Source organism: Podarcis liolepis (assembly GCF_965112155.1).
Source record: "Podarcis liolepis genome assembly, chromosome: 9".
In the NCBI taxonomy this organism is placed as follows: Eukaryota; Metazoa; Chordata; class Lepidosauria; order Squamata; family Lacertidae; genus Podarcis; species Podarcis liolepis.
Genome location: NC_139564.1, coordinates 7,904,543 through 7,976,631, shown reverse-complemented (window position 1 = coordinate 7,976,631; position 72,089 = coordinate 7,904,543). Strand labels below are relative to the sequence as shown.

Below are 72,089 nucleotides of genomic sequence, written 5' to 3'. Positions count from 1 at the left end.
TACTCCACCAGCTGGAGGGATGAGGCAGTAAAATATGAAATGTGCATTTCCTTGTAATGTTGTTATTCTCGGAGCCATTTGTTCATTAACTGTAAATGGCACAGAGAGAGAAGAGAGAGAGGGAGAGAGAGAGATGCCCAAGGTGGACCTACTAGGAAGAACAGGCTAGGGCTACATTTGGATATTCAAAGACCGGTGGGGCACTTTGTCAAAGTTATTACTCAATCTGATTGCAAGTGCCAGGAGAGAAAGTGTATGAATGCTAATGAGGAGGGATCCATCTATCCATCATTCCAATAGGGTACTCAATCACCCCATGAGAAGGTAGTATGTGTCCCTGGAATGTGCTTTCTCCTATTCATCAGACACCTGTATTGACTTGTGACAAAGGAAAGAGAGTTTCTTTTCTTCTCTCAATAAACTTGCATTGCATTTTTAAAACAGCAGTCAGCAATTCAAAAGGAACGAAGACCCCACCACCCTTAACCTCATGCTGGTACTACAGACAGCCCATCGGGATGCTAGTCCTTGGCAAGCAATCTGGGTTGTGGTAGGACATCTGAAATTATCACGAGAGGGAATGTGTTTTCTGGTTTTCAGCTCGTCAGTGCCATACCTTGGACTAAGCTGTGGAAAAGAAGGAGTGCAGCTCATTGGCTGAGCATCTGCTTTGCACATAGGAAATCCCAGATTCAAATCCTACTGGCATCTCCAACTAGGACTGGAAATGTCTCCTGTCTAAAATGTTAGAAACTTCATGGTGCTTGGGTTATTCCTGAGTGCAGCTGGCTTAAACTGGTTCTCTTATCTCTTCTGGATTTCACTTTCTCTTTCTATCTCTTTTCCTTCTGTTGTGGTGTTCTGTACACAGTATGCTTAGTGTTAAGGTTTAGACTTATTATAAGTTATTGTAAGTTTAAGTTAAGTCTGCTGCAACTGGATTTCTTATGGACAGTGCCAATCCTGAATGCATTGGATTTGTGACCATGATGCTCATTTGCCTTCAGTAGCAGTAAAGGTCTGCTGGATAAAATACAATTGCCTCTGGTCTATGTTTTGGGGAATCCTGCAGCGTGTTTAAGTTTTTACTCTGCTAAGTATACATTGGAATCTACTCTGGATCAATATTGAGTAGAATTTCAATGACATAGACAACAGCAATCTAGATGGCCTAGTGGTCGACTCTGTAAAAGACACCCTGTGGTTATATCATTGGTGCAGACTTGAAGAAGGTCTTGGAGAACATCTAGAACTATCTAAAGATCTAGAATGTCTAAAGCTCCCTACCCTCTGCCAAGGCGAGAGTCGGGAGCAAGTCCGCAACAGCTCACAAGGTGTCGGTGAAGTTAACTCTTTATTCAGTGTGGTGTAGTGGTTAAGAGCGGTAGTCTCGTAATCTGGTGAACCGGGTTCGCGTCCCCGCTCTTCCACATGCAGCTGCTGGGTGACCTTGGGCCAGTCACACTTCTTTGAAGTCTCTCAGCCCCACTCACCTCACAGAGTGTTTGTTGTGCGGGAGGAAGGGAAAGGAGAATGTTAGCTGCTTTGAGACTCCTTCGGGTAGTGATAAAGCGGGATATCAAATCCAAACTCCTCCTCCTCTTTATTCAAGGAAACAAAGCAGCTCAGGTCTAGTAGTCACAACAACTCTTCCCAGTAGATCTTGTCCTAATGAGGCAGTTGCAACAACTGAAGTGTTAACAAAAAAATACTATTTCTTATGTACAATGTGATATCTGGATTTGCTTCTGAAGACCTTACTTCGAAAGAAAAGAGTAGATCTCTGGCCAAGGTTTGTTTTAAGCATAACGAAAGTGAAAAATGATGTGCTCTGGATGGGAAAGCAGCACAAAGCATGACTTAATCAATAAGTTGCCAATAGATTTTGCACAGGGGTGTATGTGTGTTGGGAAAACAGTCAGTGTTGTAACTATAAGCTCTGTTGGTTTCCTGCTTTTTTCATTCTTTCTCACAGTTCAGCCTTACAATACAGACACATTTTTCATGGGAAGCCTTATGCTTGGCTTCGGTGAGGTTGTGAAATAAGGATGTTGTTCCAAGGCAGAGGTCGGCAACCCGCGGCTCCGGAGCCGCATGCGGCTCTTTTGCACCTTTGCCGCGGCTCCGCAGATCCTCGGGGACCCTGAGCAGAAAAGCAGAAGCGCCAGAAAGAGGAGGGGGATGGAGCTGGGCAGCCGAGCTGGGCAAAGCAAGGCAGCAGCGGCAGCGGAGCTCGAGAGGCGGCGGCTGCTGGGATGGAGGAGGAGGCGGCGGCGGCGGCCAGAGAAGGGCTGCTGCTGCTGCTGCTGCTGCTTCTGCCGCCGGAGGGAAGTTCTGCCAGGCGGCTTCATGGCTCATAGCTTCCCCCGCCCACCCAGGCCATGCTCTCCTCAGCCCCGCGCACGAGGCACCTGAGGCGAGGGGGAGAGAGAGAGCGCGCTCGAGATGGCAGGGCAGGGCGGGGTGTGTGTGTGTGTGTGTGTGAGAGAGAGAGAGAGAGAGAGAGAGAGAGAGAGGTGTGGCGGTGGTGCTTCAGGATCTCCGTGTCGGCGCCCGCCCGCCCGCTGCGCACTTCCCCTGGAGGCCGGGGGGAAAGAGAGCCAAAGAGAGCCACAGAGCCGGAGCGGCAGGGAGACCGAGCAACCCACCGCCTCACGCCCCCCCCCCCCAGATGCTCCAGATATGGTTTACTTGGGCTCTATGACCAATTTTGACTTGGCTTATGCATGGACTCAAGATAAATGTGTTCCACTTGTTCGTGAAATTACGTTTGAGAATGGAGAGGAATTGACAGAAGAGGGTCTTCCTTTTCTTATACTCTTTCATATGAAAGATGACACAGAAAGTCTAGAGAAGTTCCAGCAGGAAGTTGCACGGCAGTTAATAAGTGAAAAGGGTACGATAAACTTTTTACATGCTGATTGTGACAAGTTAAGACATCCACTCCTCCACATTCAGAAGACTCCAGCAGACTGTCCTGTTATTGCTATTGACAGTTTTAGGCACATGTATGTCTTCCCAGACTTCAGCGATGTGGCTACTCCAGGTAAACTCAAGCAATTTGTACTAGATTTGCACTCTGGGAAACTGCACAGGGAATTTCACCATGGCCCAGATCCAACTGATGTAGCACCTGGTCAGCCACTTCAAGACATAGTAAGCAGCCCACCTGAAAGTTCATTCCAGAAGCTAGCACCCAGTGGACATAGATACACCTTATTGCGGGAAAAAGATGAACTCTGAAAGCTCGAAACCATCTCATAATCCTTTCAAAACAGCAGCCGTGACTCCTGTGGGGTGGAAATAGGAAACCTATATTTTCATAAATTCTCTGTGTTTTTATTTTTAATCTTTTTTTTTCTTTGCTCCCTGCAGTTTGTAAATACATTAGTGTCATTTTGGACAGCATCTTTCCAAAATTCTTATTTCATCAAACGGTTAAGTAAAACTTTTTTTAAAATCCAAATGAAGGTGTTGACATGGCCAGCAACATGCTGTTAACTTGCACTATCCCATTAACAGGACTTCTAGGTTTCCTTTGGTGTAATCTGACCGCCTTATCCTTTACTTCCACATGAACATCATTTTGTTAATTTGTTTATTGATGGGCTATTCTGGATACTTGGGAGGGAAATAAATTACAAAAATATCTATGTATTAATTTGTATAATGCCCTCTATGCACATGGTGCTTTGCAAAAAAATGGATATGAGAGGTACCATACCCCTCTTTGCTATCTGAAATAGACTCAGGGAAAAGAGAGAGAATGGGGGAAGGGGAAGAATGTGTGGTTATTTACATTTGGCTTGTTTTGCGGCTCCCAGTTGTTGTTTTTCCCTTCGGAAACGGGTCCAAGTGGCTCTTTTTGTCTTAAAGGTTGCAGACCCCTGTTCCAAGGAAACAAGGAACTAAAAGACCCACCCAAAACTTCCCAAAGACTTTCCACTGCCACTTCCCACTGCCATATTTATGTATAAGCTAAACAATTTATAGTTTAGGGCCCCAATCTCTTGGGGGGCCCCCAAAAAATTAAAGGAAAAAAACTGGGTGTACATTTCCAAAATATAAGATAAAAAACAAATAAAATTAAACCTACATACAAATAAAATTAAACCCATGCTGTGTAGTTTCCTATAATGTAAGTGTAGGTTCCTATAATGTAAGTAAGTAATGCTAGTCTGCTCCCTAAAATATCACAGGTTTGCTCATTTCTATATATAGGGTGCCTACATTCTGTATGGACTGGTTGAATGGCAACATATGCAAATGGCTTTAAATATCTATTAGGTCCATAAATTACCATATAGCATATATTCAACACAAAAAAGCGACAATTTATTGTTGACAAAGGACAGCCGGACATATAAAGGGCCCCATTACCTTCAGTAGCTTAGGGCCTCATCAAACCTAAATCTGGCCCTGCCAAAGAGAGTAACCATAGCTCTGTGGTATATAGCACAAGGGCTGGGAACCTCAGAGTACACTTACTGTAACTGTTGTGGAACTGTGGAACTTCCTGCCACTTAAGACTCACCAGATCCTAAATAACAGTGTGTGCCCAAAATAAATTTTAATTGTTCATGTTTTCTAAATAAGTACCTAGCATTTAAGGATCAGTTAGTAGCAAATTAATATCTTTAGCAAGAAAGATAGACAAGAGTGTTCCTAAAATCTTTTTAAAAATCTATTTGAGTGGTTAATGATTAAGTTTTTATCAGCCCTTCTGGAAAGGCTGTATTATATATTTAGAGGATAATTTTCACACTGCAGGTGTGACACACCCACCCTAGAAATATTAATTGGCTGCCTTTATAATCATATAGTAATGTAGAAGCAGAAATGATTGATCTAACAGCGGGTTTGCTTTGAAACTGTGTGTTAAATGCTCAGGTGCTGCTAATTACATATCCCTGCATTTCATCTTCAGAAATGACCCAGGCAAGATAAGGGAAAGTGAATATAACCAAGTCATTGATATCAGGTGAAGATGAGATTATCAAATCTGGAAATGAAAGCCTACTAAAAACAGGGTGGGTGGATGAAGCATAGATAACACAGCAGCCTTTCTCCAATGATGCGCCTTCCAGATGTTTTTGAATTACATCAGGCATAGGCAAACTCAGCCCTCCAGATGTTTTGGGAGTACAACTCCCATCATCCGTAGCTAACAGGACCTGTGGTCAGGGGTGATGGGAGTTGTAGTCCCAAAACATCTGGAGGGTTGAGTTTGCCTATGCCTGGACTACATCAGCTCCAGCCTGCATAGCCAATGGCCAGGGAGTTTTAAACCCCCAAAAAACCATAATGCACTAGATATTGTGAGAGACTGGAGTGATGCAATGATTTATCTAGAGGAACTGCAAACCCGGCTTAAAATAACGTGAGCGCTTTCCTGCTAAGTGCATCCATTTCAGAGCCTCCTCGGCACTAGAGTCTGGGTGCAGTGTTTGACTGACAGCAAATGGCAGGATTGCTGGGGTTAGCGGCTGTATATGATGCGAGAGACAAAGGACACAGCCCTTATCTGTAGTTCTGAGATCAGCTCTGGGGAGCCCCGGTTCAAGAAGGAAGTTGACAGGTTGGAATGACTTCGGGGAGAAGCTGCCAAGATGATGAAGCATCTACAAGACAAATCTTACAAAGATCCGGATACGCTCACTGTAGGAGAAAGGCGATTAAGGAAGGACGTGCTGAGAGTTTTCAAACAAAGGGACCTCAGGATAGTGATGGGAGAACCAGCTCGTTTCTGGTCCATGCCACTTCTGCATTTGTTCACCTCTAGGTCCCTAGGGGTTCCGCATTCATCGCTAACTGAACAACGTTTCTCCGCAAAAACGCACATTTATTCGCTTAACAGATTTTTAAACTGCTTCACAGTGAAATGCTACCAAAGCAGTGTGCAATCAGATAAAGTGAGATAAGATATGGAAGATTCGTACACTTAAAAAGAAAGCATTTCTTACAATTGTGCAGTTAATCTAAACGCATGCTCATAATGGATGCTCCATAAACTAGAGGGAGCCCCAGAATCAAGACGAGTTAAGCAGCCAGGCAACGAGAGGGTAAGTAATACAGGTTTATTTAATTATTTGATTCAAGCAAGAGCTCAGACTAATAAGGGCACAGTGTAAGGCCGCTTTGCCCTGGGAGCCAAATCCTGCAGTGGAAATTTATCTATAAAAAGAATACCTGAGAAATTGTGAATCATAGAAATGCAGAGTTGGAAGGGACTTTGAGGGTCTTCTAATGCGGCCCCCTGCGATAGCTTATTAGGAGCTAAGTCCTACAGGTAGGAACCCTGTAGAAGCCTAGTTTTCTGTCCCCTCCCAGCTGAAGCTTGAGTGGCCATAGGAAACTAGGCTGAGCACCAATTTTGGAGAAAGGGTAAAAACAAAGCTCCGGATAGAGATAAATAGTTTCACACAATGCAGATCTAGCCAGTAGACAGCTTAGTGTCCCCTTTAAAAAACAAGCTCAGTTTTCTGAGGTTAAAAGTTGCGGGGGCGGGGGGGGGGGAGACAGCTGAAAGCTTCAGCACTCAGTTCAGCTTAAAACTAGCTAAAAACTAATCTAGCACATGTAAGTTACAATTTTATACGGCAACCTGTGCATTTAGTTGTGTGTTGTTTCTAGTAATCTTTTTCATTTTTTATTATTTAAAACAATTGAATTAGGGGGAAATTACCGGTACTTGCAAAAATTGTATATTAGGAGAAATTCACACTAAAAATCTGTACAGTGGTACCTCAGGTTACAGACACTTCAGGTTACAGACTCCGCTAACCCAGAAATAGTACCTTGGGTTAAGAACTTTACTTCAGGATGAGAACAGAAATCGCACGGTGCAGCAGAAGCAGCGGGAGGCCCTATTAGCTAAAGTGGCACCTCAGGTTAAGAACAGTTTCAGAATGGTTAAGAATGGACCTCCAGAACGAATTAAGTTCTTAACCAGAGGTACCACTGTATTAGGGGAAGGTGTACATAAACATGCATTTATTATTGAATATAACATACAAAACTGCATTGTGTTAGGGGAAATTCCATTCAAAAATATGTACCTTAAGAGAAATGCCGCCTAAAATGCTGTCTAATTTTTATCAGGGCATGTTTTTAAGGAAAGTGATGTGGAAATGTGGGGAGTGGGGTGGGGAAATGAGGGACCGGGAGAAACCAAAATTAACTGATTTGTCCTTTCCTATCCTTACAGTGAGTTGTATTGAATGTAGGTGTAAATAGTGCTTCGCATAAGTGGAATGACTTCTGCTTGTGCTGTTTAAAGCTCCCCAATGTCCCTAAATATGTTCTGTGTGTTTTCCCAAGCCTCTGGGGTGATTTGGGGATGGCATAGAGGAGGGGTACCAGACAAAGTCTCATTGAGCAAGTTCCACTCATGCATTTATTCAGTTAAATATCACCCAGGCTTTTGTTATGGTTAGACACCTTCCTCCCCGCAAACGTTAACAATGCTAGAATCAGATCAATAGATGGGAAATCCATGGTTGGTGCATTCCTGCAAATGTACCACATTACATCTCCTAAATGTTGCACTCCTCCTGTGAGAGGTCTTGACATAACGGAAGCATCCAGTCGTGCCATCTCTCACATCCTCTTAATGTGCTACAGTCCCATCTCCATTCATGCACCTTTGCTCTTAAAGTAGGACAATTTTGATATCAGCAGAATCTCAAGCAATTACCATTCCCTCCCTCCTTCTGTGCTTAATTTTCTCTGTAGGGGCCTGTCGGGTGGAATGTGGGATTTAGACGCTTTGAGAGCCAGGCGAACAATGGCGAACAATTTTCAGCAATGGCTGTAATTATTGATGGGAAATGTATGAGAGGACTCTCAAGCACACGTTTTTAAGAAGGTTGTTTCTATGAAGTCGCAGCTCTCTCTCCCTTTTTCTTAACTGAAAGATTACGCAGCCGACAATCACCTTATCCAAAAAGGAGGCGGGAGTTCCATTGTCAGGATTGAAAAAGGAAGCTGCGGACTCCAACTTTGTTTGCAGAAAGACGAAGTATGAAAGAAATTCAAAGCTTTTTTGGGGTGAAGCCTTTCTTGGCATTTGCCTTTAAAATAAAAAGATGAAAAGCTGGGGGATGCTGACAGGAACAAAGTTTACACAACTATGCCTGGTGTTGCATACCTGAAGGAGCATCTCGGCCCCCATCATCCAGCCCAGACACTGAGATTCAGCACCGAGGGCCTTCTGGCAGTTCCCTCACTGCGGGAAGTAATGTTACAGGGAACCAGGCAGAGGGCCTTCTTGGTAGTGGCACCCGCCTTGTGTGTTTATGTGTTTGACATGTGATGGGAGGGTGTTACACAAGGCGGGTGCCACTACCAGAAGTCTTCTAAAAGTCCTGTTTCGGGGAGCTTTTAATGTTTGGTGTTTCGTTGTATCCCTTTACATTTTTTTGGAAGCCACCCAGAGTGGCTGAGGCACCTCAATCAGATGGGCAGTAGTAGTAGTAGCAGTAGTAGTACATGGGGGGGGAATGTCCTCCCTGCCTCATAATTCATTGTCACCCACTTAAAGTGGTAGTAGATTTACACAGATGAATGCAAATATTTCTTACAACTAGAAGTGATTGTAGCCGAAGCAGGACAGCTCTTCCAATGTGTGTGTTCCGAACGTACACACAGACGGGAAATCCAAAGACCCAGGAAACAGAAATCACATTGTTCAATTTACTCTGCTCGAGGTTGGTGAATCCAATTTCCAGTGTGGTATAATGGTTAAAGAGTTGGACTAGCGTCTAGGCCGCAGGCTTAGGCAAACTCCGGCCCTCCAGATGTTTGGGGCTACAATTCCCATCAGCCCTAGCTTACAGGACCAGCGGTCAAGGATGATGGGGATTGTAGTCCCAAACATCTGGAGGGCCGGAGTTTGCCTATGCCTGGTCTAGGGGACCAGGGTTCAAATATCTGCTCAGTCGTGGGTGACCTTGGGCCAGTCACTGTCTCTCAGCTGGAGATACTTCCCAGGGTTGATGTGAGGATCAAATGGAGAGAGGGAGAATTCTGTCTTCCAGCTTGAGCTCTTTGGAGGAAAAGTAGGAGAAAAATGAAAGAAAGTAGACTTGCCTGACCTATGTTTCCAGGACAAATGTGCAGAATGGAATGTAGTCCTTCCTTGGAATTCTGATTCTAATCAGTTCTTCAAGGTGATCCAAGAGCTGCCTTTAAAACAATTAATATTTCCCAAAGAGCTCATAGCCACTTACTGTAGAATGACTAAAAAAGGCATGGCTGCCGGAGTAAGAATCGGCTCCAAAGGCTCCTGGGAGTGATAAGACATAACAATGTGGCATTTGTCACCCTCAGTTTCACTGCATGTGGCAGGATCCATGTGAGGATATTTTTTAAGGCATATTACTGCAGAAATAGGAGTGAACCAGTTGAAACTTGAAAAGTTTCAAAAGCGTCATGAACCGTATTTAGAGTGATCCTTCTTTACCTATATATAGCAAATATCAGATGGCAGAATGAAACATTATATATATATATATATATATCCACTCAACATGAAGAAAGCCTAGATTTCATGCTCAAACCCTCATCTGCTTTACATTGATCTTCCAAAATGCGGACGGGTATATTACCAGGAGCAAACGCTTGTCAAATATCATATGGAAGATGTGCTGCCTCCCACACTGATCAAACACTTGCCCAATTACTCCCACAGCACTGATAGAAGTGATTAAGCAAAATAACACCACTTTTATCGTTGATCATAAATTGCAAATGAGTCACGTCGCGTGTGAGTTCGTGCCTTCAACAACTTGACAATACTTTGAGAATGCAGAAGGTGCCGGTCCCCTGCTCCCTCGATGAATGAAAGAGAGGGGTCCACTTACCTGGCTCCATCTGGAAAGAACATAAGGGAGCTTGGGCTCAGTGCTTCTTCGCATGCCACCTTAAATTTCATTCATACCAGTTGGTGTAAATGTGACACAACAATGGATATCACTGGATGTCATCCCCACCCTTTCCTCACATGTGTGCTTCTGTTCCCCCGTGATTTGTCCATGCAAACATCAGCAGAGAACTGTATGCCCCCATACTACCTTGAATTTTGTTGCTTTACTCCTATTATTTTCTGGCTTCGAACTTTTTTTTGTTCCCCCCCCTTCCTGGAATCAAATAACATGGAAATGAGCACTAAGCATGTGCTATGTTCCATTAGTTTTCCAGAAGTGGCTTATATTTCATGAGAATGCTCAATTATAATCTGGAAAATAACAGTTGTGGAGATGGAACAAGCTGCCATGTGAATATAGCCTCAGTACAGACCATTATAAACACAGCTTGAAATACAGTTTTGGGTGTGAACCCAACATAACAAGCTCCCTACACACAATGGTGAAATTTGACACCGGCAGCAAGTGGAACACACCTGCATGATAAACTTAAAACTACAAAAACCATGATCCAGTGTGACATGAGTGAAATATACATTAACCCATGCTGAAGTGGCCACGTAAGTATACTGTAGGCCAAGCTCCTAGTTAATCCCACTGAATTCAAAAGAAATGATTTCCAGGTAAGTATGTAAGACTGCAGAATTCATTTTTAAGGTGCCACAGCACTTATCTAGTAGTTGCGTAAGCTTTGAGCGTTTGGGACTAATGCTTCCAAATAAATACATAAAATCACATAAAAAGTTAACTAGTATTCTTCGTAACGACGAGCTCAGCCCAGTAATTTAATTCTTGTTGTAGCAGCAACAAGCAGCAGTTAATTCTCAGCAATTGCTCCTTGTATTTATTCAAATAAATCAGGGTTTAATGTAGTAATATCTCATGCGGAGCTCAGCCTCTTGCTAAGGAATGCATTTCCAGACAACGTGGCTTCCAAGACATAAAAGAGGCAGCGCAGGCAGACTTAGGACCATTATTAAACTTATGGGTACAACACACCATTACGTTTTATGGATTGATTAATAACAAATTACTGCTGCCCCTAATAATAATTTTGGAAAGCTGTATGTGTGCCAATAAAAAGTAATGTTTGGTTCTGATCATCACAGTTTCTCAGTTAAGCTCATAATTGATTGGAATCCTGAATGAGCTAGGACTTTCTTGGGGGTTTTTATCAAGGAGATGAAGTACTGTACATGCCTAGGGACCTGGACTTCCAGGTTCAAATTCCAGCTTAGGCATGGACCCACCAGTTGGCCTTGGGCATGCCTGTACCTCTCAGTCTTCATTCCTCATCTATAATATACTAAGGGGAAGGCACGTTTGACAAATCCTCATTGTGATCAACTCCTGCCTGAAAACCTATGTCACCGCTATGGAAGGATGTGCAGAACCAGAATTGGCCTCCACAGTCTTCTACGGATACACTGGTAAGACTGCATTCATGGAAGACAATCTTACTCAGCCACAAGTGATCTCCAAGAAAAAGAAAGAGAGAATATACATGTAAGGTATATCAGATTCCCACATTCGTCTCCCAACTATAGGAGTGAGGAACGTGTGGCTCTACAAATGTTGTTGAACTCTAGCTCCAATCATCCCTGATCATTGACCTTGCTGGCTGGGGCTGATGGGAGTTGAAGTCCAACAATATCTGGAGGACCACACCTTCCTCACCCTGGCCCTACTGTGACACAGAATTCACCAGTGCATGGTTCTGCCAAGAAGTTGTGCAAACCTTTTACTTGGAGCTTCCCAATAAAAGATTGACCAAGCATCAGCTGGAGATTCTTGTCTTCTTAATGAGATGTTTTGCAGTGTGACCCACTGTATAGCTCTGTGAGTGGAGGTCTCAGCCCCAGGCACTGCCAGATGGAAGATGAGCAAAATGACAGGTAGACTGCATTGAGAGAGGGTTGGAAGAGAGTTCGCCACAGACAACTGTAGCAGCTGTTGGAACCGTTAACTGATACAGTTATCGGGAGTCTCATAAATACATGGAATCATGATCACTGTGATTTTTAGGAGTCTCCTAGCAACTGTCAGCACCCTTAACCAACTACAGTTTCCAGGATTCTTTATGGGAGGACATGACTATTTACAGTGGTGTGATTCTGCTTTATATGTATAATACAGATGTGACCTTAGAGTCTTTGAGTAATGGCCCAGAAGGCACTACTGCTTACTAATAGCTGATTAGTCCACTCATTCAGACATCGGGAACTCTTGGGAGGTGGTCAGGCTGCAAAATATGTGTAAGACAACTTGTTACTCTTTCCATGGAAGCTTTCTGAGCCCATGGCAGAGTTGTCTGGTGACACTTATGTGTGTTTCCAATAAGACTGCACCTCTCCTAGTTGACCTTGGGTGCTGAATTATTAGCCTCCTTCAACAGATTGATTATGGCGCCCACCTCCAAGGTGCTCTCCCCCACAAGGCTAATAAGACTGGAAGAACAGGCTAAGAAAAGGGAATAGATTGAATTTTCCAATAGGGAGAGAAGGGTGAGCATGACTTCCACTGGAAATAGCTTGCATCCGTTGCTTCTGGCTTCTCATGCTGAGATTTAATGCCTTCCCTGAGGAGAAGGCTAAACCTCTGAAACCAGGCAAACCTACTCCCAGGAGGTTGTAGCAAATCATTATATCAGAAAGCACCACACACTGTTCAGACAAGCTCAGTCTTGCTTGGGACTTTCCTGTCTCTGGTTTCTGGTTGCCTTAAAAGAAGAAAAAAAAGAGAGGTTGGGGAAGAGACAGACAAACTAATTAAATTGTGGCGTTAGGAGAGGGACATGCACTCAAAGTAAAAGCAGTTTGCACCGTTGTCTTGCATTAGCATTATCAGAGGCTGACAGTGTAACCGAAGAGGGTTGTACACTGAGCATGAGAGGGAAGCTGCAAAAATAGAAATAGCGGGCAAAGCGTCAAAGGCAGAAACTGAATGTCAGGAAGCAGACTTATGATAACCAAAGCTGAGGCAGCAGCCAGCCAGACACTCGACGCAAGCGAGGGAGAAATTAGGTTTACGCATAAAGCCATCAGAAACGAAAGATGTGAATACAAAGCCCTGCAGGATCAGACCCTGCTCCAGGTCAGTCAGTGCAGGAATCGGCCCAGGTAATGTAAACGTAGAAGACCAGGGTTCAAAATGGAAGCCCTGGAAATCAGCTGCCAGTCAGAGGCTGGGACTGTCAGAACATGAAGCCAGCTATTAGTCTCTCACCTGAAATTCTTGAGCCTGGGTGTTAGGTGCCTGTGGGAGAGCCAGCCATACCCCCTATTATATAACTTCAATAGCCTGCTTCAGTTCCTCAGCTGCTTGGAAAGGGAGGTACTAGCACACCAAGATGTTGCACCTCCCGTCACCCCATCCAGACACAATACTTTGTGGGTCAAATCAGGCCACAACTGCAGATGTAAGATGTTTGGCATAGGCATTGGGTATAACCATTTGACTTCTGGTTAGACTTCTGCTGGACTAGATGGGACAGTGTCCGCACCCAGCTAGGCTCTTCTTATATTCTCAGTTTGAAGGAAGCATGATTTCACCACTGAGTTTTTGTGGTCAAAGGGTCAAACTAGACAGGACATTATCCATATTTGGTTTTTGTTTATTAAGTGAATAAGCGCCTTGTGGATAGGTCTGCACTACTAGCTGATCAATCATAGTGGCTAATATTTTGCTAGTTGCGTGGAATGTATCATTTTTCAGATTTGCAAAGGTAGTGCATTTGTGTGTGTGTGTGTGTGTGTGTGTGTGAGAGAGAGAGAGAGAGAGAGAGAGAGAGTTAGAGTTAGTTTATTTTATTTTATTTGTTTGGTTCTAAGTTGCTTTGGATTGCCCTGCACAAGATAAAGCAACTGACAAATTTAATAAGTTACACACACACACACACACACACACACACACACACACACACACACACAGGCCTCAGGCCCATACCCAGCCAATTGGGATGTACATCAAAACTTACTTGGTTATTGTAGAATGCTTAGATCCAGTATAGTATAAATGGCATTGAGCCTTTAGCATTGTTTAATATCTCATCTTTGCATCTTTGCCTGTTTATGTTTTGATTTTATATATACCTTGTGTTGCACAATTTTAAATATCTTGTATTACTTTGACAATATATTTTGTTTTGTTGATTGTTATTGGAAGCTGCTCTGTGCCCACACAGCAATGGGAAGTGGAGAGCACTGCTGTACTCAAGTCCTGTGCTCATCTCCAACTCCTCGAAAGATTCCATCAATGGTGTCTCCTGAAAAATTTCACTTCACTTGGGAAGACAGATGAACTAATGCCAGTGTACTGGAATAAGCAAAGATCACCAGTGTCAAAGCGATGATTCTTCAACATCAACTTGTTTGGACTGGTCATGTTGTTTGGATGCCTGATTATCGTCTTCCAAAGCAACTACTCTATTCCGAACTTAAAAATGGAAAGCGTAATGCTGGTGGTCAGCAAAAGAGGTTTAAAGACTCTCTCAAGGAAAAATCTAAAAAAAATGTATTATAAACACTGTCAAACTGGGAAACACTGGCCTGCGAGTGCTCCAAATGAAGAACAACCTTTACCAAAGGTGTCATGGGCTTTGAAGAAACTCAAACTCAGGACAAAATGGAGATAGTTGCTAAGAGGAAGGCACATTTGGCAAACCCTCACCGTGAGCAACCTCCCACTGTGGAAGAATATGTGGATCCAGAATTGGCCTCCACAGTCACTTACAGACTCACTGTTAAAACTGTGTCTGTGGAAGACAATCTTACTCAGCTGTGAGTGATCGCCAAAGAAGAAGAAGCTCAAGTCCTGACTGTTTGTTTCCCACAGATATCTGGTTAGCCAATGTGAGAACAGGGTGTTGGGCTAGATGGGATGTTGGCCTGATCCTGCAGGCTCTTCTAATGTTGTTATGGTATAGAAAATATTGCAAATTAATGAATTTCAGTGGATCTGTTCTGAGTATGATTTAATTGGCTCTTACCCAGAATATTGAATTTAATAATTAACTTGATTTCAGTGTGTATGTGAGAGTGGTATTTAAGATACGATCCACCTGAGTTAAAAGAGATTTGTCCCATTAACTTCAAGCATACGCTGAGCTTTCTTCCAGTGAAATAAATAGGATAGGATGTAAAATTCCTTGACTTTACATGGATCTCCAACAATGCTCTTTCCAGAACAGCTAACCCAGTATTTGCTGCTTCTGCTGAAACAGATGGTACCTGTGCGCTTGACTTGGATTGGAGCTAAATTTATGATTTGCTTTTTTTATTTCATTAAATTCTTTTATAGATACAAAACTTCATATGATGCCCAAATATCCCCACAATTGACCATTTTGCACATGCACCCTCTGCTAAATCCCCTCTAACGCAATCCTTATAAAGTCTTCATAAAATTCCAATAAAGAATTTGTAAGTCATAAATCAGAACAATAAATCTTCACAAAGCAATAATTTCCTCGCTTCTAATCATGAATATATTTCATAAGTGAGACGACTATAATTTAGTCACAAAGCACAAAACAGCACAAAGTGGAAAAATTCATTTCTTCCAGCGACTATACTGTCAGAGTACTCCTATACTGCATTAATATATCAGTCCAGAAGTACATGCATACAGCTGCTAGAAGGAGTGTGTGTCAGCTCTGTGTGAGGGCTGAAGGAGGCAATTTGAAGTGATTTAGGAGTCCCCCCTCCCTTGAGTCAACTGTGATGTCAATCGCCTCCAACCCAAAATCTTGTGCATCTCTCTGTCTAGAAGTTGTCATGCCCTAAGGAGCTATATCAGTCCTGTGCACATCTTTATTCCTGCATTGGGGAGAAGAAGAAGAAGAAGAAGAAGAAGAAGAAGAAGAAGAAGAAGAAGAAGAAGAAGAAGAGGAGGAGGAGGAGGAGGAGGAGGAGGAGGAGGAGGAGGAGTTTGGATTTGATATCCCGCCTTATCACTACCCGAAGGAGTCTCAAAGTGGCTATCATTCTCCTTTCTCTTCCTCCCCCACAACAAACACTCTCTGAGGTGAGTGGGGCTGAGAGACATCAGAGAAGTTTGACTAGCCCAAAGTCACCCAGCAGCTGCATGTGGAGGAGCGGAGACGCGAACCTGGTTCACCAGATTACGACTCTACCACTCTTAACCACTACACCACACTGGCTCTCACTGGGAGGGTTGGACATTCTTGAGCAATCCCTATAATTCTATTTTTCTACCTTAACTATCAGCCAGAACAGCAAAATCCTGTGTCTGTGTCTGTGACTGGACACAGGACCTCGAACAGAGGTGTGTTGCTTAATTACAATCCCCCCCGATCCCTGACCATTGATCATGCTCTCTGGGCTTGATGAGAGCTGGAGGCTGATGACATCTAGAAGACCACAGGTTCCGCATCCCTGCTTTCGCGCATTGTTCCATTTGGTAATGAATACCTGGCAACCGAGGCAGGTTGTTGTGAAATTATTTTCCTAATTCTCTTGAAATAGCAGGTTGGTTGAAATCAATAACAGACAACAGCTGGTCGCCTCGAGGGGAAAGCCGAGTATGAAGCACCAATATCCATTAGCAAGGAATGTGTGTCAAGATCACCTGCCATTCAAAAGGCTTTTACCCAAATCTATAAATATTGAAAGCTCACCGAGCTTCTCCAGTTTCATTTGTGACCATCAGTTTAATTTCTCTTTTCAAAGTGAGCCAAGGTGTGTGTGTGGGGGGGGGGGTCCAGCCCTTTTTGAATTTTCATACAATGAAGGCTTTTAAACAGGGTAGGGAGCATCACATTTATTTAATTCCCCCCTCTTTCCTGTGCCACTTCACATAGAAAATGGAGGCAATTTATCTGCCCACGCAAACTTTCAGGACTGAGCAGTGATTTGAACATGTCCCTTACATTCTTCTATCCTGCTTATCACTTCTTTTCTGGACTGCTGATGGAAGTGGTAGTCCAAAACATCTGAAGGACACCAGGTTTTGGAATACTATGGGGTAATCTAAGAGGTAATCCAAAACTACATATCATATAATTCAGAGCTGCTTCAAATGTGCATAATCATCATTCAATGGCTTTAATAAGTCTGCAAAAACTAACAATGGATAGAGTGTTTTTTTGTGTGTGATGGTGGTCACCATCTTCAATTTTTTCGCTGCCATTTTGTGCTGACACCCGCAACACTTTTACCATGTTATGAGTACCAGCACCTCTTAGGAAGAAGAAGAAGGAGACAGGGGAGAGGCTAGAAAGGTAGAAGTATTCATAAAGAAAAATCAGAAAGTATACAGGATGCCTTTTTCCCCCTTTGTGACTTTTAGAAAGCAAGCCAAATAGACTGGGGATGATATGTCAAGGGGAGACATTATTCAGTAGCAGGGGATACTAATAAAACAAATGAAGCTTAAGCATCAGGCCCCCTAATTCCAGAGGGGCCCCAGAAGAAACTTTAGAGCTCATTACTTTAAAAAAAAATAATAATGGGTCTAGTAGATGCAATTTGAGCGGCTCAACTCAAATTGATTTATTATTATTTTTGTGTATCTTTCAACAATCCCATTGCGTGGCAATTCCCGCCCCCACCAGTTGGAATAAATAAAGACACAGGACACCAGAATTTAGGTTAATGGGCGAAAAATGGCCACCACTTTATTTGGTTACAGGTAAGAGCGGTATTGGCTTTAGGCATTGGTCCTACCAGACTATCCGGCATGAGAACCAGAAAGGGTTAACACCAGCAGGGGGAGCCTCCAGTTGGAATAAATAAAGACACAGGACACCAGAATTTAGGTTAATGGGCGAAAAATGACCACAAGTTTATTTGGTTACAGGTAAGAGCGGTATTGGCTTTAGGCATTGGTCCTACCAGACTATCCGGCATGAGAACCAGAAAGGGTTAACACCAGCAGGGGGAGCCCCTGAGATGCACATCCCTAGGCACTCACTGAGGGGTCACCTCTCGGGGGCACGCTTTAGGCCCTAGCCTCCATAGGTTTCGGATGAGGCAATGCCCCCCCCCCCCGGAATCCTTTATCGGTCTACCCTTAAATATTTGGGGGAGGTGATGGAGCTCCCCCCCGACTCATCTGCATAATAATACCCCTACCAATGCCTAACCACCAAAACCAAAGGCGTTGTGACGTTTTGCTACAAGGTAGGCGAAAAAACCAAATGGTTTTAAATCAATGCCAATTAGCCAAGTGGAAAAATTCCTACCAGGCCCCTTGTGGCAACCAACCGAGGTCCATAGCAAAGTCCAAGGGAAAACCTAGAGGGTGGGTGGGTGGGAAACCGCAGCTGGAGCGAGGAAGGAAAGCCCCGCCCCCGCAACCAGCCGTTTGGCTGGCCCTGGGGCTGACGCGGCCCAAGGATTCCCCAGGTCGCACGGGGCTGCAGCCAGCCCCGTGCAGATGTTGGTGGGCGTGAGCCCGCAACCCCCCCCCCTTATGTCGGGAGTGGCTTTGTTTGAGAGTCAGATGTTGCAAAGGTGTGGTGATCTGTCGTGGAACAAGCCCATCAAAAAAGGTAACAGTGGTTACCTAGACCTCATTGCTGGTTGTGAAGGGGTCCCCATATCAGTTCAAGCTTTGGGGGCCCCAAAATGAAGGTTTGCCACTGCTCAGTAGAAGAACATATGCTTTGTTTCTAGAAGGTCCCAGGTTCAGTATCTGCTGCTTCTGGTTAAAGGACCAGGTAGCAGGTTATGAGAAGGACCTTTGCCCATGAACAAGAAGATCAACTGACTACCAGCAAAAGGAGACCGTACGGGCTACATGGCTGTATGGTCTGACTCAGTAAAATACAACTTCACGTGTCCATATGTTATTGGCATTTCTTGATACAGGGGTCTGGAAGGATGGAAGAGCCTTTGGAGAATGCTTTTTTCCTGAAATGTGCACTGCTTGTTCTGATCTGACCTTCTGCTCTGTCTCTGTTCCTGGGGCGATTATTGAGGTCCTGAAGCAGAGGTCCTGAAGCATTCTGAAGACTTCCAGGAGGAAGAACCTTCCAGGTAGGTGCAGTCAGATGTGAGGACTTTTGCATTAGTTTTCCTGCTTAAAATGCCAGCACTTCTGTCCTGGTTTCTAATGTTCCTTTTACACTGTGTTACCTGTTGCATTGGGACGTGGGTGGTGCTGTGGGTTAAACCACAAAGCCTAGGGCTTGCCTATCAGAAGGTTGGCAGTTCAAATCTCCATGATGGGGTGAGCTCCCATTGCTCGGTCCCTGCTCCTGCCAACCTAGCAGTTTGAAAGCACGTCAAAGTGCAAGTGGTGCTCCGGCAGGAAGGTAAATGGCGTTTCCATGCACTGCTCTGGTTTGCAGCTTAGTCATGCTGGCCACATGACCCAGAAGCTGCACACCACCTCCCTCGGCCAATAAAGCGAGATGAGCGCCGCAACCCCAGAGTCGTCCGTGACTGGACCTAATGGTCAGGGGTTCCTTTACCTTTTACCTGTAACCATGGCTTTTTGACTGAGATACCGCCATGACAGAATAAGTTTCATTTATACCAGTGGGCATGGTGTGGCACTACAGTGGACATGGCTGGACATGTTGCCAAAACCATTATGAGCACACATGCTTCTGTTCCCTCATGAAAATGGCAGGAGAGAATTTTATGCTGGAATTCCGGCCCAAATATCTTCACATGTCATTGTCCAGGAAAATGGTGGGAAATTACAAAGCAGAACTCCCATGACCTTCCAGGTTAATGGGGTTGCAAATGGATTCTTTCTGGAAGCAATTAGCATGCAAATGAGTACTAAAGTTCCTCTAGATTTCCTGAAGTGGCTTTTCCGTGAGGTGAAATATCACATAAAATGTGGAAATTATCTGGTAAGGAGACATGGAGGAAATGGAATATAGTGCCATCGGAAAGCAGCTTTTGTCAACAACTCACCTTGGTTCCTACACATGCTGGTTTGATCTTGTCCATTTCTGGATCTGAGTCTGGGCTTAACTCGACAAGGAGGTGGAAGGATTTGATAGTTCCATATTGGCTGCACCTGAAATTTATGAATGATAGCAAGGTCAAGCTCATCCAGCTCTCCTAGTAAGATATATCTTTGCTCACTTTCCTAAAAAAAATATCCCACTGAAATCTGAATTGAGATAAAATCACATTTGAGGGTGGAGAGAAAATGTGAACAGGCCATATGGCAACGCTTCAACCCAAAGATAATGTAAGGAGCAACTTTGCCAATGAACAGGAATAAACCTTTCAAATGAAAACATAGTAGCTTGAAGAGATTGAGGGAAGGATTTAGAATACCAGAAATCCGTCATTGTTTAATTGAGAGGGTAAAAGCACATCGTATATTATAATCACCTATCTTAAAGGACAAGAGGGGCTATTTAAGGAGGAAATATGAAAAGTCACATGGTAAGTCTAAGGAGACTAAAAATTAATGTTCTATGGATTTGTTATCAATAGCCAGGAAATCCACTCTAAGACTAACCATCAACCATTAAATCCTATTAGAGATGGATTAGTCTGTCAATTTCAATTTCTCTCAGTTTCTCATTTTTCAGAGCTTAAATGCAGTTTAGTCCAGCGCTCTAACCACTACACCGCACTGGTACTCTTCTTACGTGCAACCAGATAGAGGGTTGTGCTGCATGTCACAGCTTCTGGCTGTACCCATCCTAAAGGGCAACAGCCACCACTGGGGGGAATAATGATAACTGAGTAAGGCTAACCACTGGGTAAACATCTGTAGCCATGGTGTAGCATGCAAGGGCCACGGGGGCAAAATTGTTAGAGGTGCAAAATTTCAGCACTTGGTGGTGCCTCAATACAGCTGCACAATTCCATCGCTGGGCTCCATTGAAAACGGCGTCTCCATGCAAACCAGGAAGTGACCTCTCTTGACAATGGAACAACTCTTCTTTTCTTATCTCTGTGGCTGCAATCTCCTGGGTGACGCCATCACTGTTAGGCAGATTAATGTACATGCGTACTATGTCCGTTTCCCTCCCACCCACCCTTTGTGCAGCCCAGGGAACTGGCAACCCATGCTACAACACTGAGGCATAAGATTGGGCTATTTGTAATTAAGCCAATCAAACCTTAGTAAACCTCTATCATACCCATTTTGTTCTTGACTAAAAAGTTTATTTGTAGGGAAAGAGCCCGGAATTGAGAGGAGCGGAGCTGACTTTCATTATCCTGAATTATAATCCACAGAAACACAGTTTCAGAAACTACCGAAAGCCTCCTGTATCCTATTAGCATATTATATCTTTTGCTTTTTTTAAAAAAAAAAAGTTACTTTCACAGGGTTTCTTTCTCATTTTTTCTTTAATGTACTAAAGGGTTTCTTTAAAAAAAATGAGGGCAATGAACGATGTGGGTAGCTAAGCATTTTGCAAGATATGTCATTTTTCAGTAGCGGGAAAAGTGTTTTAACAACCGGTATTCATTGGCACGTAACTGTGCTGTCCCTCATTATGAACCTAAATTTATCTCCCTTCCCACACAGCCCCAGTGTTATCTCACGCTTTCCTCTCCTAAATTGCTCACATCCAAAACGAAGGCTCGTGAAATACAGAGTATAGAGGACATTATTTATATAGCGAGAACAGTATGCTTCCAGCATATATATATATATATATATATATATATATATGAATGAAGTTCTCTGCATAACAGGGTTATTCTGTGTCCATCCCATTTCAGGGCTTAGCGCAATGGGAGCTATCTCACATTTGCACCTCGAAAATTTAAGAGGCCTACATCTCCCTAGCTTCCGAGAGCTCCAAATTAATGTACTCAACCTTCGTCCTAAATGTACTGCTATAAAAGAGTTAGCCTCTTTATTGACTTGGAGCCCCCTGGATGAGGCTATTTTGGCATGGAAATTATTCAAATTCGTCAGCTTAGCTTCCCCACGCTTAGGTAAAAAGAAATTGCAGATTCTTCTCAAGGGTGCACAGCTTAATTGCAGCCCTATTCATCCATTTCCCGTGTGTTGGGGAATTGTGTGCCGACAGGGAAGCAAAGCCATGTTTCGAGGCCCACTCCACCCCTCAACGTGAAGTCTGCTTCCTGGAATAACTGCCTGTCTGCTAGGAACAAAGAAATATGGGGAGATGGCTTATATATATCATACCCCTCAACCGTCCCAATTTAAGTGGGACATCCTGGAATTGTAGGAGCCATTCTGGCTTTTGATTAGATCCCATAATGCCCCATGTTTTGGTCTGATGCTCTGGCATGAGTCAGCAGGCTGACACTAGACCTCAGGACACACAAAAATGCTCCTTTTGGGTCTCATACTCTTACACAAATCAGCTGGTTCTTGGGAGAGCTTGGGACCAAAAAACCAAGCACCCTGATTTTGATCAGCAGAATGTTGGAGGGTATGTTATACAGTTGTATCTTGGTTCTCAAACAAAATCTGTCCTGGAAGTCGGTTTGACTTCTGAAAGTAAACCTTGAATAATAATTTTTATGCGTCTGGGTAGTGTTTGCTTCCAAAGGGAATCAGTTATTATGCTTCCAGTCGCTACAAACTGTGCAATATTAATATCTGCACTATATCTCACCTGTACTACATCTCGTACTACATCTCATAGTACTACATCTGCACTACATCTGTACTTCATCTGGTAGGTGATACTACATCATCACCTGTACTACAAATCTGCACTACATCTCGCAGTGAGAGATTTTACTTTCTTGGGCTCCATGATCACTGCAGATGGTGACTGCAGTCACGAAATTAAAAGATGCCTGCTTCTTGGGAGAAAAGCAATGACAAAGCTAGACAGCGTCTTAAAAAGCAGAGACATCACCTTGCCAACAAAGGTCCGTATAGTTAAAGCTATGGTTTTCCCAGTAGTGATGTATGTATGGAAGTGAGAGCTGGACCATAAAGAAGACTGATCGCTGAAGAACTGATGCTTTTGAATTATGGTGCTGGAGGAGACTCTTGAGAGACCCATGGACTGCAAGAAGATCACAACTATCCATTCTTAAGGAAATTAGCCCTGAGTGCTCACTGGAAGGACAGATCCTGAAGCTGAGGCTCCAATACTTTGGCCACCTCATGAGAAGAGAAGACTCCCTGGAAAAGACCCTGATGTTGGGAAAGATTGAGGGCACAAGGAGAAAGGGACGACAGAGGATGAGATGGTCGGACAGTGTTCTCGAAGCTACCAGCACTAGTTTGACCAAACTGTGGGAGGCAGTGGAAGACAGGAGTGCCTGGCCTGCTCGGGTCCATGGGGTCACGAAGCGTCGGACACGACTAAATGACTAAACAACAACAACATCTCACCTGGCTTTTCACCAAAAAGTCCCAAATGAAGCAGTGAATCTCCTCTCTCCCACTTTGGTGCCTGGTGTTCAGTGACATAGCATGCCAGGTGCAAATAGACCACAGAAATGTAATTATTATACTTAGTTATTTAATTCAAGGACTACTGACACCCGGTCCTTTTTCCCCCAGGGCTACACAAAGGTATGCAGTACCAGCACCTTTACTTCTAGAAGAAAAACACTGCTGACATCTCTAGTAGACTTTGGCAAACTAGCTTTCCCAGGTGAAGTTATGTCTGGCAGCATGTCAGGCACCAGAGATGACCTCCCACTGCCATTACCACTGTCAGAGCCAGTTGTAAGATGACTGAGCAGGGGATTGTTATGTCAGAGCAAATGAAGAGGTATTTTGCATGCATTCAGGTACACGAGAGACGCAAGTATGTTTGTAGGATGCACAAGTGGGAGGAGCTTGTGAGGGGAAAGGATCTAATTGGTCAGAAAGTCACAGGTGTGAAACTCAAGAGATGCTAGAGCAGGCATAGGCAACCTTTGGCCCTCCAGATGTTTTGGACTACAATTCCCATTATCCCTGACCACTGGTCCTGTTAGCTAGGGATCATGGGAGTTGTAGGCCACAAATCTAGAGGGCTGAAGGTTGCCTATGCCTGTGCTAGAGAGAACAGTGCTGTTCCAAAAAAGAAATCTTAAAAAATGCATTTAAATGACATTTTGTGTTTGAGCAATATAATCTCGATGTCATGGTTTTTCTCATTTGAATTATACCTTCTAGATTTTTAAAAAGTTGTTTCTGATGAAGAGTTGTCACATTCTAAATGCATTAGGTGCAATCATACAGAATTGGAATGCATTTGTAAACACGTTGAACTATTTTCTTGAGCACCTTATAAACTTCACCACTTAAGGTGTTTGCTCCAGAACTGCAGCAGCCCCCCCTTTTTTTCTTAAAGGGATCCAGCCTCATTACCCTTCTCATGACATCATCAGTGGGCCACAGCAGGGTCCCACTCAGGCATAGGAGCCAACTTTCTAGGGACCTTCAAAATATTTGAGATCGCCCCCCCCCCCCCCGCTCAAAATGGATAGGCATTGCCATTCAAATGGTGTGTGCTTGTTTCATCTTGTGATCAGTTATGGGGGAGGCAGGTAAGCCCCAATACTTTATTCAAGTTGGCACCCCTGCCCTCAGGTCAAGATTGCATGCAAAATAAACTGAGTTGTTTTCTGAGTTTTGAAGTGGAGGGGAGTTTTCTGAGCCTGTGTGAATACTTAATCAAGAAAGAGCACATGGTATCGTACTCTGAATTGGCTTTAAAAAGCTGGTATTGTAATCTGAATTGGCTTTAAAATGTAGTCATAGAGCAATTTCTGAGCTGGAAACCTATTCTGGAATGCTTTCAGCCTAGAAAGAGACGTTGTCTCAGCTTAATACATGCCCAGGTCTTAGTTCCTGTTGTAGATTGTGCTTCATGCATCATTTTGAACATCACACCCATCAAATGTGACACGGAAAACCACTTTATTCACCCAACAGTGTGGACACTCACTTTGCCATTTAGGATTTGCATTATTGCTGTGCAATATCCTTCCATTTCCCTTTGGGGACTCCATCTGCAGTTCAGCAGAATTTCCCTCGCCAGTAGTAAGGTCCCCATGCAACTGAAACTGAAATGTGTTGAATATTTTGAAGACACTGCACTTTTTGAAATACAAAGCCTCCACACCATTAGTTGAGGGTCCCATGAGGCATTCTGAAAGGTAAAGCAAGGGGGAAACTGAGAGAGTTCCCTTGAAAATAGATGTCATTCTCAATACAAGTGCATACAACAAAATGAGCTCCATCCATTTCTTCAAAGATGGGGAGGAGAATCCTTTAAGGCTGTGCCTGTAAAAGTTTCAAATACTGTTCACTTTCTTGACACAGTTAGTTCTTTCTCCAGCCTGCTTTTAAGAATGAAAACAATGTCTTCTTCCTGAAAATACCTTATCTGAGGACAGCACAGGCTGTGTGATGACATTTGAGCAGATTGGGTTATGTGATCACATCACAAAGCCAAATAGGAGGGAGGGCAATGCTCACTCTGAAAGCCATAATATTGCTGCTCTTTTTCATAGCCACTGCCTTGAACCATTACAGTAGTACCGCAAGTTAGAAACACCTCAGGTTACAAACCTTTCAGGTTACAAACTCTGCTAACCTGGAAGAGTTATCTCGAGTTGAGAACATTGCCCCAGGATGAGAATGGAAATCGTGTGCCGGAGGCGCAGCAGCAGCAAGAGGCTCCATTAGCAAAAGCATGCCTCTAGTTATGAACAGTTTCAGGTTAAGAACGGACCTCTGGAATGAATTAAGTTCATAACTAGAGGTACCACTGTACTGATATACAGAGGTCTTTTGTTCAGGGGTAAGGACATATCCTATCTTCCCATATCATCTGGATAGGTCAGTGGTCTAGAGCGTGGTGTTGATTATGCTAAGGTTGCAGGTTCGATTCCCATATGGGACAGCTGCATAATCCTGCATTGCAGGGGGTTAGACTAGATGATCCTCAGGGTCCCTTCCAGCTCAACAATTCTATGATTCTATGATCTCAGCCAAACCTAGACTTATGGTTGTGTCCTCGCTAACCAAACTCAGCTACAGTTTGTTGCTAGCACGGTGAGAACTTAAACATGGGATCAGGTTCAGACAATGTGCTAAGCCCACCCTAAGCTTAAAGGTAAAGGGACCCCTGACCATTAGGTCCAGTCATGACCGACTCTGGGGTTGCACGCTCATCTCGTTTTATTGGCCAAGGGAGCCGGCGTACAGGTCATGTGGCCAGCATGACTAAGCCACTTCTGGCGAACCAGAGCAGTGCACAGAAACGCCGTTTACCTTCCCGCCAGAGCGGTACCTATTTATCTACTTGCACCTTGACGTGCTTTTGAACTGCTAGGTAGGCAGGAGCAGGGACCGAGCAACGGGAGCTCACCCCGTCGCGGGGATTCAAACCGCCAACCTTCTGATCGGCAAGCCCTAGGCTCTGTGGTTTAACCAACAGCGCCACCCGCGTCCTAAGCTTAAGGTGAAGCAAAGCTGTTGTGACCTTCCTCCAGGAGCCTAGGCAGTCTTGTGTCATGCGAACCAGGCAATTATACAGATTTCTGCCTGCTTGTGCATAATTGAATCATGTGTGATCACGTTTACGTGCAGCGCCAGGAAGTAAATAAATAGAATCATACCAGGAAATTTCAGGAGACAGCTGGATAGTCCATGTAACTTGTGAAGAGATCCTCTTCAGAGCCTGAAGAGGATGTCAGTGAGGGTGAAGGAAGCCCCAGAGAGACCAGGGGCCCAGTGAGACTTTATTTAGGCTGCTCAGTCTCCCCACCTAGCAGCTGATGTGTGTTGTAGTACAGCAGCTGGAGCCACTTCTCCACGCATCCTCCAGCTTCCGGTTAGCCCCTGAGCTTCAGCTCTAGATATTTTGGTTTTGATTAGAGAGAGAGATCAGGAGAGAGAGCTAGAGAGCAATGTGAGTGAGATAGGAGGGGAAGGGAAGGGAAGTGGAGGCAAGAGTAAACAGAATATATGGAGCTACTACAGCGACACACATTTAGGCTTCCAGCACAATCCAAACCAAAGATTCAAGAGAGATTGGATTCACTTTGCCATCTGACTCAGTGCTCAGCCCAAGATACACTGGTGTAAGTCTCTCACCCCAAAAAAGGTCAAAGACCCCTGGATGGTTAAGTCCAGTCAAAGGCGACGCTCATCTCACTTTCAGGCCATTTGTCCACAGACAGCTTTCTGGGTCATGTGGCCAGCATGACTAAACCACTTCTGGCACAATGGGACACCATGACAGAAACCAGAGCGCATGGAAATGCCATTTGCCTTCCCACCACAGCAGTACCTATTTATCTACTTGCGTTGGTATGCTTTCGAACTGCTAGGTTGGCAGGAGCTGGGACGGATCAACGGGAGCTCACCCCATCGTGGGGATTTGAAACACCAATCTTCTGATCAGCAAGCTCAAGAGGCTCAGTGGTTTAGACCACAGCGCCACCGACATCCTTACCTTACCCTCACTCCAACTCATCTGAGACCCTGACAACATATTTTAGTCTGGAGTAATTTACCCTACTGTAAGTCCCCCGAAAGGGTCTTCTAAGGGTGGAGCAGGATGAGGAAGGAGAGACTTACACCTGTTCCAAGCCCTGCTAAGCTCTGTCATGTGACCTAGGGCCCCATCCTTAAAACCTGGGCCCACACTCACCTGTTGATTTGTCCATCTTTAGCACCTCCCAGAAACTCCTGAATGGAGTTTGGAATTGGAGTGAATTAGACTGGACTAAATTATGCTGGCCTAGCGTCCTTCAGCTTTCTATATTGGACAAACAGGCCAAACCTTACGCCAAAGAATAAACGAACATAAATCTGACATCAAGAATCACAAAACAGAGAAACCAGTAGGAGAACACTTCAATCTCCCAGGACAGTCTATACAAGATCTCAAAGTAGCTGTTTTACTACAAAGAAATTTCAGAAATAGACTGGAAAGAGAAGCTGCTGAATTGCAACTCATTACCAAACTTAAAACCATGGAGAGACCTGGTCTGAACAAAGACATTGGATTCTTATCTCATTATACATGACTAAGCCATTTCTCACCTTCTCACCCCTTGCCTTTTCCTGTAAGACCTATTACAGTCGTTAAGAGTCGTCAACAGGCTCATCTCAGCTATCTGCCAATCTCCCATTCCCACCACCTTTCTGAGTAATACCCCTCCCCACCTTCTCACTATATAGAAGGGTCTGGCAACTTCTGTTTCAGTGTATCTGAAGAAGTGTGCATGCACACGAAAGCTTATACCAAGACCTAACTTAGTTGGTCTTTAAGGTGCTACTGGAAGGAATTTTTTTATTATGCTGGCCTAGGTTATACTGGGCAGATTCTTGTTTTTAGGATTGTTCTGTTTATTAGTAAAGGATGGGGTATTGCAGCTTGAGCAAAAGTTACAGTACAGGCAGTCAATAAATATACAGAAAAATACAGTCAAGACAATAAAGAAGGGTAGGAAAGGTGGGGGGAGGAAAAAGAAACTAAAGGCCAAGCTATGTAAACCAGTAAGGTGATTTTTAAATAATGGGCTTCATCTTTGTGGATCTGCTGATCCTATATATCTGGGTTTAAACAAGAAAATGATATTATTCTGCATCTGTATTTCTGTGCCAGTATTTATGCCCAAATTACTGGTGGGATGCATGCTCCTAATGAGAGATATAAATTCTTATCTTGGTTAGGTAAATATTAAATCTTACAGGATGGGACTAGAACTGTCAGGAAAAAATGAAAAAATGTTACCATTATGGAAACCAACAGAAGCAAAAGCAAAGATAAATAAGAACTCTTGCTTAAAAGCAATAATTCAAGGCTTTCAGGAGCACTTTCCAATGGGAGCTTTCAAAATATATGACAGATCTCATTTCCAAACACACACAAAAAAGCCTAACTTCAGAAAAATCCTGTTGCATTTGAGCAGCTAAATAGTTGTGCCCATTGCTGCATTAAGCCATGTATCACTGCGGCCCTAGTCAGCCATTTCGAATTAACTTTGGTTTCCAATGAATTCAGGTGACATTTTTGAGGGTAATTACAAGGTTCCTAAACAGGAAGAGAATGCAATAAATTATTTCCTTTTTTTGTTGGCTCGTTCTTGTTATTTATATTTATATACCTTACTCCAAACGGGCCCAGAGCAGCAAACGTGTCAATACTAAAACTTCTAAAAACAGCCTTTAAAATAATCAAAAACTCCTGAAAGCAATCACCCACTCTCAAACCAATATTTTCAGGGCGGCCAGGGATAGAACTTTCAACCATGAAATGTCTGGGTTAACGTGAATTATTATTTTTTTTAAAAAAAAAATCTCTAATAGTTAATAGTAAGGGAGACTGATACACTGGGGGTGGGGTGGATTCCACAAATGGGGACCCATCACTGAGAAGGCCCTGTCACTGGTCACTGCCAAATGGACAACCCACAGTGGTGGCATCATCAACCTCTTCCGCTGATTATAGGACCTGAGATGGTTGATACTGGCATCCCTCAAAGGAGTTCAGGTTTTGTCCCCCATATTTTTTCCTCACCTCCTATGATGCATTTGTTTATGAAATAGTACAGAACAATAACATCCACCCATCTTTTTTTTAAAATGATATTTATTAAAATTTCAGAAACAAAAAATTTCATAGTTAAAAATAAAAGAGACAATGGAAAATATTTTTAAAAAAACATAGAAAAAAAAGTTAGGAAAAACACTTAAAAACAAATTAATCCTTCCGTATCTTACATTTCATTTCCTTGCTTCCCTGACCTCCTCTCATCTCCCTTTTTTGTATTCCAGTTCAATTGGTTAATTCAGCAATTCCTTTCCCTCTTTGTTTTTGTCTTAGTCTTTTAACTTAATATTTTATAGCTTTAGATTCTCACCTATTAACTGGCCATTTTTTCATACACCTTTATGACATTGCTGCTAGAACCACTTAATTTCATTCTAACATCATTCTAACATTCATTAATTTTACAATATTTCTGTAAATAGTCTTTAAAATTCTTCCAATCTTCTTCCACCGACTCTTCTCCCTGGTCTCGGATTCTGCCAGTCATTTCCGCCAGAACATCCATCCATCTTAAATCCATGCACCTACTTGTAGAGCTATGGGTGTCAGAGCATTCTGAAAACAGAAGTGAACATTGCAGGCGTTTGCTTATTCTTCCCATTCTTCTGGAATGCAAATCAATCCAGTGAATGCAATTGGCATTTGCTGCTCTTATTCCTTTCAGTCTGCAAATGTTACTTAATTAACTACACCCCACCATAGCTGTCAACTTTCCCCTTTTCTTGCGAGGAATCCTATTCGGAATAAGGGAATTTCCCTTAAAAAAGGGGGAACTATGACAGCTATGCACCCCACTTCCACATCTGCATTGCATTTCCTTTTCATTATAACATAATGAAAACATAACTTAATCAATTTATGTAATTGATTAGGTAAATTGTGTAATTTCACCATGGTGCAGAGCAGGACGAAAAATATTTTCTGGTGGAAGACCAACTGCAGCAGAATGGAAACAGTGCTGAAGGCGAAAGAGAAAATGAAGCCTTTTCCCATAATGGAATTGTAAAACTGGAAGGGAAACTCAAGGGTCATCTAGTCTAACCCCCTGCAATGCAGGAACCACATCCCCACCTGCAATCATACGTGCTACTGCAGACATGCTCTTCAAACTGCTTATTCGCAGATTCTGCTTTCTTCACACTAGCATTTGTGTCAACTGTTTCCCTTTTTAAAGGGGAAATATATGTCTATATCTTGATGTTCTGTTAATGGTAAACAAGCAAATAGCCACAGGTGTTCTAATTTGAAGGAAGCAACAAATTTGCTTATAAATCAAACGAACCTCAATTCTGCTGCTTCGTGTCGATTTAATGAAGTTGGAAGATTAAAAAATGATGCTTGAAGTCTGCAAAGATCTAATTTAATTACCAGTCAGTTCCATAACAGCATATATTGAACAAAAAAAAAATGCCACCATTGTTGCATATTATGCTTGTATCAGCACTATGGTTGATTCCCCACACACAAACACACACAGCCCTCTGTGTGGGCCAATGCTTTGATTACTAGTTTGATTGCAATGTAGTTTAGCAGGTGGTGGTATTTAGCATAAGTAAATAGAGCCCTGCTGCATAAGGCCAGAGGCCCACCGAGTAAGGCGAAGTGACAGCTCAGTCAGCAGAGCATGAGATTCCTAATCTCAGGGATATGAGTCCGTGCCCCACGTTGGGCAAAAGATTCCTGCATTGCAGGAGAATGATCCTCGCAGTCCCTTCCAATTCTATGATTCTAGTCCAGCAACCTGTTCTCACATTGCCTAAGCAGATGCCTATGGGAAGGCTGCAATCAGGATCTAAGCGCAAATGCCCTCTGCCCTCCAGTGGCTTCCAGAGAATTAAGAAGCATATAAATTGTCAAGCTAAGACACTTGAAGTTCGGTCTGTTGGTCACAAACACTGTCAGTGGCTTTGTACTCTCCTATGAGTAAAAAGGAGGGTATATTTGAATGAAGGGATGGAGCAACCCCCCCCCCCCCGGAGGAAAGATCGCAAGACATGAGCCTTTTTAGTTTGGAAAAGAAGGGCAAGAAAAGGACAGGCAAAACAATAGAGCATACGCTCCAGCATCTTGAGTCCCAAAACAGGGGTGCATGTTGGGTTGGGTTGGGGGTTGGGAACTACTATTCACTCCTAAGACTTCCCGCATAAGGTCCAAAAGCGTATCAGCTAGGCCAGTTCACATCTAAGGTTCAAATCTTGGAGTTCTTACTTAAAGGACACCAACACAGTCTTGTTTTCCATCACTCTAGAATGCTTTCCCCCCCCCCCTTATTTAAAAGGAGGGGAAAAAACTTTTGATTGCAGTTAATGTGGCATGTTATGTGAGAATCAGCCGTTTCAGAGTTGAATAGTCCACAGAAATGAAGCTATTTAGAACAAATTATCTGATGGGTGTAATGAACAATCGTGCTTTAAATGGTGTGCCCTTCTGGTTCCCAATCACTCTTTTCTTTCCAACCATACAGAAATAATGTTGGCTTCCTTCTGGAGGGCATCACCTCCATCCAACTTGGAAAATGGTGGGCATCGCTTTTCTAAGAGCAAGGGAATGTTAACATTTGCTGCCCGCATCCCCAACCTGCCAGTAGCCACGGGGAAGAGCCATAGCTCAGTGGCACGGCATCTGCTCTGGGAGCCGGTGTAGTGTAGTCGATACAGTGGGGAAACCCTTGCCACCTACTATGAGGGGTAATCCCATTTCCTTCAGCAGGACCATGACACTTCTGAATTGCCAATTTAGGCAGCATTCCCAGGAATACTTACCTAGAAACAGACTCCATTAACCACTATGGGGATTACTCCTGAGTAAGCAGGAGGAACGTCAAACATCAAGTAACAATTGCCCCGCCACCACCACCCATTAGAAATAGAGTAGCCCAACTGAGGTGTTCTTAAATTCTGTTTGAGAACCTTCCCATGCTGAGCAGTAAGATCTGAAGGGGGGTTGTAGTTAAGCGTATTTGCTTGTTCAGACCCAGAAACCTCCCCCCTAGATAAATTTTGGGTTGGTTTTTGGCAGAATTTAGGCCACAACTTCATTGATTACAGAAAGTGACTGGTTGCATAGGCTCTGGTTTGATTAGCTCCCTGCCATGCAGGTAGTGCTGACCCAGGGTACCAGCATAGGTCAGCCAAGGGTGAACACCTGGATAAGCGGAAAGCCGGGCATGGGCTATCTCCGCCACCCAAATGTCCCCCTGGACCCAGGCATGAACACAACCCCCTCTCAGGAGTTGACCAAACTATCGAGTCCCTGGATTCCTTTAACAGAATACCCTTCACATAGGGATGGCAAGGGCGTTCTCCCATCCCTATCACCTGAACCAGAGCCTATCTGCAACCTTACAAGTTGTGACGATTAGCTACATGGCAGGCGAAACCCAAATGGCAACAGCCAATCAGCCAAGTGGGGAAAATTCCTGCCGTGCCCCTGTCCCAACGGCAGACGACACACAACCGCAGAGAAAGATCAAGCGCAACAAGCCCTAAAAGTAGGGAGAGGTGGGTGGTTGTTCTGAATGCACGTGCCAAAAGTAGAAGCTCTGGGTCACGTGCATGGGCATAAATAGGTCCCTCGAAACGTTTAGACTGCGTCCCATTGGCCAGATTGTACCCAGCTTCAAGGGACCTACCAATTGGGTGTTGTGGCTGTCCAAACGTACCCACCCACAACACAGGGTGTGGGTTGTCCAGGTCGCACTGCAATACGTGCCCTCTTTAAGGGAGGACCCAATTTGATAAATTCCTGAACACAAAAAGGACTTTAAATGTATTCAGCCAAACCTTCTTACATAACAACACAGGAAGAGTCTTCTAGATCAGGCCAATGGTCCTTCTAGTCCAGCTTCCTGTTCTCATGGTGGCCAACCAGATGCCTGTTGGAAACTCATAAGCAGTATTCATAGAATCATAGAGTTGGACAGGACCATCAGGACAATCTAGTACAACCCTTTGCAATGCAGGGATCTTTTGCCCAATGTGGGGCTCAAACTCATGACCCTAAGAGTTTCGTGCTCTACTGCCGAGCCATCCCTCATCCCAATGCTATTGAGTACTATCCCTTCCTGCAGTTTCCAGCAACTGGTATTGAGAAACTTCTGTCTCCAGTTGTGGAGTCAGAGCATAGCCATCATGGCTAGTGGATCTCTCCTCCATAAATTTGCCTAATCCTCTTTTGATGACATCTTTTATCTGTCCTGAATACAAGCCCTCTTCCTAGTCGATGTGGGAAGAGAGTAGGTGGGACTGGTGCTCATAGTATGCACCCTCTTCAGAGAGCGAAATTAAGGACACCTGAATCAGGGCTGGGCTACTGAATATACCTAAATTATGGTGTACCAAATGTTTTCGAAACTGCATGCTGAAGATAAGCGCTGATGAGTTTCTTAATCTCATTAACTAAAAGAGAGAAACGGCATGTTATTCTTAAGCTCTGAAGGTGGGAGGTGTTTTTTTTATGCACTCCCGCTGGCAGGCTGTTGTGCAGGGCAAAGAACCTGGGTCTATTATAATCTACTTATCTCTGGAGAATTTAATTTCCAAAAGGCAAGATTTTTTGAAGGTAAAAAAAAGAAAGAAAAGAAACTAGAATGCAACTTCCCCTATTCTCTATTTATGTAGCAGGAATGGGATACGTTAAGCCTGGGGGCTGAATGCAGGCCCCCAAGCCTCTCTGCCTGACCCCTGGCTGCCCCCAAACTGCAGCCCCTCCCCAGACACAGCCTGTACTAGCCTTGCTTCACATCCTCCTGGGGTGCTTTTCCCAGACAAAGAATATGTCCTTGAACTCTAATAATGCCTCTTGATTTCTTGTCATTGACATGGATGCCTCCAGTGGGAATGCCTGTGCGTGCTTCCTAAAGTCCTGGGATACTGCACCATTAGGATTCTATGTGCTAAGGAAATCTATATGCCTGTTCTTTTCCTCCTACAGAAGTTTACACCAGGAATCCGGAACTGCATATAGCCAGCAGCCCAGATCCTTCCTTGAACCACCTCCTGCGGGATAGCTCTATCTTGGTTTCATTATGCCAGGTGACAACTTGAAAAGGGCTTGCCTTTGAAGTCCTTTGGCAAGCAACTACTTGCAAATGGATTTCAGCAGCGATGTCTCTCATGCCCATCCGGTGATGGGACACCATCTCTGCAGTGGTGTGCGGTCAGTGGACATGGGAGACTAGGTTAGTCTCCCCAAATGTTCCCCTGGCACCTCCTTTCCAAAGCCCAAGAAGCTTCTGCCTGGCTTAGGGAGGGAGGAGCAATGCTCCGACAGGTCCAAGAGCTCTCCAGCCACCTTCCCAAACCCTGCCCAGCTTTGGGAAGGAGGCAGGAAGGTTGCAGCATCCTGTTGGAGACCTGACACCTTGTTCCCAAAGCCCAAGAAGCTTCGGCTTGGCTTAGGAGGCACAGTGCTCAATAGCACAACATCAGGACTTCATGATGTTACACACGTTTCACCCCCCAACAACCACAATTGCCCTCACGGGCTGCCACCTCTGGAGCTAACTGTTCCCCTTTGAAAAAATTCACTGCATTCCGCTGCACCTCTGAAGCCCATTTGCAAGCAGTTTTAGTACAATATACTTGCAGCTGATTTCAAAGTGGTAGCAGCCTCACAACTGAATTTGTACGTTTGTGACATCAGGGTAGGGCAGGTGGACATGACTTGAGGGAAATGGGCACACAAGACAAATCAGCAATTTTCTCAGGTCTAATTAGGGCTGTGAGCTAGAGCATCTCCGTCACTGAGTTATGCTTTAAGAAAACACAGATCTGGGTTCTCTACCATTTTATCGCATGACCCATCAAGGAGAAGACGAAGAAGGAGCAGATTTGTGTCTCCTTATCTTTTACTTCTATTTGCTAGCTTGCTTGCTTGCCTTTTATAGCAAACGGAATTGCTTCTTACATCAAAGCTGCCCACATTCAAACACAACTTTATAAAGTTACCGTTATTTAAACTAAGAACTGTTCCGTGCCGTGGCAAGTGCACTGTTGGGTGTGAGCCGTTTCCCATGTGACGCATGAGGCCTACCTGAGAGACGCATCACATTTCCAGTCGATTCATGATCCATGTCAAAGGATCGTAGCATATGTTGGTAGCAGCTGTGCAAACCAGCCACTCTGATCTCACTCTAAACTAATTAATTACATCTCTCCCCGACATATGTTAATAGCAAAATCCAAACCCACATGATATATGCTAATATTATGGGAAGGCTTTGCCACACAGTTTCAAAAAAACAAAACCCCAGCTGACAAGCAGGTGGCTTCTTGAACAGAAAGAAAACATCAGGGGCTCATACAGGATCATTTAGGGTCACCTCTTTGGTGGCTTTCAATATTCATGCTGCAGAAAGTGCCAGTAGCCTTGCTACTCTATATTCTTATTCTTTGCAAAGACCAGGCACACCAACTCTATGGGGCCAAAGCGTCTTCAGCCCCCTTGATATTGGTTGAAATGGGGCCTGTCCCCACCTCATGCTGCCAAAGGCTGGTCAGTTCAGGTTGCCTCACTGGTGTGCCAGCCATGCTAGGGCAGCCAGCTAGCTTAGGGACTGCAGGGCGGACCACATGACACACCTTGCTAGCCACTTCCCACCCCTCAGAATTTGCCTCCTGAGGCAGCTGCCTCATCCGGCCTCATGGTAGGGCCATCCCTGCTGGATACTTTTCAGCAGTCTCATCGCCTAGTTGTCATTCTGCTGGCATTACTGAATCCAAAATGTCTCCCTCTTCTCTGCCTAGCTGCACACTCATCTGTTCTGGCTCTCAAAATTAAATGCTTCCTCAAGAATATCCACTATCTTTTTCTATCCCTCCGTCTACTTCTTTTTCTAAGCTTGCATTTCTCGTTGGCTAAATATATTGACAATGTGGCATAGTATTTGCTTTGGCGGTGACCTCACACAGCTGCTGCATACTCTGCAGTCCTTGTGGAGCTTCAGAAATAACTTGGAGAAATGGAGGTGCTTAACAATGGCATTGGGTCAGTTCTATATACCAAGTGTCTATTTCTGGCTTAAAATTCATATACTTCAATAATTGCTTGCCACATCCAGGAGGTATTAAGTATCTCTCTTGGAAGACTGGGGTGAAAGTGGGGATTTATATGACAAATGCTTTCCTTTATAGCAAGCTTCCTTCTTTCCTAATGTATCAGCAGAATGATGTTGACGTAAGGAAAGGACAGATAAGTGCAAAGTAATTTAGATCACAGTCCGTTGCACACTTACCTGGGAGTAAGTCTCATTGAACAGGATGCGTCTCACTTGCAAGTAAACAAACACAGAAACAACAAGTAGTTTATTCTAACTTGATGGGGGCAGGGAGCACCATTAAGCTGCAGGGTCTTTATTTATTAACATTGGGATAGTCGTCTTAAGTTTTTGTGTCAGGTTACGCTGCAATTTGTTGCCACTGAATCACAGGGCAAAATGCTGTGCCACATCATCTTAAATAGAGATGTGAATTGGCCCCCATGCCTGTGCCTCGGCTCACTGACAGGGAGCAAGGCACTCACATTCCTTTCCAGGCTGCAATTTGAAAGCCTGCTTTTTTATACCCTCATTGCTTTGTGGACGACTCACCGTGTAAAGCCCCCCAAGCAGCAGTACTTGAGGAGCACCACCATGCAGCGCAGATCCCTTGTGATATGCCTGGCCATGGCAGCAGCAGGTCACAACCAACTCCATCTTCTGACCTCTTACCTCTGGACTGTGCTGTGCAGGTACCCTCAGAGGAGACCATTGCTTCTCTGCATCGTGAAGCAGCTGGAGTGCCCCTTCCTGAACCACTGCTGCTGTGCATTTGCCGCTCCTTTGCTCTCATTGACCACTTGGAGGCTGTTGTTACAGATAGGTAGCCGTGTTGGTCTGCCATAGTCAAAATAAAAAAAATCCTTCCAGTAGCACCTTAAAGACTAACTAAGTTAGTTCTAGGTATGAGCTTTCGTGTGCATGCACACTTCTTCAGATACACTGAAACAGAAGTTGCCAGATCCTTCTATATAGTGAGAAGGTGGGGAGGGGTATTACTCAGAAGGGTGGTGGGAATGGGAGATTGGCAGATAGCTGAGATGAGCCTGTTGACGATAGCTGAGATGAGCCTGTTGAAGAGTCGTCAACAGGCTCATCTCAGCTATCTGCCAATCTCCCATTCCCACCACCCTTCTGAGTAATACCCCTCCCCACCTTCTCACTATATAGAAGGATCTGGCAACTTCTGTTTCAGTGTATCTGAAGAAGTGTGCATGCACACGAAAGCTCATACCTAGAACTAACTTAGTTGGTCTTTAAGGTACACTTGGAGGCTGCATTTTTTGTAAACAAGCTTCTTTTTCTTCTTCTTCTTTGGTGATCACTCATAGCCGAGTAAGATTGTCTTCCATAAACACGGTTTTAACAGTGTGTCTGTAAGTCACTGTGGAGGCCAATTCTGGATCCACACGTCCTTCCACAGTGGGGCGGGAGTTGATCATGGTGAGGGTTTATTAAGCTTGCCTTCCTCTTAGCACGTTTCTCCCTTTTGTCCTGAGTTCGAGTGTCTTCAGAGCCCATGACACCTTTGGTAAAGGCTGTTCTCCATTTGGAGCCCTCACAGGCCAGTGTTTCCCAATTGTCAGTGTTTATACAACATTTTTTTAGATTTGCCTTGAGAGAGTCTTTAAACCTCTTTTGTTGACCACCAGCGTTATGCTTTCCATTTTTAAGTTCAGAATAGAGTAGTTGCTTTGGAAGAAGATAATCAGGCATCCAAACAACAGGACCAGTCCAATGAAGTTGATGTTGAAGAATCATTGCTTTGACACTGGTGATCTTTGCTTCTTCCAGTACACTGGCATTAGTTCACCTGTCTTCCCAAGTGATGTGTAAAAAATTTCGAATGCACAGTTGATAGAATCTTTTGAGGATTTGAAGCTGGCTTTTATAAGTGGTCCACGTTTCACAAGTATACCGTAAGGTTGGTAGTACTATAGCTTTGTAAACAAGCATTGGGGTTTCCCTGTGAATGTCCTGGTCCTCAAACACTCTGCACTTAACAAGCAGCAATAGTGCCGACCTGAGGGGCACCAGAACTGCATTCTGACGTGTTACAGCAGATAAAAAGCCCTGCTATCAACTCCATTGGCATTTCTTCAAAATTGTCTAAGCTTGTCTTCACTTAATGGCCACAGATGCAATTATGGTGGAGTGGGTTTTGCTGCAGTTTGTGGAAAGAAAGGACCTCACTTCAAACTTTTAACATTGCCTCTAATGAGCAAAGGCACAAGACAAATATGGGTGTTTGGTAAAATAGGAGAGGCTGGATTGTGACCAGTTCAAAAAGTCAGTTCCCCCAGTGAATGTTATTTGAAACATTGGGTGCCTGTAGTAATTGCTGCAGTCAAATTAGTTCTTTGCACATGTCTGAAGGGATGGCAGAACTGGATTTTGCCAGCCCTGAATTTGCCAGGTAGTATAAAAACAGACATGTGGAGTTTCTGATCCATCAGTGAAAGGTAAGAAGTAATTGGATAGCTGACTCTGTCCAAATCTCAACTCCTGTGTTTTATAGCTGATGTACACCATCTTAGGAAACCTTTTGCTTTGAAGTTAATTAAAAGCTTGAATTAAGACCCACAAGATGCTACTTGTGCGAAGAAATGAGACAGAGCCTGAAAATAATGATTCACTCATTTTGATCTGTACATTTTTCCTCTTTTATAAATAAGCCCCAAAGATCCATTTTGTGGTACATGGCTGATCTTAATTTTTCCAGTAAATGGAGATTTTAAAGATCATTTGGGGAGTCTGCTTTTGAACTTTATATCTTTTGCTGCATTATAAAACTTAAATGCCCTGTCCTCTTCAGCCAAAAACAGCAAAAAGCCTTGTGGCACCTAAAAGACTAACATATTTATCAGGCCAACTTCCCCCCAACCTGGTACCCTCCAAAAAGTTGTTGGACACCCGGGTTGGGCTAAATTATTGGGTTGTGGTCCCTTCCAACTCTACAGTTCTGTGACTACAAGTCCCATCATCCTTGACCGTGCACAGCAGACCTGATGGGCATCGTGGTCACAACTATATTTGGAACGCACAAAGTCAGGGAAGGCAGTATTACTTTCCAAGCCACTTTATCGCTTCAACATTGGCATAGGGGACCACTTATAGATAGTGGGCCACATTCCTGCTTAAGCAACCTTCCAGAAGCCATATACCAGCGGGAAGTGGAGCCAGAAGAGCAATGGCTGTGACAATAGCCTGCATCCCACCCAAAAGCCAGAGGTTTCAATAGGCACAAACACACCTCTTTCCATCCTCTGTGTAGGATGGAAAGCATTATGAGGCATCATCACAGCTCAGGGACAAAATACCTGAGGAGGGAGAGGAGCAGGGCTCATGAGAGAGGTGACCTGAGGAATGTCTTGGAGGTATGACAGAGGGCCATCCTAATCTGAGATTCTCCCATTCCTGCTTTAACTGGAGAGGCTCAGAATTGAATCTGGGATATCATCCATGTAAATAACTTGGTAGAATATGAGACACTTAATTTCAGGGTTGAGGGTTCAAGCCCCACGTTGGGCAAAAGATTCCTGCTGCCAAGGCTTCTGTCAAGGCTTCAGGAATTCTATTCCACCCTCATGGCAGCAAGAAGCAGAGAAAACGAAGTAGAGTCTTTTTTAATGAGTTTATTCATTCATAATAGTGATAGACAAAAGGTTGCAAGCCCTCACACTGGCGTTGCTCCAACTGAGCCCTTCTCCCTTCTTCCTAACAGGAGCATTTCCCTTTATGGTGGCCGTTCACAGCCAAGTGTCTCTGAGACCTTTGTTCCCGCACTCTTAATGAACACCGAATTCTTGGAGAAGGGGGGTCAGGAATAATTTCCAGTGACAATGTGTCACCTGGCTGCTCTGCCTCTGTCTCCCCGTTCCCTTCTTCAAACACTTCCCAACTCTTTTGTTTGTCTAAAGCCACTTCCACCCTTTGGAGGAGGTGGAGTTGCAGGCTTCATGGCCCCACCACGCGTGCAGCAACTGGAATCCAGCTCCTGCGCAACTGGGGGGATTCCCGGCCACCTCACCTCCCGGCCAGCCAATCGGCTGGCTCTGGGGATGTGGCCTGCCTTATTTATTTATTTTAAAAAAGATATTTATTAAAGTTTTTAAAGTATAACAGAAAAAAATGGAAAAAAAAGAAACATACAAAATAAAAACAGTTAAAAAACACATTGATTTTCCATAACATATCTTCCTTACACTTATTTCCCCGGACCTCCTCATACCTCCCTTTTTTGTATTCCACTTCAATTTGTTAGTTCAGCAAATCCTTACCATTAAGCTTTTCCCCTTTTGCAAACCTTTTTTCCTATCTCTTAAAGCATTACAGCTGGAAACCACTTAGTTTCTATCCAACATTCTTCTAACATTCATTAATTTTACAATATTTCTGTAAATAGTCTTTAAATTTCTTCCAGTCTTCTTTCACCGACTTTTCTCCCTGGTCTCGAATTCTGTCAGTCATTTCTGCCAATTCCATGTAATTCATCACCTTCATCTGCCATTCTTCCAGAGTGGGTAAATCTTGTGTCTTCCAATACTTTGCAATGAGTATTCTTGCTGCTGTTGTAGCATACATAAAAAAAGTTCTGTCCTTCTTTGGCACCAATTGGCCGACAATGCCCAGGAGAAAAGCCTCTGGTTTCTTCAAGAAGGTATATTTAAATACCTTTTTCAATTCATTATATATCATTTCCCAGAAAGCCTTAATCCTTGGGCACGTCCACCAAAGGTGAAAGAATGTACCTTCATTTTCTTTACATTTCCAACATTTATTATCGGGCAAATGATAGTTTTTTGCTAGCTTGACTGGGGTTATGTACCACCGTGGCCTGCCTTATTTAAAGCAGGACACAGCCGGGGATCTCCCTCTTTGCTGCTTACCAGCTATTCCTGCTTTTTTTCCCCGTTTCCGTTTGTCTAACTCTGAGCTGTGACTTTTCTCAAACCTCTGCTGCAAATCAAGGCTGCATTCCTCTTCTCCTACAGCATCAGGAGAAGGGGGGCATCTCCACCATTTCACCTCCATCTCATCCCCTTGAATCCAATCCCTGACACTTGCATTGCAGGGAGTTGAACTAGATTGCCCTTGCGGTCTCTTCCAACTCTACAGTTCTATGAAATCACATTCCCTAGCGTTGAGCTGAGGTCCCACCACAGAAAACGTTTCTGAAGCCCTGCTATGAATTGCATCAAGGTACTGTTTGATGCATCACTCAACTTTTAGAATGATGGAAGCAAAACCCCAGTGAGTTGGACCCAGACAATAGAATAAAGTAGTCATGACTTGCCTTGAATCCCGTTGACTTCACCCAACTTCGTCTGGATCCAAGCCAATGATAAGAAGCGCAAATGTTTAAAATCCCTAGAGACACTCGATGTGAGGATCACCAGGAAGTTAACAGGTGGCTGCTTTTAAGTACAGATGCTGAACGCCACCAGTGCAGATGGCTGTTCAGCAGAGCTGCTAAAAAAAAAGAAAGACCCACGTACATCTTTATTGAAGATTATGAATCCTTTTCCCATAGAGTATTAAACACAACTTCTCCTGGTTTGAACTGTAGAAAACAGAGTGTTTAAAGGTTAAATTGCATTCCAAATATATCTCCAACTTAGAGATTGCTGCTAGTATCCTAGAGTTTTGATGGAAGGGGGAACTTTGAGCAGGAAAGAGTTTAAAAGTAAAAAGTTGCTTACTGCATTACATGTATGTTTAGCTGTCTGCTGTGAAATTATTAGAAAATAATTCAACAAGTGGCAACTCAATCTCGGTGTAGGAAGTATACTACCCTCACCCACATCTGGTAATAAAAATCTGGGGCATGGTTAGGGATGGGGAAGGATTCAGTTCAGTTCCCATTTAATGGTGAATTAAAGGCAGTCATCATCTGGATTCCACACACCTCCACATTTTACAATGCAATTCTCCCATCAAGCAATGTGTCCAAACTGCATCTATTAGGATAAAGTGAGCATATATAATTATAAATAACATAAAAAGTGCATATTAGGATGAAGTGCTTTGCAAAAATGTGCATATTAGGCAAAATTGCATACCAAAACTGGGCGTATTAGAAGACAAATGCTCTGTAATGCTGATGAATTTTCATGAGCATTTTTTCTCTTTTTTAATGCAAACTGATGTGGAAATGTGGGGAATTGAGCTTAGGACTGGAAAAATGAGAAATGGAGAAATACTGAAATCGACAGATTTGCCCATTCTTAGGCAATTTATTTTAGTTTCTCTCTGTTTCCCATTTTTCCAATCTTAGGTTCAAGTTCTTCACATTTCCACACCCCATGTATTTAACCACATGTTGCATGCCATTCCAGTCTCTGAGCAGTGTGAGATTCCAGGGGTTTGAGACATTTACCCAGGGTTTATGTTTCCTTTCAGAAATGAGGCACAGTAGAGACTGTGGTGTCCTTATGATATATGGTTTCAGCCTATGATGGAGGGGTTCACATTATCAGCACCCCAAGAGGGTCTTGCTTCTCCCATAGCCACAGCCTTAGATTCAAGCAGAAATCAGCCATGACTCTCTCTCTCTCTCTCTCTCTCTCTCTCTCTCTCTCTCTCTCTCTCTCTCCCATTCCATCCTGCAGCTTTTCCCCTCTAGGTCATATAACAGCAAAACTGGCCTTCAAACTCAAGCTTTGTCTTTCTCACTATCTGAGAACTGAAGGAGGTTTGTCATCTGGCACAATCTCACCTTTCCTTTGCTATCTTAATTGCCCATCACTTCTCCTTTGTTCTCTTAATGACTCATCGCCCATGCAATTACTTCATCCGGCAGCTAGACCAGCTTGATTGGCTTTTAACACTTCTTAGGATTACAGGGGTCTGGCACCCACAAATTCATAACACTGCTTTTCATAGAAGCCAGAGAATTTGGGGATGTGGGTGGGATAGAGAACTTGAAACTATTATATACTAAGAAGCTTCAGCTGCACTTGTTTTTCTCTCTTCCACTCTTGCTCTGAAGAGTCTGCATAGAAAGCCAGGAAGCTGTCTTATATTGTGTGAGACCATTGGTCCATCTACCTCGATACTGTCTACACTGATGTGTAGGAATGATCACAGAGTGGGGAGTGGGGTCCGGAGGGAGCACACTCCCCACCTGCAGGCAGCCTCAGCCTGCCTGCACGCGTGACCTTGGGGTGCGGAGCACACACCCCCCTCACAGATAAAGCCACGGCTGTCTGAACATTGTTGCCTCTGTCTAACCTTTTGCGGTCTCAGTAGTCTGCGGTGTCCTGTCTGTAACCTTTGTCTCTGAGACCTTTTGTCTCCTTTGTCATACACTGTGGAAGGGGAAAATGACGCGGTGGAAACAGGTGCCAAAATAACTTTGTACCACCCCACGATCTCGGGACCAGAAGATGCATAAAGGTCACAGCCCAAAATGTATCTGCCTGGTTTGCATATTTGTCTCAGTAAAAGGAGGCTCCACAGGACTGACCGGCAGCTCGCTTCAGCCCACCTGTGCGCAGCTCACCTGCATTATCAACTCCTGCCTTATGTCCATCACTTCACTGATGGGCAGCAGCTGTCCAAGATTTCAGACAAGGGTTCTCTACCTGAAGATGCTGGGGGTGGAACCTGGGATCTTCTGCAGGCAAAACAGCTGCTCTACAACTGAGCTAGTCATTCCCTTAAGAAACAGCTGAATTCACAACCCAGAGGAAGAGTTTTGGATTTTGGATAGCAATTGATATACCTACTTATTCTGTGGTGGGACAGATATAAAGAAAGATTAGGTTGTTTGCATTGCAATGAACAATTCAACTCTTTTGAATCCTAAGCCTCTTCCATGCTGGGAATTTTCCATTGTCACCAGGAGAATGACTTTGATTTGAAATGTCATTTGGATGACCCTTATCTGAAACAAAACAGACATTCTAATTATCATTCCACAGTCACACTTCAGGCTCAAATGTCACTGGGCATATAGCTCACCTTTATGTGTGAAGAGTATCTTCTTGCTTGTGGTTTCATTTTCACTGACAGATCCGCTTCCAGCACTCGTCCTCAGGCTTGTCGATCAAAGTGCTTGAAATATCACACCATTTGCATCTTGCAGGAACTTTGGCAGAACTTCTAAAGTCTCCCCCCCCTCCTCCAAAAGTTCAAAATGTCAATGAGATAAATGTGGGAAGGCAAAAGGTGGACCTTCAGAAAATCATGAATGGAGAAAGCAAAAGATAATCTCTGCTCCCAATGGAACAATGACCAGCTGCTCTAAGCTGTATCTCAGTACTGAATTCTCCCCCATAATATTTAGGGATGTGTATCACATGACTGAGCAACATCACATTGTGCATGTTCATGCTTTTTGCTGGTTTCGACAAAGGAGATCACACAGAGCTTTGAAGGTGCCTGATTCATGTCAGCCGCAAGACATGCGGTGATATTCTAGCTCTTGTGAAGAAAAAGACCAATCAGACTCAGCTCTCCAGAAGTTTGGTCAAACCTGAGACCGTCTGCACTATTTGGTATATCCCATAATATTTATCTCTTACAATGTTTATATACCACTCCAAGTGGTTTACAAAAAGAATAAAATTTACAGGTAGAAAGCAAGGATGATGATGATGATGATGATAATTTATTTATACCCAGGCTCAGGGTGGCTAACACCAGTAAAATTACAATAAAAACATAATGGGGTGGGGGGAACCAATTTGAAATGCAGGTTAAAAATACAATTTAAAATGCAGCCTCATTTTAATAGTAGCCCATAGATCAAAACCATAAGGGGAGGGAAACAAAAGGGTCAGACTGAGTCCAAACCAAAGGCCAGGCGGAACAGCTCTGTCTTGCAGGCCCTGCGGAAAGATGTCAAGTCCTGCAGGGCCCTAGTCTCTTGTGACAGAGCGTTCCACCATGTCGGGGCCAGTACTGAAAAAGCCCTGGCCCTAGTTGAGACCAATCTAACCACCTTGCGACTTGGGACCTCCAAAGTGTTGTCATTTGTGGACCTTAAGGTCCCCCGTGGGGCATACCAGGAGACATGGTCCCATAGGTACGTGGGTCCTAGATATAAAACTTACAAAAATTAATTAAAATAAACCCGTCAGCCCTCTGTTTGGATGGGCTTGTGTAAACAAAAATGCCAAAAAGAGAACAGTGAAAGGGCGTATCTGATATTGATAGGCCGGGAGTTCCAAAGTTTGGAACTAAAATATTGATTTCATACAAGTGTGGAATGAGTATTATATGACACCTATAACAGTGCCCATTTTACAGATTGAAGTGGTTGAGTGGGAATATACAGTGTAAGGCTATATTTATGGTATAGTGATTAGATTGTTCGGCCAGGAACATAGAGACCCCCGCTCAGATCCCTGCATAGCCATGAAGCTTGGTTGGTGACTTTGCACAAGTCACAACCTCTCAGCCTGACCTTACCTCAGAGGGCTGTTGTATGGATAAAATGATGGAGGAAGAACCATGTACTGAGCATCTTTGAGGAAAGGTTTGGTATAAACACAATAAACAAAATATATAAATTACGTGATGAATAAGGGGATCCCAAGTAAGCATTTATAGTATTGGACAGGGAATCCCATTGATCAAGGGATTAATGTTTGCTGGACTTGCTCTCGGTAGCTTTGAAGGACTTGCAATTCTTTGATAGTTAAGGTTCTAGCATCTACCAAACAGGTTCAAAGTCAAAACATTTATGAGTGCAAAACGATGCTGTAAAAGTGGCTTTGCTCCACTGTAAATTTCTGAAGGGCCATTTCATCACCTCTCAATCTCTTTCTCCCTCTTCAGTAGTTTGAAGAACTGCTTTATCGTTTATATACCTTTGTTTATATTTAAGTAGTATATATAGTTTATACATTATGCCTGCTTGCCAGCAAATCTGTAGACATTGGATATGATGTGTACAGATAAAGGATAAGAATTATGGATTTCATGGCAAAGCTGTGTTTTGATAACTTTGGCTTACTTGAGGAAATAAAGCTTGACTTGGGCACATTGCAATCGAAAAAGGATTTGCTATTCAAAGTTTTGCTTGAAACGGTAGTCTAGTTCATCAATCTGCTTTTACTTAACATCTTTACGCTTAGGAACATAGGGAGCTGCCTTGTACCAAGTCAGACCATTGGACCATTTAGTCCAGTACTGTCCACACTGACCGACAGGTGCTCTATAGGGTTTCAGACAGGAGGCATTTTGGGGTTTGCAGCCAAAATCACAAATTCACGTTCTGCTAGACAAGCACAGGGCTAGTGCACAGAGAGTTCTTGAACTTCCTAGAGAAGACCCTTTTTGTGTGGTCACTTCCTTTGCCTCCTCACGCTGGGAACTCTATAACCAAGGAGACAATCTTTTATATTTCCTTCTGTCTCTGAGGACTGCAGAGCCTCTGAGGCATATTTCCAGCATGCCTCCAAGCTGACCAGATGTGCATGGCTAAAACTCCTGATATTAGGCATGTTAGCTAAGACTACCTACTGTAACTTAGTAGTATTTTTATGCATACTACTTTTGCTGTATTTGCTGCCTGCATTGAAATGTAAGTAAACCTTTCTTCGTTTATCTTACTAAAAACATGTGGTTCATTATCTGCGATAGGAATGAAGAGGAGGAGGTCAGCAGACCACAAAGGTATAACTGCCTAATTCCCAAGCTTTAATAACCTGCAAAACATATAACATTACCCTGCTAAGAAGGTTTCACAGACAGATTACTTTTGTATTTCTTCCTCACATGTGGAATAGAAGGTTTAGACCTAAATCTACATATTTAATCCTCAATCAATCTCCCAAAAACATTCGTGTGTGTGTGTGTGTGTAAATATGTTTCTTCTTCTGATTAAAATTTTACAGTCACATATCCAACATACAACATAAAAACAAGATTCCAAGGAATCTCTTGGACTTCCCTCCCCCCCTTTGTGGGTCCTATTGTTAATCATTTCCTCCCGCATCTTTTATAATAATACAAATCTTTTACCTCTCCATTGTGTCCAAAATTCACCATTAAACTACAAGCGATATTCCAATCCTACTAATGATTGGTTACATTGGTCTTTAAGATAAGTTATAAATTTTCCCATTCCTTATTAAAATTTTGTTCTTCCTAATTTCTGATTCTTCCGGTCATTTAAGCCATTTTGGCATAATTCATCAATTTGATCTGCCATTCTTCTCTGATAGGGACTTTATCTTCTTCCCATCTCTGGAACATTCTCAGTCCAACACGGGGATGCCATGAATTGAATCCAGGAGCTTCCACATGCAAAGCTTAGTGCTCTTCCACTAATCTATGCTTGAATCACAAAGAACAACCCCCTGTAATGTAGGAATCACAGCTAAAGAATCCCAGATGGTCAGCTGTCAGATTTTTAAAAAAAATAATAATCTGTGATTCCTGCATTGCAGGAGGTTGGATGAGATGACTCTTTGGGTCCCTTCCTCTGCAGTTCTATGATCCTATGAAAACCTATCAGCCCAATCCAGCTCTAGTCACATGCTACAGTCACATGGTGTGGATGCAAAAGACACTCTCAGCTAGCTCAGTATGGCCAGGATGACTTCTGGGTTGCAAATGCCCATGTGTCGTTAGGATCAGCACAGAAAATCAATGAATTATCCTGCTTTAGCAGATTGAGTTCCCTTGTGATGATGTGGGTGTGTTAGCACAGCAAGAGCACCACATAACTCAAGAGGCCAAGGGCAGCTGTCAATTACATCGCTGTGCCGTGGCTTTTACCCAGGAGCTCATCTCTGGAAATAGGAGGATGCAAACAATCATTTCCACCTTGACAAGTAAACACCTTTGAAATGAGGTCTACCCTTGTTAATAGATCTGCATAGCCCCTCCAAGTTTTCCAGCATGACCAAGGACCATAAAGATCAACAGAGGGATTAAATATAGTTACTCACATGGGGTTGTCAAAATACCAGCTCTCAGGGTTTGACCTGAAGTTTCAAGTTTTTAACCTCCTTCAGTGATGTCGTGGGGAGGGATAATATCTCAGAGTGGAAGGGCAGCATCAGGGTTGAGTGTTTGACAGTGGAAGACACTCGCTCAGAAAGGTGGTGGACTCTGCTTCACTGGAAATTTAAAAGAGAGGTTGAAGGGCCACTTGTCATGGATCCTTTAGCTTATGGTTACCAGACGTCCCCATTTCCTAGAAATAGTCCCCAGATTTACAGATCTGTCCCTGGACAAAATCCGTCCCCAGAATGTCCCTGGATTTCTTTTTATGTCCCTGGATTTATATTTTAAGTGTTATAGATGTATTAGTAGGGAATTGATGTTGCGTGATTGGTTCAACGGCACAATACACATCATATGGGGACTTCCGGCGAGGCAAAATGGTGGGCGCCACGGCAGCAAGCAGCTCCTGAAGCCAGCCAGAGCCAACTGCGCTACCAGACTGGCTCTGGGCTGCTGAAACTGCCACTGCCACTGCCGAGGGGGAACTGGGGACATCCAGCGTGTCAACTGGGGAAACCAATGAACCCCCCCCCCCATGCCCCAATTCAAGCTGGGAGCAAGAGCGCCTGGAAACCTAGCTGACTGCCCAGTGGTGCTCCGGGGCCAGATAAAACCCCGGAGTCAATGCAGGGAGAAGGAGGAGAAGAGAAGGAAAAGAAAGAGAGAAAGAGGGAGGAGAAAAAAGAGGGGAGCCCCGACCTTGCCATGCCGCTGCCACCGCCGCCGCCACCGCTGAGGAGAGGTAAGAGAACACTGGGAGGGCAAGGACACGTGGCCGAACCCAGGCCCGACCTGAGCCTACTCCACGTGGCTAGCGCTCCAAGAGAGCAGGATGGGGCCCAGAGGAAGGCCACGCAACAGAGGAGACTACAGAAGAGAAGATACTACTTTTTAAAAATCCCTGGATTCTTTGGAAAAAAATTCTGGTAACCTTACTTTAGCTATGATTCCTTTATTGCAGGGGTTGCACTAGATAATCTCAGGGTCCCTTCCAACTCTACAGTTCTCTGATACTACGATTAAGCAGGTTTCCCCCTGAAGACCTTCCCCAAAGTGTAGACCTTGTGGAGCTGGAGACAAGGGGTAGAAGATGCCAGCAGTTGAGCAAGCATTCCCCCCACTTTCCCTCCATGTCTCATTAATCATGTGGGGGAAAGGATGCCTCAACAGGGCTGCTGCTTAAGGCATTCTTGTTATCGTCTCATTATTGCATCCATTAAGTTTTATGCAGTTTTGACAGAACCAGTATTCAAACAGCGTCCAAATATTTGTGTTCTCAACCAGGTTCCATACTCCCTATCCATTCGATTGGTCATTAATCTTCCCTGGTTTTAATCCGAACGCTTGAGCTAAATGCGGCTCTGGTGAAACGGGAGTTTTGAAATGCTCCATTTGGATAACAACAACATCTGGACCCAGCCAGCAAGGAGGAATACATTGGGAGTGGGGGAAACCCAGAGCTTCATAAAATATGTATGCATCTTCATCCTCAAGCACTCTGAATGCATATAAGGTCTATTTCAGTATGAAACCAATACTTTAAATAATTCAGGACTGTAATCCGCAGGATATTTGTGCACACTTACATCTAAGAAGGCAAGAAGCTGTACAGTGGTGCCCCGCAAGACGAATGCCTCACAAGACGGAAAACCCGCTAGACGAAAGGGTTTTCCGTTTTTGAGCTGCTTCGCAAGACGATTTTCCCTATGGGCTTGCTTTGCAAGACGAAAACGTCTTGCGAGTGTTCTGATTTTTCCCCGCTCCCCCCCTTTTTCTAAGCCGCTAAGCCGCTAATAGCCTTTTAGCTGCTAATCCGCTAAGCCTTTAATAGCCGCTAAGCCTTTAATAGCCGCTAAACCGCTAATAGCGCTAATCCGCTAAGCCGCTAATAGGGTTGCTTCGCAAGACAAAAAAACTGCTAGACGGATTAATTTCGTCTTGCGATGCACCACTGTATTACACTGAGTCAGACCATTGGTCTGGCTAGCTCACCTTTGCCAGCACTGGCTGGCAGCTGTTCTCCAGAGTTTCAGAACAGGGTCTCTCCAAGCCCCACCTGGAGATGTTGAATGAATGAATGAATTGATTTATTATGGCCACAGACCAGAAATACAGACATATACAACAATAGAGAACATGTAAATATACATAGGTTAAAATTTAACTCTGTAAGCTAGAGCACAGTAAATAATACAGATATAAAACAGTTAAAATATGTAGGTTAAGTCCTTAACCACTCATTTAAAATATGCATGTTAAGACATTGAGTATTAGATTTGTTCAGAGTTTGTCTCCTTAGTTTTATAGCCGCAGCACAAAATTTGGCCACTTTTAAGGTAATCTCTGGTTCTCTGTTAGATATTTTAAGCAGTGGTCATCAGATCTGCTTGGGGTTCATTGCATGACTGGAGTGACAAATATCGAACGTATGTCCCTATAGTAATGAAAATAAAATAAGACATGAGTAACAGTTTCAGCTGGAGATGATGGAGTTTTGAACCTGGCACCTTCTGCATGTAAAACAGATGTTCTATCACCAAACTAGGAACCTTCCCCTACAGTTTTTCAATGCATCTGTTTACCCAGATGCTGAATCTGGAAATCTGCACAGAACACAGCAAATCTATTTTTATACCTGGAAAAAACAAGAATAACTTTAAAAAAAATGTTTATTAAAGTTTCACAAACAATAAAAAGTTTCAAAATTTAAACATAAGAAAAGCTTCAAAAATGAGAACATACAAAAACAAAACAGATAAAGAATACACATTAAAAAACAATTAGCAAAAGAAGGGAAGGAAAAAGGGAAAAAAGAAAGAAAAGAAAAACCAAAAAGCAAAACAGAAAATAGATTAGTGTTTTCATATCTTATACTTCATTCACTAGTTTCTTGACCTCCTCACACCTCCCATTTTGTATTCCAGTTCAAATATTAAATTCAGCAAATCCTTACCCTCTAGCATTTATCCTTTATCAATCCCCATTTACATTTTCTTTAAAATCTTTTTACCAATACCACTTATTTTCAATCAGACATCATTTTAACATTCCTTAATTTTACAGTGCTTCTGCAAGTAGTCTTTAAATTTCTTCCAGTCTTCCTCCACCGACTCTTCTCCCTGGTCACGAATTCTGCCAGTCATTTCTGCCAAAAAAACAAAAAAACAAAACAAGAATAACTTAAAACAGATACTGCTGTCTTAAAGACTAAGAAATTTACTATGGCATACGTGTCAAAACTACAGTCTACTTCATCAGATCATGATGATGCACCCTGGCAGCAGATGGACAACCTGTCTCACCAAACCAAAGCTGATGAAATTACTCAAGCGAAAGGGTAATCTGTGAATGGGAACCTAACTCATTCTTCACTTCCCCAGAGTCGTGATCCTTCAACTATCATTGTCCCCCAAAAGATACATAATCATAATAGTACAGAGGATGAATTTGGTTAAATCAAAGCAATCAAGCTTTGATTAATAAATGGGTACCTTGTTAATTTTGCAATGCGTACCAGTGTCTACTTTGCAACAGAGCATAAATCTGCCTGACACATTAATTGGATCTCACTTCATTGCTTTCCGATTTGTCTTCCCTTCCTGCCACCGATCTTAATTATATCCTGAAAACCGGATCCCCCAATTTTTTATGACGTGTGAGTGAACATCAGACAGGGCTTTGAGCCTCATGAAACCACATTAACGCTCTTCAAAACTGGTGTGTTAATACTCTCAGGTAAGAAAAATCTCTGGAATAAGTTTCTGGAATAAGCGCTCTACGTGGGGCTACCTTTGAAGGTGACCCGGAAACTGCAATTAATCCAGAATGCAGCAGCTAGACTGGTGACTGGGAGTGGCCACCGGGACCACATAACACCTGTCCTGAGAGATCTGCATTGGCTCCCAGTACATTTCTGAGCATAATTCAAAGTGTTGGTGCTGACCTTTAAAGCCCTAAATGGCCTCGGTCCTGTATACCTGAAGGAGCGTCTCCACCCCCATCATTCAGCCCGGACACTGAGATCCAGTGCCGAGGGCCTTCTGGCGGTTCCCTCATTGCTAGATGTGAGGTTACAGGGAACCAGACAGAGGGCCTTCTCAGTAGTAGCACTCGCCCTCCCATCAGATGTTAAGGAAATAAGCAGCTATCCTATTTTTAAAAGACATCTGAAGGCAGCCCTGTTTAGGGAAGTTTTTAATATTTAATGCTGCATTGTTTTTAACACTTGGCTGGGAGCTGCCCAGAGTAGCTGGGGAAACTCAGCCCGATGGATGGGGTATTATTATTATTATTATTATTATTATTATTATTATTATTATTATTTCCCTTGATCATGGACTTTGTGATCTTATGCAAATTGTTTGTCAAGGTAGTATTCAACTCATAGTAGACCCACTGAAATGAATCATCATTCATTTTCTATAAAGAATGAATGAAAATAGTTTATTGTGTTTTAGAGCAATGTTCCCCAACCTTGGGCCTCCAGCTGTTTTTGGACTACAACTCCCATCATCCCTCGCTAGCAAGACCAGTGGTCAAGGATGATGGGAATTGTAGTCCAAAAACAGCTGGAGGCCCAAGGCTGGGGAACACTGTTTTAGAGGACAGCCATTAAACGTTCACTAATTTAAATGGGTCTGCTTAGTAAACCCTAACTAAATACAAGCCTCTTCATCAATTTCAATTCTCACTTGAGACATTGTAAATATATCATTGTAATATATAGTTGAGGGGTCATAAACAATTTTTAAGGTTGTGAGCACATCAGCAAACCAAAGGAACTCTTGTGGACAACATGCACACACCACAATAACACACACATGCATGAAAAGCCACCATGCATTTTTATTTTTCCCGCCCCAGCAATTAGACCTGGGAAAAACCTTTTGTTGGCTACAAGAGAAGGTTTACTTCAAGCCTAAATTCAGCAGGGGAGGTTGGACCCCAATCCAGCAGAACTCTTCTAATGTTCCTGTGCAAAATTTAGAGAGGTAGAACGTTCTTGTTGTATCTCTCTCTCTCTCTCTCTCTCTCTCTCTCTCTCTCTCATGTGTTTTGGGTTATAACCAATGATGGACATTGATTTCAATGGACCTGCTCTGAACATGACTCACATAATATTGTTTCCCTTAAATGTGAAAGCAATCATAGAGTCACCAGTGTGGCACCCTCAGAAGTCAGTGTGCCCACCATTGCCTTCTAGGGCACCCATTAAAGATGTTAATAAATATTCCCTCAAAAAGCCACAATTTGTGACATACTGTTTACACTGTCTTTGCTTACTCTGCCTACATTGACCATGACGCCTCAGACATGCCCACATTTCACTGGATGTGAGGATTTGATACCCAGCTCCCTTTCTATTCTGAACAACAGAGAGCTGCAAAGTGTGGGATAACTAGCCTTGTATAACCAACATGCTTAAGTCTAATTAATGCATGAATGGGTTAATGCCATAGAGGAAGATGTCCTGGCAGGCTTAGCTAGGTCACTCCCCCTCACCATGGGAGAAAGGAAATTGAGCCTATTGTTCCCTTTCAGTCTACCTGAGAAGTTCAGCATGTAAAGAGGTCTGAGCTGGTTGCTGCCAGCTCAGACTGCATGGCTATTACAAGCCATTCTTGCGTTCCTGTAACAGTGAACTTTCACCAATATAACTAAGTCAGAGTTTTCTGACCAATGTATGGGGAAGCATATGAAACCGATCTTTGGAGATTTCATAAGTAAACAATTTTTAACTTACTAAACATGTGGTCTTTCCCCATGTTGGGGGAAAAGGAGACTATTTTGAGGAAGTCACAGCACTTCCTCAAGATTCCAAGTGTGGCCCAAAAAGGTTGGCAAATCCTGTTATAGATCTACATTTTACCAAAACTTAGTTAAACTTTGAAGGGAAACGTACAATCTAGAGGGGGAGATTTAGTCCACAGAACACAACACTGGACATCCCTCCTATATTATCAGAAGCTATCAGTTAAACCAGAAAACATAAAGTTTTTTTGTGCCGCTGCCCTTTGCAATCAGGTTTTTTTCTAGAAGCAAATAATACAAAAATGAGTGCTAAACTTGAACTATATCCTGCAACACATCCTGTCATTGACTCAGTTTGGTGTAGTTTGTTTCTGCATATATACTAGGGAAGGACCTTAGCTCAGTTCTAAAACTTCAACTTTGCATGCAGAAGGTTCTAGATTCAGTTCCCAGCATCTTCAGGTAGGAGTAGGAAACACCCCTTATCTGAAACCCTGTAGAGCTGCTGGCGGTCAGTGTAACCAGTAGTGAGCTACATTTATCCCATTTATATAGGGTCATTATATTTGAAAACCTAAGTTTATTATAATCCACTCATCATATCAATCTAACATGATAATAGCAAGTCAGAGACAATAAATTAGACCAGATTTATAGTACAGAGAAATCTCAGGCAAAGACAAATGTGTTCATTTGGTTCAAAATAACAATGCTACGAGTGATGTACAAATAGCTTGGTCTCTAAATGTCAAGTGACAGATTAATTCATAAATGAATATTTAAGTCAAGCAGTCATTGACTTCATTTTTCCTACAAACCATAATTGAAGTGCATTACATGTTTTTAACTGCAAGCATCAAATAAAATAATTGCATAATAAGAATGAAATTACTTTCAGGAGTGATTAATTGAGGCTGCTTTTAAATGTGTGGAAATCTAAATGCAAAAAATAATAATGTAAAAAACTGTAGGGTAAGCAGGTCTGTGCAGCAACATCCATTGGGGCAGAGAAGTATGGGTTATGTAGTCCTCATACTTGTGGGAATCTGTGTTCACTGGCATGAACACCTATCTCTTGATTATGAAATGCTTTTAAAGACCTATCCACTTTCTCTATGCCATGAATAAATGTATAAACCCCTATCAAGAAACTATTGCAATGTACACATAGGTGGTTTAAAACACATTAAGCTCAATTCCTCTTGCCCACTACATTTCATCTTGCCTTTGGACATTGCTGTACATACTAGCGAGAGGGCGTTACCTTTAAAAAAATAATAATTCATTTTTCAATTTTACAAACATCAAATAAAAACAGAAAACAATGCATATATCCCCTTTGACTTCTCTATCCCTCCTTTGTGGATCCTTATGTTATATCCCCCCACCAGGGGTGGAGGAAGGGGGCCCCAGGTGTCATCACTGAGGGGGGCGACAAAATGCCAGGCAGCATTCACCGTGGGGCCTGCAGCACGCCCAAGCCACGCATCTCTCCTGGGCACAGTGGCACAGTGGCTTGGGAGCCCACAGGGTCTGTGCTGCCCCAAACGGTCCATCCACTGCATCTCCCTCAGCTGTAGGGCAGCTGAGGGGGAGGAGGCAGGTGACACATTGGAGGCCCTGCCAAGTGTCCTGCCTTGGCTGGCCCCGCCCCCGTGGGCAGGTGGCCCCGCCCCTGAGCATAGGGCCTGCGCACCACCCCAGGTGCCAGATCAGCTTGCTCCTCCGCAGCCTCTTGCATCTCCTTTATAATTCCAATTTTTAATAAATCCTTAAATATTCCTTAGTTCTAATTTTTAACTACAAGTTTTAAATCAATCTTGCTAATGAACTTAATGATTTGCAATATTTTTTCCAATAAGTTATACACTTTCCCTGTTCTTTATTAAAAGTTTATTCTTCCTGGTTTCTAAGTCTTCCCATTAGGGACGCGGGTGGCACTGTGGTCTAAACCACAGAGCCTACGGCTTCCCGATCAGAAGGTCAGCGGTTCAAATCCCCATGACAGGGTGAGCTCCCATTGTTTGGTCCCAGCTCCTGCCAACCTAGCAGTTTGAAAGCACGTCAAGGTGCAAGTAGATAAATAGGTACCGCTCTGGCGGGAAGGTAAACAGTGTTTCCGTGCTCTGCTCTGGTTCTCCAGAAGAGGCTTAGTCATGCTGGCTACATGACCTGGAAGCTATCTGTGGACTCTGGCTCCCCTGGCCTACAGAGCGAGATGAGCACGCAACCCCAGAGTCGTCTGTGACTGGACCTAACGGTCAGGAATATCTTTACCTTTACCTTTTAAGTCTTCCCGTTAATTTTGCCATTTCAGCATAGTCCGTAAATTTTATCTACCATTCTTCTTTGGTCGGGACCTGATCTTCCTTCTCTCTCTGGGCTAGCAGCATCCCTGTTGTGCATTACTTGTTGGGGTCCCCCACTGCAGCCGCCCCCCCAAAAAACCTACAAATTCTTATTCATGAAATGGCCATCTGCTCACATGTATACCCTGGAAGTGTACAAAGCTCAGCTTAACTGTGGTGTGAATGCAGCCTATGCTTTCATGAAGGATGGAAGCTGGTTTGCAGGAAAGCTGAATTTCTCAAGAAACTACAGGATAGATATGGATTGTGGCTAACATCATATGTACATGCAGCTTCACACACCAACGGTGGGAATACTCTGGAGCCAGGGTAAACGGTTATGTGTACACAGCCTCAGAAAGAGCGATCAGGAAGACAGGATGGGAACCCAGACAAATGCAACCTTGCAAACATGGAACAGAAAGAAACGCAAGAAGCAATTTATCAACTTCATCAAGAGCAGTATGCAAATCAGTGGGAGCAGAGCAGAAAGCAATCACATACTTTTCAGCCAGTAGATTGTTAGAAAGCTTCCTAGGTGTTGAATGTAAATATATGTATACGACATTACCAGTTTGAACAACTGGAGATGTTTATAACTAATCAATCAATAATACATCATGCAGACACAGATCAAGATGGACATCTCAGTTTCTGATACAGGACAGAAGAAGCTTGGCTGGTAAATGTATAATCACAATATGAGATTACTAGTAAGCCTCTTTTCAGAGAAATTCTTGTACTGAACAGTATATAAAGCTTACCCAAAAGACGTCATCTGTTGATGCCGTCGGTGACTTGGCTGTCCCAGAAGACTATAGGATCAATGGCGCTGAGTTATTAAGCAAGCTGAAGCAACTCCAAATTAACAGGCTTCAGGGACCAAGTGGGATTTGTTGGCAGCGTTAATGGAAAGGTCGGCAGAAACCTGAATGGCAATGGGATGTTTATTTCACATTAAGAATTTGCTGCCATTGCATAGTTAGTCTAGAAGACAAATTATAATGTGGAAGCAAATTTCATTGAAGACAGGGAAAAATTCAAGCTGCAGGTGTTACCATTATACTGATCTACAGTGAATCCACACCTTCCCATATTACACAGTTATGCTGTCAAATTCATGTTTATAGCAGAGATGAGCCAAATGGAAGCATTTTTCATGAATTGTTTTAGAAGCTGCAAAAAGCTCATTTTCTTTCAGTAATTGAGGGAAGTGGTTGCTGCGAAAGAGGGAGGGGGCATCGTTTGCCAGTTAAGAGTAATGGTGATTCTACCCAGGAACATTGCCCTCAGTCAGAATTGGCTTCATATATTTGTCACAAAGCCAGATTTGATTGGCAATATGGCATTGTGATTTCACCACATTCTCTACATAATGTCCTATTGACTCAGAACACTCCCCAGGAAGGAGTCTTGGGTTTAAACAATCGGAAAAAATAGCATTGAAGAGGCTGTTGATTTGGCAGTGAGAAGCAAATAACAAAGGGGATTTAAAGGATTTCTCTTTTTTCTTTTTGAGGGGGGCACCAAAAATATAATTTGTACCTCTGAGGCCTATTCACACATACATAGGCCAACTTGATTTTGTTTTCACGATGCCTGGCTGTTGACGGCATGAACTGACTCCACTGAAAATAATTGCATCTTAGGTAGTATTGAAGTTATATCTGTGCTATTAAATTGTTGATGATCCATTCACACAGGAAAGCCATTTCTTGATGTTGCAGTCATCAAGCAGTGAATACGCCTAATGAGTTGTGCTCATGCTTAGTAAGTTCCCATTCATTGTTATGGTCCGCTGCTCAGGTGTAACTCCCTGATGTATTGATTGGCTTAAGGTTCAGCAGTGTAACAAGTAGATTGTACAGTGCCATAAGCTAGCTTTTCCTCTAAAGTGGTACCTTGGTTTACAGACTCCGCAAGTTACAGACTCCGCTAACCCAGAAATAGTACCTCAGGTTAAGAACTTTGCTTCAGGATGAGAACAGAAATCGTGCTACCATGGCGCAGCAGCAGCGGGAGGCCCCATTAGCTGAGGTGGTACCTCAGGCTAAGAACAGTTTCCGGTTAAGAACAGACCTCCAGAATGAATTAAGTTCTTAACCCGAGGTACCACTGTACTGCAGCTGAAGAATGCCACAGGTGTGATCCACAATGCCTTCTGACATGATGATGAGTATGCTAGTGCTCAGCCAAAATGGATGGGGGCAGTTTCATGAAAAGCTTCACGAGAATTGAAAGGGTTGCCCCCATCATGGCAGGTTTTCTTTTTCAGAGATCACTGTGAAGTGGGGGACGCACTTGTTTGACTCTTAGATGGTTCCTGAATAGGCAGGCCCCCTGATAACACCCAGTGCAAGAAACCTTGCCCTCATTCTAATGGGTTTGATTTGCACTCAGGGACATCGACACATAGCTAAATTTGAATGATCGCATAGTGTTGTAAAGGAAAGAATACACCACCAAGCAGTGCTGGTGGGGAATGCAGACACCGTACCTTGTCTCCATGGTTCATGCACCTCACCAGCAGTGGCATAGCCCTGGGGAAGGGCCACAGGGGCAGTTGCTCCCGGTGCGAAATTGTTAGGGGCACAAAATTTCAACACTCGATGTTGCCTCAATACAGCTGCACACTTCTGTCACTGGGCCCCGTTGAAAACAGCTTGTCCATGTGAACCAGGAGGTGACCTCTCCAGGCTGCAATCTCCCAGGCAGTTGAATGCGCATGTGTACAGCTGTTGCTTTCCTTCCCTGCAGCCCCGGGAGCTGGCAACCCACGCTACACCACTGCTCACCAGACGTGCTCTGCACCCTGCCTCAAATGTGTCCTTGATAAGTGACAGTGTTTGCCTGGTGAAAAGATATATGGGAGCGTTGGTTTCTACATATTCTGCATATTACTGTACAAAGAGAGAGGTCACTTCCATTGCTCAGCCCACTTTTGCTTCTGACTCCACCCAGCAATCATATGAGGACCCCAGAAGAAAAGTGGCCTTTGGGCTGAAAAAGGTATTCTCTATCCTTGGTTGGATGGTGCTTGGCTTTTTGTTTGTTTGTTTGTTTGTTTGTTTGTTTGTTTGTTTAACTAGGTATAATCCACACTCCCATTAAAATTTTTCAAGGCTGTTTTATATGGAGGGAGAGAGAGAGAGAGAGAGAGAGAGAGAGAGTTTATAAATATGTATAAAATGTAATTAAAACATCAGTGAAATGCCAGTAAATACTAGTTGGTTAAAAAGAAAAAGAAACCGTATTGTGAAGACCTGCTTACACTTTTCAGAAGATGTCTGAAAGGAGGCAAGGTCAGTTCCTGTTGAACTTCTAGAGTCAGGGAGTTCCACAGGGCAGGATCTGCCACACCAAAAGCTTTGTGGAATCAAGGCATATACAGTATGAGCTGCTCCTCAGGTTGTTTCTTCCTCTCTTTTATTTCAAAATAAAAGCTTCCTTTCCTTGGTGATGCACAGAGGCATCCGATTTTAATAACCGCACAATTCTCAAATTGTAGAATTTCTGCCAAGTCCTCTCTTAAACTGTCTGTTGCATTATTATGATTTTTCCCCTTCAAAGAGCCCGCTAGAGCATTGGCACTTCCAAATTTGTATTTTTCCTATATGTCTCCACTAGTAAGCTGGCATTTTTATGAGGTCATAAAAAATAACAAAATAATTTTTGTACTGGCTATCTTGGCAAATAAGATCAGATCTCTCTTGAAAGTATTATGTAGCATATTTTAAATCTTATGGTTTTATTGTTGGGTTTTTCAATGAATATATTTTAACATTGCGCAATGAACATATTTTATGATGTCTGGAATTGGTTCGTAATAGCCAAGAGGTAACAATAAATTGCTTTGACTGGATGCAGCCTCTTGAAACTGTTTAATAAGACTGAGTCATCGATGCTGGGGGAGGCAGCTTAAAGTCCACTAGAAGTACCCAACCTATCAGTTTCTGTGTTTATTTCATTTCGGTTCTGCCTCTTTTTTTGTAGAGTTCAGGATGGCATGCAGAGAGCTCCCAGGTAGTCTCTAATCCAGGAATTAGCCAAAGCCAAACCTACTTAGCTTCAGCAAACTTTAACTTTTATATCTTTTATAACTGTATATTCCATTGTTGCAATGTGCCCTGGGGCCTTATAGTAAAGAGCAGATAGCAAGTCTTGCAAATAAATAATTTTTGTGGCAACATCTGTCTTCAGGCCATATATAGGAGCAGCACTGGTGTCCACCTCTGTTCACAAGCGAAGGAGTCCTGCTGCAGCAGACAGCAGTGTAAAAGATGTACAACGAAGGATTCCAGTGCAACTGTTGGACTGGCTAAAGCTGCTTGTAAAACTGCTGGTTCTTGTTGTGCAATCTGCTTGCCCAACAATCTTCATTATTGCAACTGTGTCATCTCTTGCACAGTAGCTGCTGCTTTTTGTCAAACAGCTGGATTTTGTGCAATCTGATGCACAACAAGCTTTGTATTTGTGTTATCCTCTGCACAGCAGGTGATGCTTGTGCAATCTGTTGCACACACAAAAATCTTTGGTAACGTATTTCAGTATTCCCAAAGTTCTGTCAGTGCAACAACCATGCCATTAGGTAACTGTAACTTAGCACTGCATTTGATACCACCTAATTATTTATTTACAAAGGTACTGATAAATACTAATCTAGATTATATATGCAATTGCCTAGATTAACTAGCAATCTCTAAAAAGGCTTGGTTTCCCCTCTTCGTGAGTAGCATGTGACTTGATCCATTCACTTGCGATGTATCTTCTCATCAAGATTTTAGTATTGTGAAATCTCTTTTGTTGCTGCTCGCTGGTTGCAGGAATTACTGAGGAATTATGTGGACCCTGTGGGAGGTCTGACAGATGGAAGATGCAGCCTCAAATCAGGAAGCTGAGGCCAATGAGTTCCATGGCCCAATTCAACCCTACAATCTTCTCACTGATGGAAATTGTTGATAATTTCAGCTGCCTTTGATGGGCATTTACTCTGTGGTCCTTCAATTTCTTGGGGAAAAATTGTTATTGATTGCTAAGAGGTCTCTGTCCTCTTCTTTTTTGCCCCCCCCCCCTCTACATTTGATGATTGAAATGCTTGATCCAAATATACTCAAGTTCTAAGACATTTGAGAAACTACTATTTAGTACTCATGTTATTATCCTTTCGTCACTGAAGCCAACACACAATCTCTTCTCTAAACTACAAACGGCCCTTCAACAATGCAATCTGGCAAATTTGTCAGAATGGGAGAGCACATTGATAATCTCCTTTGAATGGCTGGTGGGCCTGTTAGTGCCTTGCATTCCACTGAATCTGCTGCTCTTGAAGTTCTCAGAGCAATCACTTCCAATAAATGTTGGAAGGTGTGAGGATCAGGTCAGCATTCTGAAATGGGACCCAGAAAAGGCTTCTTCTACTTTTATCTTAAGGCTTCATCTAGTTGTTGTTGTTGTTGTTGTTGTTGTTCAAATGCCCCCAATGTATCTCTTTTATCCCCAATTTCCATGTTACCCTAAACTCCAGCAGTGCCCTAGTTCACATAGTTCCAAAGATCAAATCAAGTAGTCATGTTTTACAAAGGGGATAAATGGCCCAGGCACCGACTGGGCAGTGAAGAATCATTGCTAGCAACAGGAATGGGCAGGTGAAAGAGAGTTGGTTTGTTAAAGAGAAGGGTTTGGTCATGAGAGAAACCACTGCTGTGCACCATTAACTCCTCAAAATACAGAGGTTTGCCATATTTCCATTACTTTACGTAAGCCTCCCCCCCCCCCGCGCCATTATTTTAAACTGCTATAAAATAAATTAAAGCATCCAAATTCAAAATGGTGATTACCCAGACGGAAGGATTACCCATGCAGGTGTGAAAGCTGGGATGTACAAAAGCGAAGTGAAGTTACCTGTGAGTTTATGGCTGATTAACTCTCTGTTTCTTCCGGCCACACAAATGAGTCACCAGCTTAACATCACACTTCAGCAAATGCACACCAGAGTTGTGGTGTGTCAAGTGGAAGAGAATGGAAGGCAACAGGAACTTCAATAGAGCCTGGAACTTTGACTTGCTGAAGAAGGAGGCATGTATAGAAAACCAGATAGCTGAACCCAGCAGTTGCCAAACTTTTGGGGCCTATGGCAGCATTTCCAAAACATAATTTGTGTGTGTGTGTCACACACATGCCACCACCACCACACACAAGCCACAATCAAGTACACACAGCAACTTATTTCACTGTCAAGTCTAACTGCAATGGAGGGAGGGCCTACGGGCATAAGGGAAAGCCTCTGAGGGTACCATGTTGGCAACCTATGATTTTCCATGCTATTAAGATATACTGACTGGAAATGCAGACACATCAAAGGCAAGAGCTGCTGGAATATTTGTAACAGCAAACACAGAAGACTGGCTCTCATCTATGCTCACCACATAATGACTGGGTCAGAAGCCTACAGGGTTAAAACTGGAGGACTTGCGGTGATCTCTACAATGACTCCAGTCAGCACAGCTGCGGTTTGGAACATCTTCCTCAACAGAAGTGTATTGCCAGGTGGGGCAAAGCCATTATACAATCTTCCTAGCAGGTGACTTGCACTTGCTTACTGGGAGGGAACGGAGACCCATGAGCTGCTTCTGTGCCTCAATATGAAAAGATTCTACTCACCAAAGAGGGTCAATGGCTTTCTGTAACAGGAAAGGCTTTAGCCTTCCATCCCATTTGAATCTCACTGAAACTCGATCGTCTGTCTGGTGCCTTTCGTGCAGAGGTTTTGATAGACTGCATGAAAAGTCTGCATTTAAATTCTGCACATTTTATAGACACTTTTAATGTAAAACACATGCTTCTTAAACTGGAAATACACACACTGGGATGCGTTTGCATGCATTCACCCATAACATGCAAATTTTGTATGCATCTTTCATGGTAAATACATATTTGTGTGTACTTTTTCTGCACTGAAGCTACACTGCAAAATCCAGAGATGCGCATAATTCACCTGGGAGCTTTGTTCCAGTTTGCAATCGTGCTCAAGCTCACTGGATCAGGCTGGTCTACTGTGAAAAGTAAGCCAGTGGCGTAGCGTGGGGGGTGCAGGGGGGGCCGGCCGCACCGGGCGCAGCATCTGGGGGTTAGGGTTAGGGGGCGCAAATCCATGGGTTAGGGGGCGCAAATCCACGGGTTAGGGGGCGCAAATTACTTGCCTTGCCCCGGGTGCTGACAACCCACGCTACGCCACTGAAGTAAGCAATTGATTTGCATAGAGTAAGGGCTGGTGGTGGCGAAAGCAGCATTAATCTATGTGAAAAACAAACACAGTGTTTTAATCCATCCCCCCCAAATCAGTGTGAGTTACATACTTGGGGGAAGTAATTTCACTCAGTGCACAGTTAAACTATGGAACTAACTGCCACATGAGGCAGTGATGGCCACCAAACAAACTCGGGAAAAGGCTATCAATGGCTATTAGCCATGGTGGCTGTGCTCTGCCTGGAGGCAGAAATGCTTCTGAATACCAGTTGCTAGAGAGCACAGAAGGCGGAAATGGTCTTATGCGAAAATCCTGCTTGTGGGTTTGCCACGGGCATCCATGGTTGGCCAGTGTGAGAAGAAGATGCTGGACAAAATGAGCCATTGCTATGATCCAGCAGGCTATTCTTTTGTGCTTATGTTCCCTGGGATTAAAACCCACACATGTAAGTAAAAACAAAATATTTCCCCTCCTCTCCACTCAAGCTCAGGGCACTCCCCTAGTCAATTTCTTTACAAAAACAAAACAAAATACATTTTTAAAATGCAGCATTTTGGGCCACCCGAGTTCACAAAATGATTCAGAACTTTAGGGAGCACCTGGCCTGACTTGAGACCCTTTGTAAATGGCATGGTCCAACTCAGGAATATGAAAATCTCACCTAATCACCCCCGTTTGCCTTGCAATCTGGCACAAAACTGATGGAAGCACCTAGTACATGCAGCATTGACAAGCCTTGCAATTGCATTCATGACGATCTGAAGCTTCTGTTTCTGGCATTCAGTGCAGTCCCCTGAAAAGACTTGTATACCCCTTACAGATGCCCGTAAAGTCCTTCCTTCCAGTTCTGGCTCAACGTAACATATGCTTACCTTATGGAACTTAATGGAGCCAGCAAATTAGATGTGGATCAATGTAAATTACCAGTTTACAAATACAGGGCATGGAATGTAAACTCCATTTTTCATGTTGGGAAGTAGCCCGTTTCTCGTTAACAAGCATATGGATTTTAAGACCTGGGCTAAATGAGCTTTGTCAAGCTTTTCCGGACCTAAGCCTCTGCACAGAGCTGCTGGGCAGTTTCAGTTTTTAATCCACATCCCTCTCTCCTTTCGTGCTTGTCTAATAACGCCAAAGGAGTGGAGGCATTTAATAAACCGTGTTTGAATTGGAGTGATTCAATTAGGCTACACTTTCTTTAATCTGTATGCACTTTGGACAGAAATTTTAGTCACTGCTGATTAAACATATTGGTTAAATAAGGAAAGCAGAGATGTCTGGTTTGAAAACTCTGAGAGCTTGGCGGCATTTACATGGGGGGCTCCCCCCTTCTCCTTGTCAATGGTAATGCAAGAAATTAAAGATCTTAGGAACACTCTGTGGCATAACCACTCAAGCCTTTCTTGCTTCTTCCTCATTAATTTCTCCTCAGTTTAAGATTTTTTTTTGGGGGGGGGGGGGACGAAAGGAAGATCTCAGTAGCATCTCTGAAAACAGACGTAGCCTACATAAAATGATTAAAATGATTCCCATCACCTTTTCTTCCAAACTAGTTACTGTAACTCACCTACTAGCTAAAGACAGAGCTCTGTAGGAAGGAATGTAGGAATCTGCTTTATACGAAATCGGACCATGAGTCCACCTAGCTCAATATTGTCTGTACTGGAGTTGGTGGAATCTGCAGCCCTTCAGATGTCATTGAGCTCTAAGTCCCATCATTCAGACACTGGCCAAGATGGGTGGTGTTGATGGGTGTTGGAGCCCAACAACAACATCTAGATGTCTTCTGGTTATACACCCATAGCCTATGCTGATGGGCAGTGTAATCCCAACATTCTTCAGCTAAACTTAATGCATCTGGACACCAGGTGAGGACTTTATTTTAAAGAAAATACATTCAACATCTGTGCAAGAAATGTGTATACTAGGGGAAAGTGTACCAAAAGATCTTTACATTAGTGAAAATAGCATGCAAGAATTCATTGCGTTAAGAAAAATTGTGTACTGTATGTTCTTTTTAATTAATATAAGGATCTTGGTGTACACTTTCCCCATGTATATTAAGCTTTGTACAGTTTTTTTGTTGGAGAACTGGATCACAAAATCTCACAGAATAACTGCATCCTATTTAGTGCAGCTGGACAGCTCAGTTGGTTAGAGCATGATGCTGCTATTGCCAAGGTTGCAGGTTCAATCCCCATAAGGGATGGTTGCATATTCCTGTATTGCAGGGAGTTGGACCTGATGATCCTCAGGGTCCCTTCCAACTCTTGTGATTCTAAGATTATTTTAGGGAAGTCTGAATTCGCCGAGCGGGCATGAAAATGTGAAGGAAACCGAATTTCCTCTGGCATCCCCAGAGTCACTATAGCAGAACAAGGAAACAAGCAAAATGTCTGTGGCAGCTTGTCAACCCAGTGTATACTAGGGATGAGCGCATTCCACAAAACTATTTTAAGCAATCCTTTCATTTCTATGTTGCATTCTGCTGGCCTTCCATCAAGAGCAGAGGATTTCAACAGGTTTACAATGATTGGTTAAATGTATTTTAAGTGCATGTTAAACTTGTTACGGTGTCCAAGGTAGGGTGAAGAGAGACAGAGAGAAGATCCTATACAAGTTTAAATCGCTGTATTGAGTTAGGTCCACTTGACTTAATTAAAAAGTACATTTATTTGGTTTATTTACTTAGTGCTTTAGAGTAACATATTTCACTGCTGATGGTTTCAACAGGCTGAATGGGGATTTTCTATTTATTTAGGTTGATATCCAACGGTTACCACCCACAAACGGACTTCCACTTGCACATGCTGCAACATACCTGGTGGGTAAGAAGGAGCCTTCCAGCATGCCCAAACGCTTCCAATATGACCACTTAAAGGTGGGCTTCCTGCTCCCTCCCAGCTGGCCAAGCAGCCCTGCTTCACCACCGTTCCTTCTGCTGCATACCTTATCATGCATGGGGGCAGCAAACACACCCTCCGCCTGGAAGCTGCAGGTAGCGTCTGCTGGGACTACATGGTGACAGCCACAGGCACAGTGATTCACATTGAGATAACCAGAACATTTACAAATATGGGTATTATTTAGTGATATCTGGCATCCTTTGAAAAGGTCTTCAAATGTAATTATGACTTCAGTTGCTGTGCATGTCATTAATACCAGCTCGTTTGCTGTTGTGGTTTGATGAGTATGAAAACATGCCCAACATGTTTCTATAACTGAATATCTTGCAGTGAGACGGTCTTCTGCTTCAGCACTACTGAGTCATGTCTTCATGAGTCATTTCATCATATAGTTCTGTATTTCCAGAACATCAAGATAAGCCCTTCCCCTGTTTTTCGCACACAGCCTGCCAAAGTTTTTCGGGAGACAGGAAGGCTTGCTCACAACTTTGTGATACTTTGGTTGACCCTAACAAAGAAAATGCATTTAAAAAACTCTCTCTCTCTCTCTCTCTCTCTATATATATATATATATATATTCTGATGGACGAACACAGCACAACTCCCTGAAATTCTTGTGTGATTCAGAGAATGTTTCATTTATCTGTCCAGTATGGGGATCTATGAACTGGAGGGAAATTATTTTTACTAACTGAAGATGGGACTTAACCGGAGAGGAGGTCTTACATGCCTTTCAAAGATTAGGCAATTCAGCACATAAGAACACAAGAAGACCCTGCTGGATCAGGCCAATGGGCCATCTAGCTCAACATCCAATTCTCACAGGGACCAACCAAAAGCCACCAAGATGCCACCAAGCAGAATCTCACTGCAGCAACATTCTCCCCTCCTGTGGTTTCCAGCAACTGCAAATCAGAAGTAGCCACTGATAAAGTTATCTGCCATGAATTTGTCTAATTCTCTTTTAAAGCCATCTGAAATGTCTCTGAGTGTACTCAGTAAATAAATCTCTAGTTTTGCTGCTAAAGAGTAGTAGTAAATATTTGGGTAGTGCTCCAGAAGTGTCCTCCTGACACCTGCTGCCGCTGGATAGTCTACTGTAGGGGAAAAGTAGGGCAATGGCGAGGTCAAGATTGCACAGGTGCATCAGTAGGAGTGCTGCATTGGCTCCACTGGTGTGTCTGTGCTGTCCAGGATCCCACCATAAAACATGCCAGCAGAGGGATCTTCCTTTAGGTAAATAGCTATGCAGGCTCAGTAGCAGGGTAAAGGCTCAGGGGTCACAGTTCAGGAGTTCAATGGCAAGGCAAGAAATTCAGAACCGAATGGAAGAATGGAAGATGCCCCTACAAGTTTACACACCCTGTCCACCAAGCTTTTAATGACAAGGCCCGGCACACTCACTTGCGAGACTCATTTGCCTTGTGGGAATGTCAAGATTGCAAAAGTCTGCCCAGAGTGGATTGCTCTGTTCCCATCTGTAAAGGTGACTCCTGGTTCTAGGTGGCAAGACTGAAACCTCCTGTTTAGTTACTGATGCCTCTGGTTTTGCCTCCCCACTCAGCTGCCCCAAAGCCCTCTCCAGCCCCACTGAGGCTCTCCACTGAGCAGGAAGTTTGGGGGAGACCTAGTGTCTCTGCTCCTGTCTTCTGAAGTGGCTGAAGCTTCAACCCTGGTTCCCACCATTCATCTCTCTCCCAGTTCTTCTTTTCCTTTCTCCTCCTGCATCGGAGCCCACCAATCCAAAACTCAACTTGACAGTATTGTGGGGCTCATGACATGTGCAGCCCCAACTGGCCTCACCCCAGTGCCATTCAGGTAAACCATAGTGAAGCTGGTGTCAAGAAGTTGGCTCCACAGCTCTGCTGTACCACACTGACCACAAATGACTGGCTATGTTTTTAATAGAGTTGGAGACACAACCCAAGTAACTACCATATTTAATATTTACAAAAAAATAAAATAATAGAGAGAGCCAGCTAGTCTTGCTTCCTTGTTCACATAGCCCCAGAAGCATCCTGCAACCTGTCTTGCACCTAATTTCATTTATTTGTGTATTTTAAAATTTACCCCTATTCTTATTAATGGAGAAGAAACATTTTCAATCTTTCCCTCTTTTTTTTAAAAAAAAAATTGGGTAAGAGACAAACTTTAGTACAGAAAACATGGATCACGTCAGAATTTGCAAGATCTAAGTCCCCCAAGCACCACTAATCATAAATGACTGCAAAGGGCTCGTCTCAGCATAAAATAATCTCTGGTTATATCTATATTAGGAGCTATATAATTGTAAATGTATTTCACCTATTATCTTCATAGCTGCATTCCGAGCCCACTTAGAGTTTGCGTCGCCTCCGAAAAAGCTTTGCTCCTCGGTCAGTTCAGAAGATCGACCACGTACATCCCACACATATTGCAAAATCTTACTAGCGAGCGGCTGGACATGGAGGCTTCCTTGAAATTGTTTGTACTCCAAAAATGTAATGATAGGAACATTAAAAATACATAAATAAGAATGCAACGAGGCGAGATATGACTGCATTACTAGAGAGTGAGTTATGAGTTGAAGAGACAAGTGACTGTGAGATGAGATTGGAAAAGAGATATGGAGTCAAATCGTCACATGGGGGGGGGGAGGAAACTGCCTTTGCTTGCAGGAGAAAATTGGCAATTTTCTGAGGTATGGATACAATTTTCCATAACTGGGACGTATGCATCAAAATAACTCTGCAGCTTACTGACCTTGGCAATACAAAAGAAAGAATTGTGAGTGTCTGCGTAAACTACTTTTGAATTGCAGTCTTTGATATTCATAGTACGAAACAGAAAAGATTTCCTCAACCAGGACAACATGCATTACAAGTTTTCTTCTGTGGACAAATGGAGGCCCCTGGAATACTAAGAAAACTGTATGCGTCCATAAGGCAAAATGGTCCAATTTGAACTCTTCCCCTGTCTCCAAAAACAGCCACCAATGGATGACTTGGAATTTGCATTGAAGATCAGAAAGCACTTATAACTCACCTGGCAACTTTTGAAAACTATAAACATCATCTTATCCCGCCTTCCCCATAAGCTTCCACGTGAACCATAATTCACATGGAGCAGTTGGTGTTAAGCACATAAGAAAGGATGCATCCATCAGTTTACCATTCTCACCACATTGACACATGTTCCATCCCATTTCTGAATTAATCAGCTACTTCCTAATCCACATTTAAAATCTGCCTTTAAATGCATATCACACTTCCTCACAAAATTACCCATTTCTATGTGTCTTTTTGTTTCAGAATACTCAAGCACCCCTGAAAGAACAACCCCCAAAATTGCTTGAACAATTTTGCTTCCTGCCTCTGAAGCTTGACGTAGGAGGGACTTCTCAACCATTTCCAAGACTGAAGTCATCTCAGTGCAGCAATGATGTAGAAAGCAAATTTCATAATAGGGATTTCTAGGGAAAAGATTGAAAAGGAAACAGGCAGTATCATCATCATTGGGTAAAGGGCTGTAGCTCAGTAGTAGAGCTTCTATCTCACATGCAGAAGGCAACAAGTTCAATCCCTGGTGTCTACATGTAGGGTTGGGAATGACTCTCTGTCTAACATCCTGGAAAGCCACACATGTCCCTACTGAAATTCATTTTAATCGTTTTGTTAGTTTGGGCCCAGTTCTCCAATCTGTTCAGGTCACTTTGAATCCTAATTCCCGTCAGAATTATACTTTCTGTGCCCTCCTCCACTTCCTTCACTCAGGTAGGAAGGTTCCTTCTACTGAGTCACACCTTCTACTGTGAACACCAGCCTTTCCAGATACTTTGGACTATAACTCCCATCATTCCTCACCATTGGCCATGCCTGGCTAGGGCTGATCAGAGTTGTAGTCAAGTGATGTCAAGAGGTCATCAGGTTGGGGAAGGCTAGTCTTCACTGTTTGGCAGTGCCTCTCCAGGTTTCTGGAGCCTTTCCTGGAAATGACTGAGACTGAACCTTACAAAGCATTTGCTCTATCAATGAGTCATGACCCTTTGCCTGATATTATCTTAATGAACAGTCCTTGATTCTTTTTGTCAGTAGATCCCTCGGCTTGTCTCCACATCCTCTGTGGTCAGTACCACTTCTCAGTGTCACACCTCAGAAAGTTGACTAATAGATTAACCATTACAGGGAGGGCTCCTCCTCTGTCTCTTCTTCTCGAGGCACCTTTAACAGATGAGCAGTGATTTTAATCACTGTCAGGCAAAGGCGGCCATAAACAATCCAAGAGATACATCTTCCCTGACATGACCCTTATTCGCTTCAAATAAAAAGTCACTGCCCTTGATTAACATTGTGCTGCTGAATTTGATGTCCCCGTAGTGACATTGATCAAGGTTTAGAACAAGATGGAAAGTTCAGCCCCATGAATATTTTTTCTCTCCTTCCACACCATTTACTTGGCTTCTGAAAAACAGGCCTGAAGTGCAGTTAAGAGGACCCATTCCTTTCAAGTACAGCAGTCTGGTTAGGGAGACAGATTAATGGTGGAGTCCAGAGAAAGAACAGAGGATCTGTCTTTCCTTTTGGGGTGATATGAGCTGCTTTGGGAAAGGCAATGATTGCCTGCAAAACTAAATAAATAAATAAATAAATAAATAAATAAATAAATAAATAAATAAAGTAAGTTTCCAAATATCCAACCCCACTTATACCACACTGGAGGGTTTGTGGCCAGAGATGTAAAGGTAAAGGGATCCCTGAACGTTAGGTCCAGTCGCGGACGATTCTGGGGTTGCGGCGCTCATCTCGCTTTATTGGCTGAAGGAGCCAGCATACAGCATACATGTGGCTAGCATGACTAAGCCACTTTCTGGCGAACCAGAGCAGTGCACGGAAACGCCATTTACCTTCCTGCTGGAGCGGTACCTATTTATCTACTTGCACTTCATGCTTTCGAACTGCTAGGTTGGCAGGAGCAGGGACAGAGCCACGGGAACTCACACCATCGCAGGGATTCAAACTGCCGACCTTCTGATCAGCAAGCCTTAGGCTCTGTGGTTCAACCCACAGTGCCACCTGTGTCCTTCTAATGTCAGCCAAACTCTGCTTCAGAAACTGGACTCCTATCCATCACTGCAGTTGTGAGCAGAGGATCTGGCCACCGCCCATACGGCATTCGAGCGGCGCCAGTGGCAAACCACTGTGTTGCATGCATGTGCTGTACATGGTGGTGCCGCATGTGTGCCCTACGTAGCAACGCCACACATGCATCGTATGTAGCGATGCCACACATGTGTTATATGTAGCAGCACAATGGGTGCACAGCCGGCGGTTTGCCTGACCCAGGTGTCAGTTAGCTTTCGTTCGCCCCTGATTACTACACCAGCTGCAGGCTGGTACAGCAATTGTCATGTCAAACCACTCTGAGACCTGTATCTCTGTGAAGGGAAACAGGGTCTCTTAACAGCTCTCAGTACCCTTAAACTACAGACC

General features: G+C 43.4%; 1 long non-coding RNA gene across 1 annotated transcript; it reads right to left on the bottom strand.

Moving 5' to 3' along the window:
- Positions 1 to 16,729: 16,729 nt before the first annotated feature.
- On the bottom strand, positions 16,730 to 23,454 carry LOC310686043. The gene is made up of 3 exons (XR_014515674.1): positions 23,199 to 23,454; positions 19,817 to 19,922; positions 16,730 to 16,915 (listed from the first exon to the last, which is right to left on the bottom strand). It is a non-coding gene; the product is annotated as an uncharacterized lncRNA (long non-coding RNA).
- Between the last annotated feature and the right edge of the window lie 48,635 nt (positions 23,455 to 72,089).